This window comes from Gossypium arboreum, chromosome 11 (assembly GCF_025698485.1).
Source record: "Gossypium arboreum isolate Shixiya-1 chromosome 11, ASM2569848v2, whole genome shotgun sequence".
Taxonomy (NCBI): domain Eukaryota; kingdom Viridiplantae; phylum Streptophyta; class Magnoliopsida; order Malvales; family Malvaceae; genus Gossypium; species Gossypium arboreum.
Genome location: NC_069080.1, coordinates 19286828 through 19358916, shown reverse-complemented (window position 1 = coordinate 19358916; position 72089 = coordinate 19286828). Strand labels below are relative to the sequence as shown.

The window sequence follows — 72089 nt, the reverse complement described above, 5'->3', positions numbered from 1 at the left end:
TGTGAAAAACTACTTTTGGGAAGATCCTTTTCTTTTTTGTATATGTGCAGATTAAGTCATTCGGTGATGCATTACAAGAACAGAAGAATTAAAAATCCTGGAACACTGCCACTCAGGACCAACTAGAGGACATTACGGTGAAAATAAGACCGCACATAAAATACTTGAATCAGGTTTTTATTGGCCCACCTTAATCAAAGATGCCAACAGGTATGTTATTTCTTGTGACAAATGCCAAAGGACAGGTAATATCTCTAACCATGATGAAATGCCTCAGACATATATGCTTTCATGTGAAATATTTGATGTTTGGGGTATCGACTTCATGGGTCCATTCCTTAGTTCATTTGAAAATAAATACATCTTAGTAGCTGTCGATTATATGTCTAAATGGGTTATAGCCCAAGCTCTGCCTACAAATGATGCTAGAATAGTGGTACGTTTCCTTAAAAAACTTTTCTCTCGATTTGGAACACCTAGATTAATCATTAGCGATAGGAGGACTCATTTCTGTAACACCCAATTTGAAAAGACCCTCAAGAAATATGGAGTTTACCACCAAACAGCTAACCTTTACCACCCTCAAACTAGTGTCCAAGTCGAAGTGGCAAATCAAGAACTTAAATGTATCCTAGAAAAGACGGTAGGATTAAACAGGAAAGATTGGGCAATGAAAGTAGATGACGCATTATGGGCCTATAGAACTGCTTTTAAAACCCCAATAGGAACATCACCATACAAACTCGTTTATGGAAAAAGTTTTCATCTACCTTTTGAGTTAGAACACAAAGCATTCTGGGCTATAAAATTTCTAAACTTTGATCCCAAACTTGTAGGTGAAAACAGGTTGATGCAGTCGAACAAGCTAGACGAATGGCGAACCTATGCATATGAAAATTCAAGACTATACAAAGAAGCAACAAAAAGATGCCATGAGGCTCGGTTAAAACAAAATAAACAATTTGAAGTTGGAGATCTTGTACTATTATATAACTCGAGACTCAAATTGTTCCCTGGGAAGCTTAAATCACGATGGTCAGGCCCGTTCATAGTCAAAACAGTTTTCCCATACGGCACCGTAGAAGTAAGTCACCCATCGCAAGGTACTTTCAAAGTAAATGGACATCGCCTCAAACCTTACAACGGTGAGAAATTTAAAGATGACAGGGAAGAGCTACGGCTCCACGAATCTCCTTAAGTACACTTACACGGTAAAGTCTAGCTTAGACTTTAAATAAGCGCTTCTCGGGAGGCAACCTGAGCACTAACAATATTACTTTTTTTAAATTTTAGTTTTTAAAATCTAACGTACTAACCAAATCATTGAACACAGGCTTTTCAGAACCACACGGTCAGGCACAAGGGCGTGCCATAGGCCATGCACATACCACGGGATGCAACACGGCCATGTGATACGACCATGTGAAAATAGGGCAAAAGTTTCTTCCCCAACACGTGATACGATAAGTAGCCATGGCCGTGCGACATGGCCGTGGGCGAAACTGCCAAAATAACACGGGTATGCGACACGCCTGTGTTTTGAAACTGGGTAAACTCACAATTTAACACAAAAGGCGCTTTCATACACCAAGTGTGAGAGAAACAAATGGAGATCGACACGGCCGTGCAACATGGCCGTGTACACTAATACGCCTAATTTCAAAAATTACGAAACGCACGGGCTGAGCTTAGAGCACACGGGCGTGCCCCAATTTCTCTATAAACACTTATTATTTATTTTATTTTATTTTTATCTCAATATTTTGAAATTATTATTTTTATTTATTTAATTTCCTTTTAATACTATTTTATCTTGAGTTTTTACAATTTTTATTCTTCGACTATTTCATTATGAGTAATTATGGTTTAGTATACCTCTTAAAGAGTTCTTGATTTTATCACAATTATAAAGATCTCCTCAGCTCTTCATCACATAGGAACTAAAAACTCCACCGGGAAAGGTTCTCCACGACTGCCATGTTCTGCTCGACCACGGCCATGGCCAACTTCAGATATAATATTCTTTTGGCATAGGATTTATAGACTAATGAACCTCTACCACCGCCGGAGTATCCTCCTCCACCCTCACGCAAATTATTCTCTAAAACTCCAGTTCAAGGAAATTCATTCATCACTCAGGAAGTTTCACTTCTCTCCCTTTCTTATATTTATATTCTTTTCTACATATATATCTTTGTACATTGAGGGCATTGTACATCTTAAGTGTGGGGGGGTATTCATTTCACTATCAGAAAAATCCCTGAATGATATCCTTGTTCACTTGAAAAGATCTCATACATGTTTAGGATAACTTTTGATTGATTTATGACTTTTATTGATATATCTTGAATTAAAACATAGGCATTTATGCATTGAGGGTTTAAAATTTCAGACATTATGAAATCAAGCATGATGAGTTGATTTTTGAAGAATTAAAAACTTTTAGGTTGTTTCCCCAAGTTTAGGTATTATCTTGAGTTGGAATTTACAAGTCTAAACATCAAAAAGCCATAATTTTTGTGAAATATTGAGCCTTTATAGCGTCAGTATTGAATTGCTATTCTAGAACTTGCTTGATTATGCATGTCAAGACCACACCATTTGATTTGATATGTCAAAATGATAAAGGCACTTAGGTTTAACCCACTCACTCCATAAAAGCCTACCTTCACAATTAACCCTTAGTGAACCCCCTTGAGCCTAACAACCCATTCATTGATTTACCCTCGATATTAACCCATAACTCATTATTGTTGTAATCCCCTAAATTAATTTGATCCCTATTTTTGTCGAGATTTGAGTTGTAATAATTTCTTAACTATGTTTTATTCTATTTTGTAATTTGACTTGTTCTTAAAAAAAAATACATGTATAAATATTAGTAGTAGTGATCTTCTGAGCTAAAGAAGTTAAATTCCATATTCTGAGAAAAAGCTCTGTTGTACGCAATTGATGACTAGCCATTTTTCTAGCTAGGCAATTTTTCAATTCAATCTCGATTCTAACCCTTTCTTTTAGTTTGTGACCACACCCTCTAACCAAAGCCACGTTACAACCCTCTAAAGACTTTTTGATTGGTGTTTCATCTCAATTTATAGTGGTGGAGTTTTGATTTTCATGTAAGCCTATGGTAAAGACTTTTCATTATTGACTATTGAGTGCTTCATTTATTGTCCTTAAACACCTCGAGTGATTTAAGTGAATCTTTAGTGAGGATGTGAAACTCTATGACATTTTGAATCAAAGGTAATTACTTAGACGAGGGGAGATACCTATGTTTTCATGATAAAATACTCAACTTGGAATGTTTGAAACTTTGATGTTCTTTTAGTTGAATTTTCAATGTATGATTACCTATGAATTATTTTGAGATATTAACGATAGAAATTATAATTTGAGAAGAATTTATTTTGATTATGAGTTGAGAATTTTGCTTGAGGACAAGCAAATGCTTAAGTGTGAGGGTATATGATAAACCGTAATTTATACATAAGTCCATCCCATGCTTAGCATATTTTATGGATGATTTTTCCTTAAAATTGGTGAATTAGATGCTCCTAATGCCTTAATTTCATATTTTATACTTAGGTGAGCATAGGAGAGTGAAAGGAACGAGAAACGGGCCAAAAACAGAGAAAATGGGCCAACGTACGAAATCAACACGGCCTGAACCTCCTCACACGGGCAGACCACACGACCGTGTAAATTTGGAAGAATCAAAGCACGACTCACACGGGTGGACCACACGCCCGTACCTCTTTAACAGGCTTGACCACGGCCTGAAGTAATCGCACACGGGCGTGTCCCTGTCGAGTGCAAGTTGAGTCCAAATTGAAAAAAGCCAATTTTAAGGGTTCTTAGGCATTCCAAAGCCTATAAATACACCCTAAAGGAAGAGGAAAAAGGACTCACGCAGAGAAGGATACAGGAAACTGCTCAAGGGAAGCCGACTGATCCATCTCAGAAGCTGGATTCATCATCAAAACTGAAGATCTCCCCTCAATTTCCCTTCAGGAGTTTTGGGTTTTTCTTTATGTTTTATATTCATTATTCTTCTGAGATGTTTACCTTTTTAGTTATGAACTAAAACCCCTAAATACCTAAGGGGAATGAAACCTAAGACAGATCTTGTTATTATTATCTGAATTGTATGATAAATATTTGACTTGTTCTTAAGTATGTGTTCTTAATTTTTATTTTGATATTCCAGGATATTGATTCAAGTTAAGCTCTTGTTTAGAGGAGGAATAGACCCTGTCTAAGAGTACATTTGTCATAATTAAGCGGAGTTGATTGCACGCCTAGAGATAGGGTGATAAGATTTTGCCGGATTAGGGTGAAACCTAATAAGGGGATCCATAGATCGAGTTAATGCAACCCTAGGGAGTTAATTAGAAAGAGATTTCAATTATTCAACCTAGGGTTAGATGTTTTTAGTCTCGAGAGGGATAATAATATAACTTAGAGATTTCTACGGATCAAGTCAAATGAACAAATCATCTGATTCAGAGTCAAATAACAATTGAAATCTAGGTGGTTTTTTCCTTAGGTATTGTCTTAATTCAATCGTTTTTCCAAAAGTAATTCCCCAATTCTATTTTCTGTGAATTCTTAGTTTAATTAATTAGTTAGTTAAAGCAAACCCCATTATTCTTGGGCTAGATAATAGAAAGACAGTCATTACTAGTACTTTTAGTTCATTTGGGTTCGACAATCTGGTCTTGCTAAAGCTATACTACTGTTCGATAGGTACACTTGCCTTCATCATGATAATAGTTAGTTTCAAGAACGATCCATTATAAATATTTAAAACCTGTCACGAATATCATGCATCAAGGGCGTTACAACTCTACCCTCTAAAAGAAATTTTGGCTTCGAAATTTACCTGATCCGAATAGATGAGGATACTACTGATACATCGTGTCCTCAGGGTCCCATGTGGCTTCCTTAGTGCCATGATTCTGCCATAGAACCTTAACCAATGGAACGGACTTCCTCCTTAGAACCTTAATATCTCGATCCAAAATCTGAACTAGTTCTTTCTTAAAATCAAGTCCGGTCTAACCTCGATCTCCTCAACAGAGACAACATGAGATGGATCAGACCGATATCAACTCAACATCGAGACGTGAAACACATCATGGATATGATACAACTCTGGAGGTAGCTCTAACTGATAAGTGATCGGTCCCACACCCTTCAAAATTTGATACGGCCCAATGAACCTAAGGCTTAACTTGCCCTTACGACCGAACCGCAGAGCTTTTTTCCACGGAGATACCTTAAAAAATACAAAGTCCCTCACAAAGTACTCGATATCTCTCTTTTTTAGATCCGCATAAGACTTCTGTCTATCAGAAGCCACCTTTAGACAATCTCAAATCAGTCTACCCTTAGCTTCAGTCTCGAAAAACAACTCAGGGCCCAAAACCCGTCGCTCACCCAACTCAGTCCAACATAGCATAGTACGACACTTACGACCATACAGAGCCTCGTAGAGTGCCATCTGGATGCTAGACTAGAAACTGTTATTGTAGGTGAACTTAGCTAACGGCAGAAAATCCTCCCAATTACCTCGAAAATCAATCACACAACTTTGAAACATATCCTCTAGTATCTAAATCACCCTTTCAGTTTGATCATCGGTCTAAAGATGGAATGCAGTACTAAAGTGAAATCTCAAACTTAGAGCTTTGTGAAGTTTCTTCCAGAAGCGAGAAGTGAATCCCTATCAGAAATTATCAAAATCGGAGCCCCATGTAGTCTTACAATCTCAAAAATATAAAGCTTCACCAACTTTTGCAGAGAATAGTCTGTTTGAACCAAAATAAAATAAGCAGACTTGGTCAATTGATCCACGATGACCCAAACAGAATCCTTTTTAGTGGGTGTCAACGAAAACCCACTAACGAAGTCCATCATCACTCATTCACATTTCCATAAGGGAATCTTAATAGGTTGAAGTAAACCCGAAGGCAACTGGTGTTTAGCCTTAAGTTGCTGGCACGTCAGACAATGAGCAAAAAAATTCGTTACCTCTCGTTTCAAACCCCGCCACTAGTATGTATAGCAAAGGGCTACTATAACTTCCCTTAAAATCAACTGTCTTAGATTAGAATCATTCAGTATACAAACCCGTCCTCAGAAAAAAAAACTCCATCCTTATTCAGTCCAAAATCATAAGTACTACCACTCTCAACCTGACAAAACTGCAGACCCAAAGACTTATCCCCTAACTATTTTTCCCGAATCTACCTAATCCAAGTCGACTTAACTTGCAACTCGACTAACAGACCCCCATAATCAAAAAACTGAAATAAGCGAACATCGCCCTTAAATTAGTCATCATTCTATGACTAAGAGCATCGACCACCACATTGGCCTTGCCAGGATGATATTCTATCGTGCAGTCATAATCTTTGGCAGCTCAATCCATTGATGCAGCCTAAGATTCAACTCCTTTTGAGTAAAGAGGTACTTGAGGCTCTTGTGATTGGTGTAAATGATACACCTCTCACCATATAGATAATGCCTCCAGTTCTTTAACATAAACACCACAGCGACTAACTCGAGATCATGCGTCGGATAATTTCTGTTGTGTGACTTAAGCTAATGGGATGAATATGCCAAAACATTGCTATCTTGCATCAGCATACATCCCAAACCAACGTGAAATGCATCACTATACACCATAAACTCCTTACTGGATTCTGACTGTATCAAAACAAAAGCCTGAGTCAGAACAGACTTGAGTTTCTTGAAGCTCGATTGTTGCACATCAGTCTAGATAAAAGAAACATTCTTGTGTAGAAGCTTAGTCAGAAGAGTCGCAATTAGTGAAAGCCCCTTAACAAACCTCTGATAATAACCCGTAAGACCTAGAAAACTGCGAGTTTTGAAAACATTCTTAGGCTGTTTCCAATCAAGCACAGCCTCAATCTTCTTAGGATCAACTTAGATCCTCTCAGCAAAAACCACGTGCGCCAGAAATGTTACTTCCCACAACCAGAACTCATATTTGCTCAACTTAGCATAGAGCTGTTTCTCTCGAAGAATCTAGAGCACTACCCTAAGATGGTTATCATGATCATCCTCAGTCTTAGAGTACACTAAAATATCATCGATAAAGGCTACAACGAACTAATCCAAATACGGCTAAAAAATTCAGTTCATCAGATCCATGAATGTAGCCGGAGCATTTGTCAAATCGAAGGTCATGACTAGGAACTCATAGTGTCCATAACGACTCTAATGTCGTCTTATGTATATCAGCTTCCTTAACCTAGAACGGAGATATATTTTCAAAAATAAAGAAGCCCCACGGAACTGATCAAACAGGTCATCGATACTCAAAAGTGGGTACTTATTCTTCACAGTCAGTTTATTCAGCTACCGATAGTCGATACACATCCTCATGGTACTATCCATTTTCTTTAAAAATAGCATCGGTACCCCCCATAAAGACATACTAAGATAGATGAAACCATGATTCAGAAGCTCTTGGAGTTGATCCTTAAACTTTGTAAGCTCCTTTAATGCCATACGGTACAGAGCAATGGACACCAGAGCTGTACCCAGTAAAAGCTCAATGCCAAACTCAACTTTTTGATTCGAAGGTAAACCCAATAACTCTTCGAAAAAAACATCTGAAAATTTCCTCACTGTTTAGGTATCCTCGACATAAGAGTCCCCAGAATTTGAAACACTAACGTAGGCCAAATACACCTCACACCCTTTCCAAACCAATTTCTTGGCCACAAGAGCGGAGATCACATTAGATAGGTAATCGCGACGCTCACCGATCGCAACTATTTCCTTATCATCCTCAGTCCTCAGTATGACCCTTTTAGTTGAGTAATCCAAACTAACTCGTTGTTCTACTAACAATTCCATGTCCAGAATTAAGTCAAACTCCCTGAACAGTTGCTCCATCAAATTTTCCAGAAACACAATCCCTTGTACCTCTAATGGAACATTCCCATATAGTCTACTAACCTAAACAGATTACCCCAACGGACTCAGTACAGTAATCTCACCGGAAGTACACTCAATAGGAATCCCGAAGTTTTTGGAAACAATACTAGCTACATATTAGTGTGTAGAACCATTGTCTATCAAAGCAATATATAAGGTATCAAAAATAAAGAACATACCTGTGATCACATCAGAGGTGTCTCTGTCCTCTCGACATCGAGCAGCATAAACTAGTATAGGTTGCCTTGCCTCAACCTAATTAGCACCTCTACCCGATGCTCTCTATCCTCGGCCCATACCATTACTACCTCTAGCTAGTCCACGACCCTTAGGTGGCTGCTATACTACCCTCTGAGGCTAAACAAAACCCGATCATGTAGCTTGTATTTGATCAGTATGATGCAGACACTCTCTAATGGTGCTCCAAAGACCCACATTGCAGGTAAGCCCATAATATCCTCCAACACTCGCCCGGGTGGCACCTATTCCTAGTAGGAGTAATAGGAACTCTTACTCTAGCATACCCATTAGGTCTGGCTAGTTTCTTAGGCTTCTGAACAAAACTAGAGGGCTCCGAATCCCTCTTATTCTTGCCTCTTTCTCAGTCTCTATTTGGCGCTCCATGCGCTTAACCTCTTCGGTGATCTTTGCCTTATCTACCAGAATAACAAACTCACGTTCCCTCTGCGGAGTAATCAGAACCCTCAGACTATCCCTCAAACCGTCCTCGAAATGAGCACATTTCTTATACTCGGATGCCACCATACCTCAAGTGTAGTGGCTCAGTCTCAGAAACTCAGCCTCATACTCGGCCACAAACTTATCACCTTGTGTGAGATTCCTGAGCTCATGTCTACGAGCATCCATATTGCTCATGCCCATGTACTTCCTCGAGAAGGTAGTCTTAAAGTAATCTAGTTCAGACAATCCAGTTGAATACCCTCCTCAACCGACAACCACTATTGATAAGCTTTGTCACAAAGCAAAAAGACTACACACATCAGTTTCTACTTAGAAGTGCAGTCAATGTCGTTCATTATCCCCTCAGTGGCCTCCAACCAATACTCGGCCATACTAGAGGTGACTCAGTAACACCTCTAAACAACTCAGTGCCATTGGACCGAAGTCATTCAGTTACTGACCCACAGTTTCTAAGTCTAGAATAAGGTCCAGCGACCCTATCCAACATTCTCAACATGGCTTGGGACAGCGCATTGTCCTCAGTCGATCAACTTTAAAAGTAATGTAAGTTAGCTTAGCTATTTCGGTGGCTAATGTAGCCTTCTTAATCTAGCCATAATGTCTAGGTTGGGTTTGGGAGGTTACAGTTAATGGTAATAAAGCTTTGGTTCAAAACTTTGGAATGAGTTTTTAAATATACTTAAGTAAGTTGGTATGCATGCATACGTGAAAAAGGGGAAATTTGGGAAAAGCAAACCATAGAGAGTTTTGAAAATGATATTCTAGAAAGAAAATCAAGTTTGAGACTCTGATGTTTGTTGCCATAGAAAAGATACTATTATGTTATAGGTAAACACTTGAGGTGTATTACTGTAGACATAGAATTGAAATAGTTAGTATTTAATATTTCTTTGAAATTGTAAAATAGGAAACTGAAAACTGATTGAAGTTAGCTAGTGATTTTTTCCCTGAAATTGTAGACCAAATTTAAGACCGTAGGATACATAATGAACAACCGTAGAATAAGGAACCATGGGGCTCAGTGTCGAGCTGCCAGGTTGTGTCATTTGCTTTTCAAGGAATTGTGCGACATTGTGATTGTGCCTACTTTTGAAGGTGAAAACTAGGAGTTTGGGGATGGTGCAGTGTCCCAAGTGATTTTGGAAGTCTTAGAAAAGGTTTTCAAGATTATGGTTGAAAGGACTAATATGGAGGGAGGAAGTAGATACTTAGATTGCAATAGAGAGGAAAAGAATAAAGTTCGAAAAAGGAAAGGGTATACTTTTGTTGGTCCAAATTCGTGACCTTTAAAGTGGGCTAGAGGAGTTAGACCTCAACGAAAGGTTGTAGTAGTTATTATTGGAGAATATGTTAGATCAGCTAGGGTTCCGGTTTGTAGATATTATGGTAAGCGTCATTCAGTAGAGTTTATGTTAAAATTGGGAATTGTGGTAGAAGAATATGTTAGTAACATTTCTATAATTAAATCTACAAGATATATGTTAGGAATTTAAAGAGACGTATTGTATGGAATAGTGTTGGAGTCAAAGTTGCGCAGTGAAAGCTTGATGGCTTAGTTTGAAGGAAAAAAGGTAATAGATTTTGTGACTAAGAAAATTTTGAGGACGAAATTTCTGTAAGGAGGAGAGAATTGTAACATCTCAAAAATTGGAGGTTAGTAGAATCGGGTTTGTGAATCGAGAGAGAGTTGTCATGCCTTAATTTTTTAGATTATCTATGTATTTTTTGGAAAAAAAAAAAGAGGTATTGGTTTGTTGGTTAAGTGTTAGTGAAACTTTTCTTGAAACCCTTCTCTCGCACGATTTTTATTATTTTGCAAATTTTGCCTTAAACTCTAGTATATGACATGTCTTTTTTTTTAAAATAATATTGCAAAATTATTTCAAGAATGAGAAAAAATCCTAATGGTTAAAAGAAATATGTGAAAGCATGGAAATTAAATGAGGTCCCAAGTTCGAATCCTTTCCTTTTCGAAATAATTAAATTTTGCAAAATCCTTTGTTTTTTTAATGTATGTGCCATTCATACCCTTGAACCCTAAGTATAAATAAAAATTTTATCATATTTTTCAGGATTTAATTCAACTTTTCCCTACCCTAGCCGTTCACCCTCTTCCTCTCCTCTTTTCTCTTTAGTTTTCTTTCTTTCTCCCATTGTTGTCGTCGCTTACACCTCCCATTTTACCATCTCTTTCTTCTTCTTTTTGCATCAAGATTTTGCACCATCTCCTTTACTATTTTTTTTCCATTTATTCCCATCTAAATCATCCCCAAATCTAAAATCTTGAACCCCAAAATCGATCCCGAACATTGCTGAGAAATTATCATTGCCTTTTCTCTTAACTAGCTTAGGAAAGATTTATTTTCTAGTCAATTTCTTGATTAATCTTGTCAATTAAAAAAAAATTATAGATCTGGAATATGGGGGATTTTAAATGATTTCAAAGGCATTTTTATAGAATTTAATGAGATCTCAAACCATTTTAAAATTCATCCCCAATTTTGGCCACCATGGGTGGTGGTGTGTGCGCCTATGTGCAAGGAAGGGGGCTGTTTTATTTCTTGGTTCTTGCCTATATTTTTCCATTACTAATTTGAGTTCTTGAACCCTCCTAATCAGCTTTTAAACCTATTTCAAATAGGGAAAAATGTTCTTGATCGATTGGTCATTCAGATCATACAAATTATGAAGCGTAAGTGCAATTAAGGGTAACTAGTTTGTTATTTCGACATAGTTGTTGGGTAACGGTTATGAATTGATTAAATGATGGAATTTAATAATTAATTAGATACTAATTTTCTAGTATATTATTTAGTTAGGTGCTGACCCAAATGCCCCAAATCATCTGTAAAGGCGAAGAACGAATGTACGTACGGTTTGCATCGATATAGTGTAAGGAATCTAACTAGTTTGGATTCATAAAATAGTTATAAATTTCAACGATTGGTTTGAACTCATGAGTGGGTGTTTGGAAGCTGGTTTAATAGTAAATTGATTAAATTTATACTGAATTTTGGTTTAGGTACGTTTAAGAAATTATTAAGAAAAATTAGAAGATTTGCTAGTGTGCTGCGAGGAAACAAAAAATAAGATGCGGGTCCTAAACTCATACAATTGTTTGAAAATGTTAAATGTCATGCTATATTTGATAAATTAGATTTTTTATTAGGTTGACTTAATATCCAAATTTTTTATTTTGTGAGTGGCCAAACTAGGTATGTTTCGAGCCTTAAAAGATTGACATGTCGGCAAAATTGCTAGTTTGATAGTATAAATGTTTGATTGAGCTTGTAATTGCATATTTCAGTTATGAGATATGAAAATGTTTGAGTGAATGATATAATGTGTTGAGATATTAAACTTATGTATGATTTAAATGCATGAAATGTTTGTTATATTGTATACTGAAAAGGGTGTTATTTATGCATAATGAAAATCTGTAAAGTATGTGAAATTGAACGATTCCGACGACAATTCTGCAAGAGGATAGCCCCGTTCTTCACGATTCACTACTGCCAAAACCTAAAAATCAAATTATGAAAAGTAACATCAACAAATATTATCACAAACCGTTGCCTCTACAACGAGCAAGAGCTCACCACCTTCGTTTACCTAATCACATGAAGAGACCAAGGGTTCGTTCACAGTGATTTGGAACAAAACATTTGACAGAATAAGGAAAAAGAAAGAAGAAAATTTTGATGGGGAAGGAACACAAAAAAGAAACATTAGAGAGAATTGGGAAGAGAGAGAAAATGGTTTGAAAAAGAACAAAAAATTAACAACAAAATTAGATATATCTCAACTTCCCATTAACAAGTAACTCAGAATCCCACTTCTACCGAAGTTCTTTCACACATTCAGAGTAAAAAATATCCCCCATGCTCATGCTAGGATTTGAACACAAGACCTCTAGCAAGCTAACTTCTTACCACTCGAACCAACAGGCTCAGTCTAATATAAGTTTACAAACAATCTTATATAAGCCCACCCAACAGGGATAAGGCTTGGATCAAAAAAAAAAATTGAAAATGTGAGACTTGAACCCCAGACCTCACACACATGCCCAGAACACTTAACCACTGAAGCAAATACACATTTTGTATTAAATTTCAAAAAAACAAAATTAAATTATTCAGGGCGTTACAATAGAACACGGTACATGAATGTGTGTAAGACCATGTGGTTAAGACCCATGACATGATATGATATGATATGTCTGTATGTATGTTCATGGTATAGCCTTCGGTAATGTGTAAATTAAAACGGTTGATCACGATACATGAAATTCTGTAAAGTTCGTCGGGACAATAAACACAAGATTTCTGTATGATTTTTTTATGGTGTGTTCTGTTTGGCCCTTGTAGCGTGATCTATCATATATGTCTGGTAAGATATGAACATAAACTTTTATAGTAAATTATGGATTAATTCTGTTAGTTCTGTAAAATGTATGGCTAAGATAAAGTATCAATATGTTCAAGGTTAAGAGTTGAATAAGATATCTTGTATAGTTAAATAAGTCTTAAGGGTTTTTGTGAAAATAGATGTGTATCTATATTATAAGAAGGGTATTCACCATGATGATCTATAAATATTGAAAATGGGTGTATTCGTAGTTAAGAGACTTAAGAAATTATTAATATAAGCTTATTTGTGTTATGTGAGGGTTGAATCTGAGTTATGTGGAGTCCACTATATCTGAGTTGTATTGTATCTTATTCTAAAATTATTTTGAATTTGAGTTGGGGTTATTTTGAGTTATGGGGTTCTAAAGTAAAATCATGTGGAATTCATCTGAATGGTCTATGTAATACATTATTAGTATGTGTTTGTGCAATATTGAGATGGTATCTAGTTTTGCTATAGTATTAGCCAAAATTATATGTATCCACTGTGATGAATGTCTGTGGAGCACTGTTTGAGATAAGTATATGTGTCAAGGTATGATTAGTTTAAGGTGGGATCCGTGGATATGTTCTATAGAGAAGTTCCTATAAAAATACAAATTATCCGCCAAGGTAATTCTGTGTTAAAGCTCACTAAGTTTTCTTGAACTTATTTATGTTGTGTTTATGTTTCAAGTTTTGATGTTAAGAGCCTACACTTGGAAAGGCAATGTCAGGACTATACCAAGGATGGGGCGGAGTGGAATATTATGTATATAGTAGAAGTCTGATGTAGCTTTAGAATACACCTTAAGTATCTGTTATTTGTAAAACTTTTATATTTTAATTATCCATATGATGTCTCAAGTAATAAGTTATTTTAAAAGCTTCCTTGTTTTTAGATGTTAAGTTTTTCAGTTAAAAATGACAATTAAAATATTTAAAGAAATGAGAATTTGTAACATGTTTTCTTAAATTTTTAAGAATTGTGTGTTTTAACACCCGAAATTTAGACCCGGCGAATTATTTCTGTGGTGAACCTTGAAAGTTTCTAGCAACACCCACTTATACCAAAGAATCATTTTGAAGCATTAGGCATGCATCTTTCGGATGATAAGGAACCACACAAATGCCGTAAAATTAGGTTTTTGGCACCTTACTTGTGGCCAAGTATTTAACAAATTAGCAGTTTTATCAATCTTAAGTTTTAAGGAAGAGACATGTAACACCCTTCACCCGGTTCGGTTGTCGGGCCTGAGTTATAGGATGTTACGATAGCCAATGCAATAATTACATTCAAAACTAAATTCAAATTCTCAATTAACATGCAATTCTTACATATGTCATGCATAATAAATGAAACTGAGTCTAATTCGAGATTATGAAAGCTCTAAAATTGACCCAGAAACAAACAGGGATCAAATTGTAACATTTTCAAAAGATAAAGGTAATAATGCAAAATAGGAATCACACGATTGTGTATTTAGGCCGTATAACTCTCTGAAGACATGTGACTCAAATTGCAAAACTTCATCAAAAGTCACATGGCCTTGTAACAAACTGAGACCATGTGAAACTTAAATAACCAATATACAATACTCACACGAGCATGTGCCTAGCTCGTGTGACAATTAGGAACCATGTGGGTTCAATTCTTCCTAATTTCCAATGGATACATAGTCGTGTCACTAGCCCATATGTGACACACGGTCCTGTGGTATAAAATATGCCATTATATGCCTATTTCATGTCAAAACAAATCAATGGCTCAAATGATACATATAATGGCATTCAAACCTTCATAAAAACATTCCAAAAACATGTGCAAATATTCATTCAACCAATATGTCATAATTGGCACCACAAACACAAAGACTACATAAAAATTTATAAGTCTTCCACACCATTCAAACAAAATATTATAATAGCTAACAAGCTAGTATTCCAACTTAACTAAAAAAAACCATAGCCAACATTGGCCACTATGCATACTGATTTGTCATAATTCGGTGTAGCGGATTAAACTATTTTTCGCATTTAAGGAGCTTGAATACAAGCATTTTCATTATGTTTGAGTTAAATTTTCTTAGTTTTATTTATATTCAATAAAATGTGCACATTGAGTCTTTTATTGACCTTAGGAGCCGAATGAGGCCTAAAGGAGAGCTAACACACTTTGTAATTGTGCAGAAGACTTTTAGAAGGCATACAAAATTGATACTGGTTGCTATGTCGAAACATGAGATGTTTGATGTTGTAACATAGGGAGCAAAATGGAGAAAGCTCAAGACTGCCTTCGATGTCTTGACATAGCTTAAAGGTGTCGCGACACACCCTTGAAGATAACCCAAGAAGAGTATCCTTACTTCTATGTTACGACATCGAATCTGGAACGAAAATTAAATACGAAATAGGGCATTTCGGTCTACACAGTCAAACTTAAAGCTCAAGGATGTTTGGTAACCTAGGGTTAAGGACGACGACCATCTAAATTTATAAATAGGCTTTTTTGGCACATGTTATGGACATCATTCACTTAGCCTAGATTTTCTTTAGTAAATTTAGTTTAGTTTTTCTTTCATTTTTAGGTTTTAGAATTTATTTCATTTGTTCTTCGTTGTTCTCAAGAGATTTGAATTATGGAAAGCATTCAAAGTTTGTGGATTCACGATTAATCTCAATATAATTAGGCACTTTCATATACTCTATACTATCGATTTAATTAGCATGCTTTCTCTTTATATTGATTCTATATTGTCTATGAAAACCATGAGAAACTAATCCCTCTATGGGGGATTAGCAAGTGAAGGTATGATCTATTGACTATTTTGTATGGTTACTCAATGGATTAGTTGTTTGGGAAAGGAAGAACATGAAACAAACTCTAGGCCTGACAACCCCAAGAAGTTATTAAGGTGGAAATTAACCCAAAATTGGGATGACCCATCCGTTAACACCTTCACCCAAGCCAGTCTGGACTGTAAGGTCGAAAGATAGGTAGTCATTGCTGACTCGTTATGTTAGTGGAAGATCGAAAGATCCTGCTGAAGTAGCGACAAGTTGATTGACAAGAAACCCCAAAAAAAAGTTGATGGGGATTATCGAAGCAAGGTAATCACCCATAACCAAGATTTGATTCATTCTTCTTTTCTATCTCTTGAAGTTTATTTCTTTTATGATATTTTTTATTATTATACAAACCCTAAAAATTCTTTATTTTATATTTTTGTCCTATAACTAATTTAAAGTACTAATTAGATATTTTAGTGTCTAGGTTAGAATTGATCTAGCACTCACCTCCATTGGGTACGATCCTCGAAGTACTCACCTACTCTGTTGTAAAACTATATTACAACTCGACTAGTATACTTACGAATACCGCCTCGTACATCTATATTTTATTGCAATATTCACAATCTTGACGTTAGTACGTCTGGAGGTAGTTGAGTTGTTGGCGCCGTTGCTGGGGAAACAACATCACGAGTTCAATTTTAATTTTTGAATATGAAAAGAATAGTTAGGCAATTTTTAGGTAATAGATACGATTTTATTTTAGTTACTAATCCTCTATTTTTGGGTTTAGTGTATGACTCGCAGTAGGGGCACGCCTATTGTAGCAGCCACAGATCTTAAGAGACTAATCCAGAGAAATAGCCGATAGTAACAACAGTAGCAATAATAGATGCAAGATCCACCCCCACCTGCTACAGGTAACGTACCATGTGAAAATCTGCTATTTGGCGACGTTGACGATAACGTTTTAGGAAACCCACTAGCATCACAGTTGGCCACAAATGTGCAGATGGATCATAACAAGAGAAACTTAAAAGTGTATGCATTGCCAAGTTTAGATATGGTTCAGGAAAGCATAATAAGGCCATCTATTATAGCAAATAATTTTGATATCAAGCCGGCAATGATTTAGATGATCAAGAATAACTTACAATTTAGGGGCACAATGACAGAGGATCCGTATCAATATTTAAAATAGTTTCTCCAACTGTGTGATACTTTTAATTATAATGGAGTCATTGATGATGCTATTCATCTTTGGTTGTTCCTATTTTCTTTAATTGACAATGCATTTTCTTGGTTAGATTTTTAGGGACCAGGGTCTATCATGACATGGGATAAACTTGCTAGAAAATTCTTACTAAAGTGTTTCCTTATCAACAAAGCAATTCAAATCTAAAGAGAGATTACTGTCTTTAGATAGATGGAAGAAGAAAGTTTCTATCAGGCTTGGGAACATTTTAAAATGTTGGTTCAGAAATGTTTGCATCACAGATTCCCTAATTGGATGCAATTACATGTATTTTATAACTGTTTGCAAGCAAATGCATGATCTGGATTAAACGAAGCAACAGGAGGAGCCCTTATGAATAGAATGTATGAGGATGTGTACGAAATCATTGAGAACATGGCATTAAACTCCTACTAGTGGCCAATTGAACGGTTTGCATATGGCCAGAAACCCACCATGGTAAAAGCTATCCAAGAGGTTAACATGTATCAACAGTTAGTGGATAGACTCAACAGTATCAAATCTGCTTCTTCACTATCAATGCATGGGGGAGACAAACTACTCTTCCACTATATCAACAATCTTGCTGAGGATGTAAATTACATCGGGAATAGGGGTAGAAGCCCTTATTCAAATACATATAATATCAACTGAAGGGATCACCTGAATATGAGATGGGGAGGGAACCAAGGAGCAGGTAATAATTCAAATCAAGCTAAAAACACTAATTACAACCTCCTTATTTATAGAAACCCTAGGATAAGGCCAACCCAAGTGACCATACTACTTGTGGCCAACGTCTAGATAAAATTGAGGGAGAGATGTAGTCGATTAGAATGAATGTCAAGTAGGTACAGTCTAAGTGCACCAATTCAACAAGAACATTAGCTAAACTTGAGGATCAAATGAGCCAATTGATGAGCATGATAGGTGACATCAAAAGACAAATTGGCACATGTATTCCCAGCGACACGGAAGATAATCCATGGAGATAAGGTAATGAGCACGTGAAAGTGATTGTGCTCTGATTGGGTAAAGTACTAAGTAGCCCAATAACCATTGCTCCGAACACAATTGTGGAAAATAATGAAGATCCTTAAGAGAAATCCTTAGAGGCTGAAAATTAGCCCGAGGAGGTAACCACACTGGCTGCGGAGACAAGGAAAGAAATAATTAAAGATTCTACCGGTGCAAAAATCCCATTCCCTTCAAGACTAGAGGAAAAAAAGAGCAAGATGAGGATGAATTCGTAAGTTTCCTAAACTTGTTAAAAACATTAAATGTTAACCTACCCTTAATCAAGTTAATAGAGAAAGTTCCTAAGTACGCCAAGTTTTAAAAGGAAATTATGTTTAGGCGTAGGAAAATTAAGGTAGGTGAACAAGTTTGTATAAGTGCTTCCTGTTGCGCTATTATCTCAAGATGGGTTCCCCACAAATTAAAAGTCTTGGGAAGTTTTACTATTCTCATAGAGATAGGGAGTATTTATTTTAATAGAGCTCTATGTGATTTAGGAGCTAGTATTAATTTGGTGCCTTTTATTGTCTTTAAAAAACTCAGGTTAGAGGATCTTATAAATACTCATATAACACTACAGCTGGCCGACAGATCTTCAATTCATCTAGAAGGTGTACTAGAGAATGTGTTAGTCAAAGTGCGTAATTTCATTATTCCAGCAGATTTTGTGGTGCTTGATTTTGAGGAAGATCATAAGATACCGATGTTATTAGGTAGACCTTTCCTGGCCACATCTAGATCCACCATTAATTTAGAGAAAAATGATTTGACTATGAAAATCAATGGTGATATTGAAATTTTTTAATGTGACCATCAACCAAGCGAGGAAGATAGAAGAAAGTTAGGGGAACAATGCAAAAAAATATTTATCTCTAACATTTCCGAGTCAAGGGACATGCTTCCTTTTATGCATGTACAAAGAATAAACGTGTTTAAGGAAAGAGACAAGTGAGCACAGGTGGAATGGCACGATGGACGATGGACTAATACTGATGGAACAAAAGAATCATCAATCAGTGAACTATGATACTGTTAAATGAATCCGGCAATAAAACTTAAAAACTATGTGAATTGCATAACTGTTGTAAATTATTGTATATTTAACTAATTGTAGAGTTTAGATGTTAAATCTTATTTGATAGATGTTCAATCAAGATCAGGACGTCCTCAAATATGGAAATTTAGGTTGACACAAAGTCAGTGTCACAACACGACAACCACGTGTCACAACAAAATGCAGGAACTAAAGAAACCAACTCAATGTTGTGACACCACACTCCAATGTCATGACATGGATGACTATCTCTCAAAATTTCCACACTGAAAGATGTGTCATGACACGAAACCCCTATCTCGCGACAACAGTAAACTGTCAAAGATGCCTCAACACGGAACCCCTGTGTCGCGACACCGCTAAAATTTTCAACAACGTTGACCCGACCCAATTATGTAACCCGACGGCTAAAAATTTATTCTTACACAATTTGTACCATTAAAAACACCTCTTTTATAACCCTAATACACCTTATAAACATATTTAACACCCATTTACTCCTCACACATTTTAAATCTTTTAAAACCTTTTAAACTGTAAAATCCCAATTCTCACTCTCTTCTTGCAATTAATGTGAAATCCCTTGTCATTTAAAATCTTTCGATGTGGCAAATAAAAGGAGCACTCAAAGGAACGATACACCAACGCGTATGGCAAGGACTTCAAAGCTTTCTTGGAGGTTAAGGGTTCCTAACTCAAACTTGTTACTGTTCTATTAAATATTGCTTGATAAATTGATTTGATTCTTAGTTTAATCATGCTTCCTAGAAAAGTTAGATAAACCAATGAACCCGAACCATCGACGGTTCCAAACCCTCTAATTTTGCAAACCCAGATACTGGAAAATATTTTATTGAACTATAAGGAAAAAACTTTATCCAAGAAAGGGGATTTGATTCGTTGGTGATTTTGTGTAAAGAAATATGACCTTTAGTAAGATATCATAGGTGGGAACATTTTTGAACGATCTCGAAAGATGATGTTGTGGTATCTGTTGTCTAAGAGTTGTATGCATCCTTACGGGACCAAGAGTCTAGAAATATTCAAGGCTATATCTAGGATATAGTACCTATGTGAGGGAAAGAAGTGTGATTAACCCCTCAAATTATTTGCGACTTTTATAATGTTCAACACTATGAAAAATATTTTATTGATAAAACTGATTTGGAATATTTTTGAGACATAGATATGGATAACATTATAAACGTTTTGGCTGAAGGTAGGGGTGAATGGAAATATCACTCAGGTACCAATGTTCTTGTGTCCTTTCATCAAGCCATTATGTTCCCGAAGGTTAAAATGTGGATTCAATTTGTGTGCACGTGAAAAGTACCTGCTTTAAATGTTTCTAATGTTAATACTTTTTGAGTAGTTTTATTAAATGTAATCTTGCAGAAAAAGCAAGTGTGCATCGGTAAATAGATCCACTAGAACATGAAGAGATGCATTAGTGGCCAGAAGTGGGCGTTTTCTTTCCCCATCTAGTGACAACCTTATGCAAAAATGTGGGTGTACTTAGGATATCCACTAAGCAGCCGCTGAAACCTTCCAAAAGTATCATTGGGGACACCTTATTCCAACAATACATTGAGTTGAGAGCCAAACAAATAAAATATTAGAACAAGTGGTAACAAGACATGATGGCTACACCAGTTTCATCCCAGAGACTGACACAAGCTCCACAAGAAGTTGGTGAAAGTAGTCATCCAAAGCTAGATTGGATGATATAGTGGATGCAAGAATCGGGGTCAATTTTCCAAGAATTTTCTAGGCAAAACAACATCTAGGTCTCCAATTGTACAGCTGATATGTTTGGGCCAACAAATATGGAACAAGAAGAAGAAGGGCAAGAAAACGGCGAGGATGACGGGAGTGAGGAGGTGGATTTTGAAGAGGATGATTGAACATTTTTATTTTTAGGAAGACTTGTATTAATTTTTGGAGGATTTTGATTTAGACTTTGTAGGAGTAGGATTAATAAGTAGATTTTTAGTTCTATTACATTTTGTTTAAGTTTTCTATGTAGGAACCGAACACAAAGGAGACACAAACAATTCGAGATTTAAATAATCAAAGAAAGAAGAAACCACCATTAGCAATTAGAGCGACCACGATCAATCGGGTAACTAATTTCCTTATATTTTTGTAGTTTACACATTGAGAACAATGTGTCAACTAAAGTGTAGAGGGTAATATAGAAAACTTGTTTAATTTCAATTTCTAAATTTTTCTTTTCTTTGGTGTGCTTGAGCTTGTAGAAATACAAGTAATTAGTTAGGAGCATGTATATAGGTTGCTTGTGTTTATAAATAAATTTGGCTTGATGGTAGGTGATTTTAAATTTTTTTATTATTAGACTACTAAGTTCTATATGTTACACTGTAAATAGGTATTAAACAATCAATTGTACCAAATGATTTAGAAAATACAAGGAAATAAACATCCTAGTATGAATGATAAATGGTTGAATTTGAGTTTGAGTTTATTTGATTGATTAAATTTGCTCATATTGAGATATTTAGGGATGGCCTAAGGCATTGTTTCAAGCACATCTAGAGCCAAAAAGCTGACCATTTGTATTTCACCTTTAGTATCAATTTTTGAGCCTGCTGGCACTTCTTGATGAACCTCATTACAGACCTCGAGCTTGAAAACGTTAATTTGTATTTGCGTTTTTTCTTTGGTCTTGCACTGCACGACTATAGACAATTGGCTATACATATTGAAGGTTAAGTAGATACATCACGGCAGAGTTTGTAAAATTAGAGTGAAATAGGAAAGATTGGTGTGATATAGGATTTATAAGGTAGCCTAATATGCAAAACAAAAAGAAAAGTCCAAAAAGAAAATTAGTACAAGTAGAAAAAAAAGTATTAAATCGACAAAAAAGCATTCATGAGTGAGATGTATTAAAAAAGATAAAAGTGAAAAAATCACAAAAGAAGGAAAAACTCGATCATCAGTGTACAAAAACTCGTAAGGCTAGTCGTAGTTACTATGCAATGCTATGACTTCCTATATATGGTGAGGCAAGGAAGGCCAGACAAGTAGAAATAAGACGATGAGCAAGTAAGGGTCACTAAAGGGGGAATGTAACACCCCTAGCCGGTATCAATCGCAGGACTAGGGTTAAGAGGCATTACCGGACATATCAGAATATTTCACAATCATTTCAAAATAAAAAATCAGGCACTGTCATATCATAGTCAAGCATCAACATTAATTCCCTTTCTTAGGTTAATGAGACCATAAACATGCATTAGGAATAGGTTGGGACTAAACCGAACACATACAAATTTTTTTTGAAACTTAACAATTTTTCTAAGTTACAAAGGTCACACGACCGTGTGAATAGGCTGTGTGCCTCACATGGCATTAGACACGCCCGTGTGTCTAGACCGTGGCAAAACAGGGCATACATACTAACTTATCTACATGGCCACAAGACACGCCCGTGTGTTTATCCCGTGGTCAAACTGACTTGGCCACAAGCAAATAAATCTTCACAAGATCATGTATATAATTCAAATTGAATAACCCAAATTTAGTTAATTTCATACACATATTCAATCACTTTTCTTATATAATCTAACATCACCACATTAAGTATCTTCATTAGGCTTATTTATCGGTGAACATATAAACCATGCTTTCAATTTCAAATAACGACCATTAAATCATTCATATAAATTAAGCTTGCACAATTTCATTATGTAACCCACCGAAACATGCTTATTTATTACATTTCATGCATAAAAATATATCAATTTCTTTTTATGCGTTTCAAAACCTGAATAACCATAACAAATCACACATTCAAACCATGTTCCATTTTTCGTAATTCTCATATCCGAAACATAGGACCACAATTTCATATAACGAGCATATATATAACACATCGTTCATCATCACATATTTCACATAGTCATTTGAATCATACTCACATTTCATATACAAATCACATGTACCTGAATCATATGTGGCAAAACATAATTACAATTCCACATTTCTCAAATAATTCATTTGATCATAGCTTACTTGCTAGTATCCACATCTCATTTTCACATACACCATATAGCAACTGATTATAATCATACTCACTTTCATTACTTAATTTCATATACATCGCAACGTACCTGATTCGGATGCACATTCAGATACTCATTTATTTCTCAGAATGCCCGTTGAATCGTTCGAAATTAATAAGGATACTCGGATAGCTCATAAGCATGTACAATGCCAACGTCCTAGACGTGGTCTTACATGTAATCAAATGTCGATGCCACTGTCCCAGACAGTGTCTTACACGTAATCATATACATGCCAATGTTCCCAGACATGGTCTTAAACGTAAATCACAAATCTATGCCAACGTCCCAGACGTGGTCTTACACGATAACACATATCAGAATCCTATGTCATGACATATGTATCCTAACTATTCCTATGGTTCGTACGGGGCTTTTCAGACGTTGGCACATTATCGAAACTTTATCAATTTCACCTATTCGAACAATCCATGATCGGAATAGATTCTCCAAAGCTCGATTCAATTCAGCATCACATATATATTTCTTTACAACTCAATTCAGCACATATAATGCACATACATTTCAATTTAACAACATTCATTTACTTATGAACTTACCTCGTACGGACATGAACGGACCGGAACGGCTATTCGACAATTTTTGACTTTTTTCGATTCAAATTCGATTTCCTCAATTCTTGATCTAATTCAATACAAATTCAATTTATTTAATCATATATTCAATCAAATTCATCTAAAAACGCATAAATGGGCTAATTACACTTTTGCCCCTGACATTTCACATTTTTTGCAATTTAGTCCATATTTCACAAAGCACAAAAATATTCAAAATTTGACCATACCCATGCTTGGTCGAATTTCACTATGGTCCCTAGCAGCCCATTGCTTTTATTTATTTCACATTTTGACCCATCAATTTACAAATTTCTCAATTTAGTCCTTAATACACATTTTTATCAAAAATAACTTAATTAAACATAATAATCTGTCAACAAAGATTTATTTTTCATCATCAAACAAAAAATTCATCACATTAACAAAAATGGAAAATCTCAAATTCTTCATTAAATCTAAAAATTAAGGCATGGGTTTACTAATACTCGAAGCAACGATCTCAAAAACATAAAAATTACTAAAAATCGAGTTAAAATGGACTTACAATTGCTCCGCCAAAAGTGCCGAACTATTTTGAGCATTAAAACCCTATTTTTCATTATGATAATTAGTCATTTAATGAAGAATATGAACCAAAAATTGATTTTGGTTTTATTTATTAAACATTAATTATATAATTACTAAAATAACCTTAATAAAATAACACCAAAATCATCCATTTAATGGCCATTATTGTCCATTTCCACTATCCATGGTCCAATTGCTACATAAGGACTTCTCATTTAATAAATCATAGCTCATAAGCACTTTAAACAACTAGCATGTCACTTTTACATTTTACGCAATTAAGTCATTTTTCACAAATCGCACTCAAACGTTAAAATTTTCATACGAAAATTTCACACATATCAATTCACATACTTTAAGCATGGAATATAATATTAAAATATTTTTTTGACTCAGATTCGTGGTCCCAAAAGTACTGTTTCGACTAGGGTCTAAACCGGGCTGTTACAACTCTCCCCCCTTAAAGATTTTCGTCCCTGAAATCTTACCAGAAAATAGATTAAGGATTTGCTTCCACATAGTACATTTCAAATTCACACATAACTTTGGATTTCAATCTCTTTAATCTCACAACTGAAATTCCGATCTATCTTTCACTATACGACATATCAAGTTGAAACTGCTTCTAACTGTATTGAATTACTTTCATCTTTTACTCAATTTTTCTGTTGGCATTAATCCCGTGAATTATTTTCTCACAAAACTCGGTCCCGAAACAACAGAGTTCGGTAACTACGACCATACGATCGCTCATACAATGCCATTTTTATAATCACATGATAGCTTATCAAACAGCAATAATCTTTCTTAGTTACTTCCAAACTCTAAAACACAGTGACAAATAAATATTTCAAAAATTTTCAAAACAACCTCGTACTCATAGCTTACTGTAGTTTCTCCCAGAATTACCAGATATTTTTTTTTTTAGATTTTCATCTGAAACAATGATGTTTGACACCATGTACAAACTGACAGTCTCTGAACGAATATCTCAGCTGATTTATCAAAAGAGAAATCCATGCGTACGGAAAGACTTATTTAGACAGTTAACAATAATTCAGATAACATTTATCTTTTTCAATGATAAGAGATAATCCCAATACAAAATTCATCAAAATTCTATTTTCACCATTACTCAGATATCAAAACATACTGAAGTAATCCTGAATATGCTTAATAATTAACTATAACCTGTTGATAGCTCAGACATTTAAACGCGAGGTTAGAAATATTAAGTTTTATACTCATTATCAATACCACTTTCTCAAATTATCATGCATCTTGTTACTCCTGTATGAACAGTCTAACTAACACTGTGAGCTTCTTACAACACTGGTTATACATTCTCAGAGCTTCTTGGTATACACGCTCTATTTCAAAGCAACAAGCAATCATCAATTCCACATCTAAAGTTCTGAATCAGAAATCAATTTATGCTGAATCCCTTTTTAACTTATAATTTGATAATACATTTCTAAGTTTTATGAATTCACTTAGTAAGCATCAATTTAACTTCTAATCTAGCTAACATATAATTATCCTCTGATAAGATCAATCACGTATTCATTGTTAATAAAGCACACAAAATTTTCTTATTTAAATCATTTGAAACTATAATCATTTATCTCGGATAATAATATTTACTTACAGACTCAAAAGTTGCTCGACAGTTCGAGCTAGTTTTGCTGTGCCAAGTTCAAATCTCACTCTGCAATGTCAAATATTTTAAACTCTTGTAATCATCAAATATATCACATGACTCTTTTCATGCAGCTTCAACCGTATGGAATCAAATGATATTTTTGTACACTCTATTATTAGAACACACTTCAAACCGTTCATTGACGCATGACTGAAGATCATAAACTTTTTCTTCAAATTAGACTGAACTAGTACTGATGTTTTGGTTGACAATATCTTCATGCAAAAAGGAAAACTTCAACAATCGAACTAACTTTAATTTTCCACAACATTTCTCAGATAGAATTGTTTCAATAGATATAATTTTGTATCAAGTCTTCAAGAATATGAATTCTTCCTCTAAACTATCCTTGAATTTACACATGTGCGTTTAAAGTTTATTTCGAATCCGGTGGATAGATTCAAACACATATAACCCAATTATTTCAATCAAATAATTCAAATCAGACTAACCACTGAGTCGGTCTTTTCGAAGAAGTCTTTTCTTCTCATTAAAAGGATAGCCCCAAACATATCATTTTACAGATCTGATCTTGATCTTCTATCATTTTCACTTTTGTTTATTTGAACCTTTCACGAGAACTAGAAAAGATTTTATAATAAAGTCGTCTCATATATTAATCATCGAAGTTCTAAATTATACTGAAGTCGCCTTTTTCAGATAGAAATCATAATGTCATAATAAGATCAATGTCTCACCCGTAACAATAGATAATATCCCGGCTGTTAATAAAGCATTTGAACCCAAAAGAAAATCAAATATGATTTGAACAGCAACCAATACAGAAACACAACTTTTATAACTTTGATAAAGGTACTGTAGTACTCCCAAGTTTCAGAATAGAAATTATGATTATACTAGATATAGCCATTTCCATCAAATAGATATCTCGTATAGATAATCACATAAAATTATAAGAAAACTAGAATAGCGAAATTTTCAACATCTGAAGCTACATAGAATATCGGAAAAGTTACAACCCCTATAGAATGATATTAACTCCGATGATATCCTAGAAAATATCCAGAAAGAATAATATCACTCATAAATACTAGAACCCATAGTAACAAAATCAATATAATCTTCACATATTTTCAACAGAAAAATAGCCAGTAGAAACAGAGTATTAGCATCATATAGATTTTTACTGTCGATTTTTACATCCACTCAATGGAATAAATACCAGAGAAAGACATAGTAATGTCGAACATAATTCAAACGAACCAACGATACTTTCGTCTATTAGCATGTTTAGCTAATTTTCTCATACAATAAGAATTCCTTCTGAAATTAAATAGTCACATATACTTCTGAGGATAAATGTACACATAGAATGTCCAGAAGAAGTTATAGTAACTGCCCGACTATAACCACTGTACTCAGCCATCAGTATAATTCAAACATTATTCAACTGTCTAATTTTTCATCATTAAGTCCATATTATCCCATCAATAACAAAAATCAATTCAAAAGAACTTTCAGTTAATACATTTCTTTAGATATCATACCTGAATACTTTTATTTCATCAAATTCAACTTCTTCATTAATAGTGACTTTACATAATTTGAGTAGTCTTCAGAACTTTTCAATATTTTCTTTAGTACTATCTTCATTTGCTAGTTCATTCACTTCTTTGACCACATTATTAATCTTCCAAACACGGACTTCTGTAATTCCAAACTTGTAGGCTTATTTAACCCAAATCTTACAAATTTCATTTTAGCATTTTACGGATAAGGGGGTGAGGGTAGTAAAGCCTCAAATTTAACACTCTCATACATGCCCTTAACACATACTATCACAACTAGTCAATTCATTTCTCATTTCACAATCTCAGAACATTTAATAAACATTTGCTTTTAATCACTTTTTTTCTTAACACATAGTTCATATACCAACTCAAATCACTAATTCACAATCAAAACATTTCATATAGTAATCATAGTCCAAATATCATAACCCATATGCTCATATAATTATAACATTTATCAATAACAACATGTCATAAAATTTGATCCTTACCTTTATGATTTTTAACTCATTATCAACACATTTCCATTCAAACATTTGAGTACTCATTCCATACTATCAGAATTAGCTCTGTTAGAAAACATATCTATCTCATCAAAACAATTTTTATCAAAGTTGGGAGATATCACACTATCGCAGGTTAAATGTGGCATGTATAACTAGAATCAAATACGCTATAGTAGTCCTAGAACTGACTAAACCATAGCTCTGATACCAACTAAATGTACCACCCCTAACCCGTACCCATTGCCGGACTAGGGTTAAGAGGCATTACCAGACATACCGGAACATTTCGCAATCATTTCAAAATAAAAAAATCATGCATCATCATGTCATAGTCAAGCATCAACATTAATTCTCTTTCTCAGGTCAATGAAACCATAAACATGCATTAGGAATAGGTTGGGACTAAACCAAACACATACACAATTTTTTTGAAACTTAACAAATTTTCTAAGTTACAAAGGTCACACGCACGGGTAAACAGGCCGTGTGCCTCACACGGCATTAGACACGCCCGCATGTCTAGACCGTGGCAAAACAGGGCATAGATACTGACTTATCCACACGGCCACAAGACACGCACGTGTGTCTAGCCTGTGGTCGAAACTGACTTGGCCACATGGCGTGGCACACGTCCGTGTGTGTGCGACCATGTGGTCTACCCAAGCTCATTTTGAAATGTCCCTCGAGCAACACAGCAGAGACATACGCCCGTGTCCCTACCCATGTGGGCAAAAATAGGCCATTTACAAGGCCAATATGCCATCCATTTTGAGTCCTCCCTACAAGCATCATTCAAGCATCAATATACCATATTTTTAGCCAATTTTAATCTCAAAACATACACTATTCAAGTCATGTAATCATCAATCTATTTCATGCTCAATATCTATACCAAAACATACCAAAATCATAAGCCAAATTCATTCAATCATATATTACCAACATCTCAATTTCTTATCCATCTCAATGCCAAACTTATACCAAATTGACCATTTTATTTAGTCATTCATATGCATCAAATCATACCATTTTCTCATCACATAAACCATAACAAAATCAATCCATTATCAAGCCATATCACTTGGCAAAACATATATTTACATCTCAAAACATATTCACATACTTCTAGCCTATACATGCCACATAACCAAATCTCAAAACATTATTTATCGAAATGATAACCGAATAGTGTGATGAAGTCTCCGTCGACTTCTAACCTGAGTAGGTCTCCAAAATCTATAAACATAGGAAAAACACACAGAATAAGCTTCGAGATCTTAGTAAGCCATAAGCAAATAAATCTTCACAATATCATGTATATAATTCAAATTGTATAAGCCAAATTTAGTTAACTTCCTACACATATTCAATCACTTTTCTTATATAATCCAACATCACCAAATTAAGTATCTTCATTAGGCTTATTTATCGGTGAACATATAAACCATGCTTTCAATTTCAAATAATGACCATTAAATCATTCATATAAATTAAGCTTGCACAATTTCATTACATAACCCACCGAAACATGGTCATTTATTACATTTCATGCATAAAAATATATCAATTTCTTTTTATACGTTTCAAAACCCGAATAATCATAACAAATCATACATTCAAACCATGTTCCATTTTTCGTAATTCTCATGTACAAAACATAGGACCATAATTTCATATAACGATATATATATAACACATTGTTCATCATCATATATTTCACATATCGTCATTTGAATCATACTCACATTTCATATCAGAATTTCATATACAAATCATATGTACCTGAATCATATATGGCAAAACATAATTATAATTCCACATTTCTTATATAATTCATTTGATCATAGTTTATTTGCTAGTATCAACATCTCATTTTCACATACATCATATATCAACTGATTATAATCATACTCACTTTCATTACTTAATTTCATATACATCGCAACGTACCTGATTCGGATGCACATTCAGATACTCATTTATTTCTCAAAATACCCGTTGAACCGTTCGAAATCAATAAGGATACTTGGATAGCTCATAAGCATGTACAATACCAACATACCAGACGTGGTCTTACTTGTAATCAAATGTCGATGCCACTATCCCAGACAGGGTCTTACATGAAATCATATACGATGCCAATGTCCCAGACATGGTCTTACACGTAAATCACAAATCAATGCCAACATCCCAGACGTAGTCTTGCATGATAACACATATCAGAATCCTATGTCATGACATATGTATCCTAACTATTCCTATGGTTCATACAGGGCTTTTCAGACATCGGCACATTATCGGAACTTTCTCAATTTCACCTATTCGAACAATCCATGATAGAAACAGATTCTCCAAAGCTCGATTCAATTCAGCATCACATATATATTCCTTTACAACTCAATTCAGCATATATAATGCACATACATTTCAATTTAACAACATTTATTTACTTATGAACTTACCTCGTACGAACACGAATGGACCGGAACGACTATTCGACAATTCTCGACTTCCTCTGATTCAAATATGAATTCCTCATTTCTTGATCTAATTCAATACAAATTCAATTTATTTAATCATATATTCAATAAAATTCATCTAAAAACACATAAATGGGCTAATTACACTTTTGTCCCTAACATTTTACATTTTTTGCAATTTAGTCCATATTTCACAAAACAGAAAAATATTCAAAATTTGACCATACCCATGCTTGGCCAAATTTCACAAGGTCCTTAGCAGCCCATTTCTTTCATTTATTTCACATTTTGACCCCTCAATTTACAAATTTCTCAATTTAGTCCTTAATACACATTTTTATCAAGAATCACTTAATTAAACATAATAATCTATCAACAAAGATTTATTTTTCATCATCAAACAAAAAATTCATCACATTAAAAAAATGGAAAATCTCAAATTCTTCATTAAATCTAAAAATTAAGGCATGGGTTTACTAATATTCGAAGCAACGATTTCAAAAACGTAAAAATTACTAAAAACCGGGTCAAAATGGACTTACAATTGCTCCCCCAAAAGTGTCGAACTATTTTGAGCATTAAAACCCTATTTTTCATTGTGATATTCAGTCATTTAATGAAGAAGATGAACCAAAAATTGATTTTGGTTTTATTTATTAAACATTAATTAAATAATTACTAAAATAACATTACTAAAATAACACAAAAATAATCCATTTAATGGCCATTATTGTCCATTTCCACTATCCGTGGTCCAATTGCTACATAAGGAATTCTCATTTAATAAATCATAGCTCATAAGCACTTTAAACAACTAGCGTGTCACTTTTACATTTTATGCGATTATGTCCTTTTTCACAAATCGGCACTCAAATGATAAAATTTTCATACGAAAATTTCATACATATCAATTCACATACTTTAAGCATGGAATATAATATTAAAATATTTTTTTGACTCAGATTCACGGTCCCGAAACTACTTTTCTGACTAGGGTCTAAACTGGGCTGTTACAAGGATGAATAGGGATCAATACGCTGTGCCAAACTATTTACATGTTTGTAACCTTCTTGATGTTTACTATCTTGGAATTTCATACCTGTCCTAAGCCTTTGAACGTTACAAGCTGAAAAGTGCTATGTGACCTAAATATCCTTATACATGAATGGACATCATACTAAACATACGCATAATATTCTGCTCGGATAATCAATATTCTGCTCGGATAATCAAAGTACTTGTATCATTTATTGATGGATCCCTATAGGTGAGACCCTTAATACTTGTAAATTTTGTAACATACTGAACTTAGATGTTTGTGATCAAAAGTGGTAAGTCAATTACTCATCATATTAAATTTGTTAGTAAGCATGAAATGCCTAAGTAAAATACTCTAAAGTCAATACTTGTATGATATTTGCTCTAGGGTTACCACTTTTATTTCTTGTTTTTGTTTATGTTTCTTAAGGATAAGTAATGACTTAAGTGTGGGGGAGTTTGATCTACTGTAATTTGGTGTAGCAGATTAAACTAGTTTTCACATTTAAGGAGCTTGAATACAATCATTTTCATTATGTTTGAGTTAAGTTTTCTTATTTTTATTTATATTTAATAAAATGTGAAAATTGAATCTTTTATTGACCTTAAGGGCCAAATGGGGCCTAAGGAAGGCTAATGCACTTTATGACTGTGTAGGAGACTTTTAGAAGGCATACTAAATGCTACTGGTTGCTATATTGCAACACAGGATATTCGATGTCGCAACATAGGGAGTAGAATGGAGAAAGCTCAAGATTGACTTTGATGTCACGACATAGCCTAAGAGTGTCACAACACACCCCTAAAGATATCCCAAAAGGAGTATACTGACTTTTATGTCATGAAACAAGTCCTTATGTGTCCCAACATCGACTCTGGAACGAGAATTAAATACAAAATAGGGGTGTTTTAGTCTACACAATCAAACTTAAAGCTCAAGGACATCAGCTAACCTAGGGTTAAGGACGATGGCCACCTAAAATCTATAAATAGGCTCATTTGGCTCATGTTATGGACATCATTTACTTAGCCTAGATTTTCTTTTGTAAATTTAGTTTAGTTTTCTTTCATTTTTAGGTTTTAGAATTTATTTCATTTGTTCTTCATTGTTTTCAAGAGATCTGAATTATGGAAAGTATTCAAACTTTGTGGGTTCACGATTAATCTCAATATAATCAGGCTTTTTCATATACTCCATACTATCGATTTAATTAGCATGCTTTCTCTTTATATTGATTCTATATTGTCTATGAAAACTATGAGGAATTAATCCTTCTATAGGGGATTAGCAAGTAGAGGTATGATCTATTAACTATTTTGTACAGTTACTCAATGGATTAGTTGTTTGGGAAATGAAGAACGTGAAATAAACTCTAGGCCTGACAACCTTGAGAAGTTATCAAGGTGGGAATTAACCCAAAATTGGGATGACCCATCCGTGAACACCTTCACCCCAAGCCAATTTGGATTGTAAGGTCAGAAGATAAGTAGTCATTGCTGACTCGTTATGTTAATGGAGGACAGGAAGATCCTGCTGGGGTAGCACTAGTTGATTGATGAGAAACCCGAAACGACAGTTGATGGGGATTACCAAAGCAAGTGAATCACCTACAATCAAGATTTATTCATTCTCCTTTTCTATCTCTTGAAGTTTATTTGTTTTATGATATTTTATTATTATTATAAAAACCTTAAAAATCTTTTTTTTTAATGGTTTCGTACTATAACTAATTTAAAGTACTAATTAGATTTTTTAGTGTTTAGGTTAGAATTGATCTAGCACTCGCCTTCCTTGGGTACAATCCTCGAAGTACTCACCTACTCTGCTTTAAAACTATAGTACAACTCAATCAGTATACTTGCGGATATCGCCTCGTACTTCTATATTTTATTGCAATATTCACACTCTGGACGTTAGTATGTCTGGAGGCAGACACATACTTATGTGTCTTTAATTTTAAAGCAAGAAACATTTAAAATGCTAGCACAAGCGAGATCCAAAATGAATATAAACACTTAACAAAACTTATACACATATCATATAGTCATCAAGTACAAGTATTATATGCACATCATAACCATTAACATACAAAATGACACTTATACATGTCAAGCCTATATACATGCCATAAAACCTAGTTTTGAACAATTAAAAAGTCTACTGAGATTGACGCAGGGTTGTGTAAGCTCTGGAGTGATTTGATCTACCATGTTTCACAAAATGTTAACTACAGAATAGATAATAACAAAACAGGGTAAGCTTTTACACACTTAGTAAGCTCATAGGTAATTAAGCTTTAACACACTTAGTAAGCTCATAGGTAATTAAACTTTAAACTTACCTCAATTCTTAATTAAACATACATAATTAACAAATTTAGCTAACTTTCCCATTGTAACAGTTCACAATCACAAGGTGAGTATTTCATAGAACAGGCATATAATTAACAACCTGTTTTGTACAACTCAAGTCAGTACCATCTATCAAAACTATTGATCATACACATTGTTTACTCAATCCAAGCATGTATGAAAATATGTTCATATAAACTCACACATTCCCAATCATCTTATCGAATCAGTCCATACATATAAATTAAAATAGTTAGCCTGAAGAACCAAATAAATAGATACAGATACGCAGTTAAATACACCACACCAGAAAGCATCGTAATGCTAAACAAAGACACCTAGTGCTAACAATGGCACCAAAGTGCAAACAATGGCATCGAAATGCAAACAATGGCACCAATGTGAAATCTATTACAAGCATACAACTAACTCTATTGGCATACCAATTGTGTCTTATCCTATGTTCATCCGAGCTCAATACACATATCAAAACAACTTTTTGCACCAAACTAAAACGACAATGTTTGCATTAACCGATTTCAATTTTTCTGTTTAAATGGTGAATTTATAATATTTGAAACTATTATAAATTTCACATTTAAGCTCCATTTTACAATTCGACTTCAAATCTATCCTTCTACATCCCTTTAAATTCAATAATTATAAAAATTTCATGTCAAGTTTGAAATATTTTCATTTTAGCCCATGTTCTTAAAACTAACAAATTTCAATTTACAAATTGGTCCTATTTCATTTCTAAGCTTGAAATCCTACCATTTAACATAAAAAAAACTTCAAAAATCACCAATGAAAAATTTTAAAATCTTTAACAAATTTACAATTTAATACCTTGATTGGTTAGATTAAACTCAACGATCTCAAAAATATAAAATTTATGAAAAGTAGAACTGAATATACATACCATTCAAGGACACAAGTTTGCTTGAATTCTAAGAGCTTAACAATGACTTCTTTTCTTTCTTTTCTTGTTTCAAACGGGGGGAAAGAAATGTGGAAGATGGTGGCCGAATTTTTTTTCCTAATCATTATAAATGTTATTTAATAATATTGTAACATTAAAATTGTGACAAAAATTACCAACCGTCCACTTTAAGTGGATAATTCCCACATAAATCCTTGAACATTTACTCTTTAAGCCTTTTAAACTAATAAAATCAATAGCGATTAATTTTTATGATTTTTTTTACGATTTATCCCATATATCTTAATTACTAACCATCCAATAAAATTACCGAACTAAAATTCAATATAACACTATAACTAACTCGTAAATATTAATAAATAATATTTACTGACTTAATCATTACAAAACAAGATTTTTAAACCATTGAAAAACAGACAAGACATTACTCATGAACCAATTTTAGAGTTGTAGTTAGTCCAAAGTTATTGAGAGTTCGTAGTCATAGTAGATATTAGATCTTGAGTGGCTTGAAGAGTCATATTGATCAATGCACCTTCACACGTGGCATCGATCATTTTCCTCTCTATAGGAAGTAACCTTTCATAAAAACGAAACTTGGATCGTTTTCAGCTCTACAAGTGAAACATTGGATCGTTTTCATCATTACAAGTGAAACATGCTGTTGCTCTAAGCAGTTCAGCGACCCTGTACAAACTTCATTAGAACAATATCATCAATTTATTTAAGATTTTTATTCTCAAATATCCGTTTCAAATAACATAAAATCAAATTAGAACTTTTCTTCTAGGTATCCACAAATGTATCTGTGGAATTGAGGCTAGCAACATGAGCAACTGCAGTGAAACAACTTGAAATTCCTTCAAATGTTACTTGAATATCTTGGAAAGTCCTACAATGTGAATCATAAAAAACAATTGCTTTGTTTCCGTACTGCAATAAAACTCCTCCATTCCTCAACAGGCAAAGTACTTGGATGCATTTTTTAGGCAAATAAAACCTTGAATTGCCGGAGGAATGACGCTGATAATTTGACTGAAATATCTTTGGTACGTAAGCTCCAATATTAAATTGTTTGACCCAAGAGTCCTTCACAGCATACTCCTTCATAACCCAAATCTCCAGTTCTTGATTGTTGCCATCAAAAGAAACTGCCGAAAGGCAACCTCGTAGAACCGCGAGTTCATGAAATCGCCTGTCCGAGTTCGAAGTGATGACATCAGGCCTAGGGACCTCCTTGAATTGCTCAGTTGCCAAGTCAAAGGACATAATAAGGTGAGTAGTAGTTCTCCAATGAAGTTTCCTATTGACCAAAACCTGAGATTTTTGCCACATAAAACGGAAAGGAAAACATCCCAAATTTCTCCAAGTGGTGCTACCAACAGTCAATATATGAACCTTAGATTCAATTAAAGAAGAAGAAGATGTTTCCGTCTGATGAGATCGACGCATGCCAAATCTAACAACACGGCGACTAAAAGTGAAAGGAGTTGTTCTTTTATATGATATCTCGACAACCTTATATTTCTTTGTTGTGGGATCGAAGCCAAATCCTCTCACCCCATCATGATGACTAAGCTTCGGCAACTCTATATAATCCCTGATAAATGGATTGTAAATACAGAGTTCAAAGCTTGGGTGAGTGGCACGCAACAATAGTAATCCATTACATGAACTCACCAAATGGAAGTTAAGCAATGGTGGTATGGTAAGCTTCTTTGCTATCATCATCACGTTTCCATCGTTTGGGTCGCTGGATAAATCTCCAAAATAAAGCTGGTTTTGGCTGGAACAACCCATGATTTGCAAAATGAAGCTTGGATCGTTCTCAACCATCAGCTTGAAATGCTTGTTGACAAGTAGTTGATCATGTGTTAAGATACGCCAGTCTTGACACACGGACTTGGATTGCACTAAGCTTGGGATTGGAAGCCTTGATAGTATATCAAGTGCAAGCTCTTGAGGAATACGATCCATTTCGCTAATAAGTTTGTTCTGTGCTTTCTTCTTCTTCGTGAACTAGTGTTGAGAGAGGTACAAGATTAGGTTGTATTATTAATGATGGCTGGACGATGGAAACGAAATTAAAATTGAATAGAATATGACACCTTGATATTGGCAAATTCCATGTTAATAACAAACAGATAGAAAAGAACAAAAAGATTTGAAGAGCATATTAAAAATAACAATTAGGGCCTACCGATCGCTAAGAATGTGAAACCGGTCTCTGGAGTGTAGCTAAAAGGGTGATTCCTAAAAGGGAGATTCTCCATACGTCCTGTGGCAAGGGAGAGAAGAAAATAACGTGCTTGTGGTATAGATTTCCTTTTTCGTCAGCGCCATGTGCGAATCCAGCCAAAGGAACGTCATGATTCTAATTCTAATAGTTGCATTGTGGTCCCAAGTGTCCTTTGCATTTATCAATGGGTAGCATCTTGTTGCAAAGTTAAACTACATAACATTCAAAAAAATTGAAGGGATTTGTTTTTAATTTCTGCTAAAAATGACGGGATCGGGTTCAGATTCCTTAAAAAACAAATCAAAGAAATCAAGAGGACTACAATGAGGAGACTTGGATTACATTTCTCTTTAACAACAGCTGAGCTTTTCAATCTTAGAAACCTAGTCAACAACCAAATTAATGTTATTAATAAGTTATCTACATTAGATACTGTAATTTGAAGTTTATAAAATATATTAGTTTTAACTCACATCCAATGTAACAATTAAAAATATTAAAAGCTATAACTAATATTTTACAAAATAAAGTAATTTATATAATTTATAAATTTATGAATCACTTCATATTAAATAATTCTATCCTTATTTAAGAAAATAAAAATGCTACCTTTTAAGTTCAAAATATTATATATTCGATTAAATATAAAATATATAATGAATATTAAAAATTTTGTCATACAGCGTATCTGTGTGGAAACTACAAATATGTATTTGAAAATAATATACAATAAATAATGAAAGTATGATTTGAAATTAATTAATAATAACACATTAAATATGTACGATGCTAAAATGAAAAAAATTACATAAAATTGTTTATAATGGTGTTGTAATCAATCTTAAGTCGGTGTTAATTTTGGCACCAACTCAATCAAATATAATAATATAGAAATAAAATTAATAAAGACTCCATAATGACAATTGAAATGTATAAACATATCAAAATAAAATTTTGGTTGAGTAGTAAATTAAAGGTTTAATTAATGCAATTGGTTTGGGTTCAAATTCCATCATATATATATATTTATTGGTTTTTAATAAAAAGACTAAATTACCTTAAAATAATAATTACAAAAGAACATTTTGTAATTTCTTAAACAAGTCGATGACCCGATTGAGAGTGATACCAACTCAAGAAAATACTTAATAAATAGTATGGAAACACAAATTTGATGAGAGAAAACATTTATGTTAAACATTATTATCATTTTTAAGTTTACTCAAGAATTATTATTGATGTAGTGGTACATAGTTTATTTATAAATCCATTAAATATAGGTTCAATCCTTAAATATTACATAGTTTATTTATAAATCCATTAAATATAGGTTCAATCCTTAAATATGCTAATATTAGTTATTTTACTTAAAAACTATAAGGAGTTTCATTAATAACTATAAATACATAAATAAAAGTTAAAAGTTAATTTTTTAAAGTTAAAAATTATTATTGGTGCAATGATAAAGAATTTGTTTATAAATCTATTAAACATGAGTTCAATCCTAAACATGTTAATTTTAATTCTTTTATTTAAAAACTATATAAAATAATGAAAAGTCAAAAAGTCATCAAAATAATAGTAATAGTCATTTAATTAAAGGGTATATTAGTCATTTCTTAATCAAGATGGTACCCGGTTAACCCGTAACACCAACTCAGTCAGAGGTGTTATTAATAGTATATACACGCAAATTTATTATTGGTGTAGAAGTAAAGAATTTGTTTATATGTACATAAAATATGAGTTCCATCCCTAGGCATCTTAATTTTAGGTCTTTTATTTAAAAATCATATAAAATATGAAAAGACAAAAAGCCATCAAAATAATAATGGTAATCATTTAATAAAAGAGTATGTTAGTCATTTCCTAACCGTGTTGATACCCAATGAATTTATGACACCAACTCAATTAAGAGTTTTATTAATAGTATATAATAAATAAATAAAACATACAATTTTGTAAATATCATTAAATTATTTTTTCTCATCCAAATGAAATTTTATTAATGAGAAGCAAAATACATAGACTTACTTTATAACCCTATTGAGGAATTTAAATTACATGAAATAGTATACTGAAAATGATTATTTGTTTACTCTATTTGTAATGGGTCAAATCCACCCGGGCCCAATAGACGCAAAATAATAAAAATAAATATTAAATAAAGTCCAAATTTTTAAAGTCCAAATTACATAAACTTAAAACCCAAAATATTACAGACCCAAATAACCAACCCAAATCAGAAATCCCAATTACAAATGTCCAAGTACCCCAAAGGCCCAAATCATTAGCCCTAAACCCAAACAAACCCTAACCCAAATTGTAACAGCCATTGGCCCAAAATCAAAAAATGTCTCAGAACCCTAACTTACCCTTTGCATCGCTGCTCTCACCTCCGTACGCTCCAGCTGCCTCCACGCACCACCGCGCACCACGTCGCCCCTCCACGTCCTCCGTACCTACAAGAAGGACAAGAACAACAAAAATCGTAGCAAAAAAAAACAAAATAGAAACAAAATGTATTTTTCTTTCTTTTCGGCTATAAAAGCCGCAAGAACACACATGTATTTTTTTACGCAAATAAGCAAATCAAATTGGAAACAGAGAATCAAAAAAATTCAAAGGTGGTCCATTTCCTTATTTATCACGTTTATTTTCTTTTTTTCTTCTTCCTTCGAAAATATTGAAAAACATTTAAAAAGTAAAGAACGGAGACGTGTCTTACCAAGCGTCGATCCTCCAACTCCGCTAGCAACCGAGGTTGTCACTACCGAGGAACAGTGACCCCATTTTCACATAGAAAAGTTTTTTAAAAAATAAACCAAAACATCGAAAAGTTCTCTCTTTTCGCGATTTTCGGCTATTTTCTAAAAAACGGCCTTAGATCGGCGTTTGGGGTGCCAAAAGGCCTGATAGGCTAAAAAATGGCTCTTTTTTGGAACTCCGGACGCAGTATACGGCGGCAAAATGGCGGTGGGCTGGTGCCGGAGCTTGGCCGGAAATCGGAGAGGGAGGGGAGAGTTTAAAAGGTTCTTAGCTTTTTTTTTAGTGAGGAAGGGAAAATGAAATTTTTTGTAAAAATTTTGCCTTTAATAATACTACTAAAACGGCGCCATTTCATTCAGCTACAAAACACCCCAAAACGACGTCCTTTTAGGCCATGACCCGCGCTTTGACCTGACCTGCAAGCAGGATCCGCTTGTTTTCTAAACAATGGTCTTATTGCGCTTTTAGTCCTTCCGCATTTTCTATCTTTTCAATACGGTTTATTTTTATTTTCAATTTTACCCCATGATTTTATTCGATCTCAATTAGGTCCTCCCTAATCTGCGTGTTTTGCAGGGCGGGATTATTTCCCAGTTTGGTCTCTCCTTGTTATGCGCGCGTTCAGATTGGTCCTCTCTCTTTTTATTTGTTTAGAATTCACCCCAAATCTCTATTTTAATTGTTATTTTGGTTATTTCGTTATTAAATTAGTTAGTTTAAAATTATTGTCACTATTATTATATTTTCTTTTTTGTTTCATTAATATTATTTGTTACTTTAGTTACTTTTGTTTTATTTACCTATATTCTTTTCGTGATTTCCAACTAAATTGTTTTATTTATTATCCTACTTATTTATTTATTTTCTTTAACTTTTTTAATAATTAAGGTTCATTTTTTATGTTTTTATGTGCTATTATATTTTATTATTATTACTATTATTATTTATTTATATATTTTATTACAAATTATGTCCTTAATTTTTTATTTTAACTTGAATCCTTGTTTGTGATATTTTATAAATTATTTTTCCTTATATTTATTTGTATAATTGTTTCTTTGTTTCCATTATTATATTGGCATTGTTCTTTATACATGACTATTGATAATACTATCGTTGTCATTTTTTTATGGTTCTTGTTAATGTTAAAGTGGTGTATATTATGCTATTCTTATGCGTTGTTTTATTAATATATTCATTATTGTCCTTTGCTAATATGACATTTCATTTGCATATCGTTTTAAAAGTTACATTCATTCATAAAAAAGAAAACTTCTAAAAATCAGAAATATTTTGCATTTTGGAAATTTGAGAAGGTCGTGCCCTAACTTACGGGGTTTCAATTTTTCTCGTCAAATCTAAATAGTCAAATATCCATCCAAATTTCAAAAATATGTTTTCTTAATAAAAATAAAGGCGATATTCCACGTTTAGAGACTTGAGAAGGTCATGCACTAACTTACGGGGTTTCGATCTTTCTCATTGGATCTAAATAACCGAATATCCTTTTAAAGATCAAAGTATAATTTCTAAGTAAAATGATTAAAAGGCAAGCTTATTTTCGAATGTTCAAATGATGTATCCTAACTTACGGGGTGTGACATTTTGACGTCTCAAGACAAGAGAGTCTTTAATGCTCGTTTTAATTTACTCAAGCTTTTTTTTTAATCAACAATAACAAAAAGAGAGGATCGTGTTTTAAATTCTTTTTGGGTTTTCAACTTTCAACATTAAGACATTAATTAATCAATTAGGTACCAATTTTGGGCGTTACGAGGGTGCTAATGCTTCCTTGTACGTAACCGACTCCCGAACCCATTTTCTCGAATTTCGTAAGCTAAAATTATTATTTTAGTAAATCAAAACGTTTTATTAAAATGACCCAATTACGAGTTGACCTGATCACACCTCATTAAAAAAGATTGATGGCGACTCCCATTTTTAATTTTCGTTTTCAAATGTCGACCGTTTTTCAAAACAAAAATTGGTTTCGACAATATTAATTTTAAATTCAATACTTTACCTTTTCATTGAGATAACTTTGAACTCTTGAAGAGAAGTTTTTGAAGCGTCGTCCTTTCAAAATCGAGGGATCCCCTCAACAAGTTTAATATTGGGCTTGGGGTGTCTATACTTGATTTTATCATCAAACTTTATCTCTTTCCTTTGCCAAGAGCCATATCAAGTTCATGGAAGGGAGCGCCTTCAACTAGAAAATGCTGGTGTTGAAACACACTGAGATGATGTGTGTTAGATCTTACGATCAGGGCAATGACATCTTCATGAGCCTATCAAAGACCCAAGCTTGGGCCACTGCCTCGTCCCGCATCAATCAACGCCCTCAAGTCGATTGGTGGACCATCTCTCATCATTCCACATAAAAAATAGTGCACTACATACCTCTATTAATTTTTTAAGAAAAAAAATGCAAAAGAAACAATATTTTACTTCATTATTATAATTCTTTTTTTCTTAGCCAATAGTCCACTTTATTGAATAAGATAAATGACCACCTCCTGACGTACGAATGTCAAGAGTGTAAATACTGAAAAAATAGAAAGATAAAAATTAAGTGCAGTTTCTGCAAGCGTACATATCAAATTGTAATATAAATGTGTTTGAGGATCGTACCCAAGGGATTGCAGATTGGGGAAAATAACAATTAAATTAATTACTAGTTTGATAAAGTTACGAATTAGTAGTGTTAATTCCAATTTAAGATAATAATAAAACTAATTAAATTAACTAAGACTAAATTTAATCCTAAGTTATTTGGACTTGCCTATTCCTAGTTTCAACAATGCGAGCTATTAGCCTAGAATCAATTGAGGCCCTAATTATTCACTAAGCCAACAATTACCCTTAATTTTAATACTTACCACCCTTAGTTACTAATTCCCTCTCGATCTCACCGCTTTAGTGTTCACACGGCTGAATCAATTGAGGCCCTAATTATTCACTAAGCCAACAATTACCCTTAATTTTAATACTTACCACCCTTAGTTACTAATTCCCTCTCAATCTCACCGCTTTAGTGTTCACACGGCTATATGGCCAGACCGTGTGTTGTTGTCATTCGCTTCTCCCACGCTCATATACATGGGCGTGTAGGTCACACGACCGTGTAGGTTAAAAAATAATTTTGAAAAATTATCTCCAATGTTCACACAGCGTGTGGATCACCCAAGACCACGTGGACCACTATTTTTTTTTAATTTAATTTTTTTCAATTTTTTTCAAATTCTTTTTCTTTCTTTTTTAGTAATAAAAATAAATGTAATAATTTTTATATTTTATATTTTTTGTTTTTTTAAATAAAATTGAATTAACATAAATAAAATAAAATAAAATGCTCAAGTTGCCTCGAGAAGCACTTATTTAGAGTCTAAATTTGACTTCCCCTTTTAAACTTATGGTTAAGGCTGATCTTGGAGTTGAAGCTCCTCTCTCTCGTTATTAATTTCACCACCAAAATAAAGTTTGAGTAAATGATTGTTTACCTTAGATGTGTCGTATTCAGGATGTGTTACCTCAATGGTTCCGTATGGGAATACATTTTCTACCACAAATGGGTTCGACCCTCTTGATTTAAGTGAACATTCGTAGATCTGACTTGTCTAGCAGCACTTTGTTACCAACTTTGAATTGATTTGTATTTTTTAAATGCACACTATGGCATTGCTTAGTTATTTCTTTAACTGTTCTTGGGTACTTATCAAACTTTGTTCACATTCATTTAATTCATCGAGTTGCAACATTTTCTCTTCGCTTGTCCCTCGAGTTCTATCACTTTGAACAAGATATGGTTCTAACACGTTTTCATGGGTGATTTCTTACAAAGAACATTAAGCTCCATGATAACTCGTATTAACAAAATAACTAGCATCATCTCGCTCACTAGGAACTCTCATAAAATCACGTGCTTGAAAAGTAACCTTTTCATCACCTACCCTCAGCACAAGTTCACCATTACCAACATTAATAACAGGTCTAACAGTGGCTAAAAAAGGTCGACCTAAGATAATGGGTACCTTAATATCTTCATCCATGTCCAATATAACAAAATCAACAGGGAATATAAATTATCTACTTTGACAAGTACATCCTAAATAATACCCCTAGGATACTTAATTGATCTATTAGATAATTGAATACTCATCCTAGTAGGTTTTTGTTCCCCGAGACCAAGTTGTTTGAACAATTTGTAAAGCATGAAATTTATACTACCACCCAAATCCGCCAATGATTTTTCTACATTTAAACTACCAATCAAATAAGGAATAGTAAAACTCTCTGGATCTTTAAGCTTGGTGGGTAGTTTGTTTTGGATAATGAACGAGCAATCCTCATTGAGCTCTACAGTTGACAAGTCGTCTAACTTCCTTTTATTTGTTAACAACTCCTTTAGAAATGTTGTATACTTTGGCATCTGTGAAAGAGCTTCAACAAAAGGTAAGTTAATATGCAATTTTTTCAAAAGTTTAAGAAATTTATCATATTGTTTGTTGATACAGTCTTTCTTCACAACTGCCGGATATGAAATTCATGGTTTGTATTCTCTGACCACTGGCTTATGCTCTTTCTTGCTTTCCTCAACTCTATCATTTTTCTCAATAGCTTCTAGATTCCACTTTTTTTAGGCTCGCTAACCCTTCCACGCTTCGAACAGTGATTGCGTAGACTTGTTCCTTTGGGTTAGTTTTAGTATTACGGGGTAAGCTACCTTGTTGTCTTTCCAAAACTAGTTTAACGAGTTGTCTAATCTGATTTTCAAGCCCTTGAATCAATGCTTGTTGATTTTTCAAAGCTGTCTTAGTGTTCTAAAATCTAGTTTTGAACACCGAAATAAATTCAGCAAACATCTCCTCAAGGTTTGGTTTCTTTTCTTGCTGATAAGGTTGCTGAAAACCCGAAAGGGATTATGACCTTTGATTACCTTGACCACCCAAGAGAAATTTGGATGATTCATCTATCCTGAATTATAATTATTGCTATAAGGATTGTTCTGAGGTCTAGAATTATTACCTATAAAGTCGACTTGCTAATGCTCCATGTTAGACTTGGAGGGTGAATATTCTAAATTAATCATCCTCGCTCCAATCGCATTGCATTACTGAATTCCCATTTTTACTGCAACTCAAACCGTCAATCTTTTTACTCAGTGCTTAAACCTAACTTGTCAACATAACAACTACATCCATATTTAAAACACTGGTTGCCTTGATCGATTTTGTTCTCATGACTTGCCACTTATAATTATTTAGTGCCATCTCTTCAATAAATTCTCGAGCTACCTCAGGTGTTTTGTTATTCAATGTTCCGCTAGCTACTACATCAATCATTTGTCTAGTCGAGAGATTCAAACCGTTGTAAAAGGTTTGAACTTGTAACCACAAAGGTAACCTATGATGAGGGCATCTTCTTAAGAGATCCTTAAATCTCTCTCATGCATCATATACTGTGTCCAGCTCAATTTGGGCAAACAAAGTGATGTCACTCCTCAACTTAGTTGTTTTGGCCGATGGAAAATATTTCAATAGGAATTTTTCAGTTATCTGATCCCAAGTCATGATAAAATCCCGAGGAAGTGAATTCAACCATAGTTTTGCTTTGCTCCTCAAAGAAAATGGGAACAACCGTAAGTGTATGACATCATCAGTAATGCCATTAATCTTAAATGTGTAGCAAAACTCTAGAAAGATAGCCAAATTAGCATTTGGATCTTCATCTTGCAACACATCAAACTGAACATATTGTTGCACCCTTGAATTATGTTCGACTTGATCATAAAATTATTTGTAGTAACATTTAGTTTGACGATACTCGATTCAGCCTTAATCAGAGTAGGCTTAGTGACCGCCTTCGGACATTCTAACGTCCAGATTGTGAATACTACCATAAAATATAAAATTATTGTAACACCCCTAACCCGTATCAGTCGCCGGAATAGGGTTACGAAACATTACTGGACCAACATAATAGTAAACCATTCAAACCATACATTAATACAAATATAATTAAATTTCATTCAAATACATTCATAATGTCCCTTAATCGAGCCTTCGAGGCCCTAAAAATACTATAGAAACAATCTAGGACTAAATCGAACACATTTGGAAATTATAAGAAAAAGTTGCAAAATTTAGACTGCAGGCTCACACGGCCGTGTGGCCAAGTATTGTAACTCACACGACTGAGACACACACCCATGTCTCAAGCCATGTGGACATTTGAAATAAGGACATATGTCCGTGTCCCAGCCTGTGTCCATGCCTGTGTAACTCACTGACTTGGTCACATAGCCAAGCCACACGCTCGTGTGCCAGGCCGTGTACCCCTCGAAATGATCTCACACGCCCGTATGCTAGGCTGTGTAACAGCCTAACTTGCATGCCTTGAACCTACAGGGGACACACGGCCATGTGGACCTAAAATGTGCCATAATCAACAAGTTTACTATTTTAAGCTACTTGAAACCTAAGCAAATCATTTACCAATCAAAATACCTATCCAAATTGACTTTAATCACGCCAAAACATACCAAAATCAACCTAATTTAGTGCCTAACCAATGTACCCTCATTGTTACCACAAGTATACATACATTTATATCAAAACATAACATTATATTCAATCTATTAATTCATTTAAGATATCACTTATCAATACCAACTCAAACATACCATATCTTAGCTACTTAACAACCAATTCATCACATACTCTTTTAACCATTCCAACAAGTAACAAATGGCCATATATACATAATGATAAGGCACCAAAAGAAGATCATACCAAGCAGTTTGTACAACCAATTTCATACTTAACTATTTATATATCCAAAACATTAATATCATCAATCAACCTATTACATGCCATATAATCTGCAGTAAATGTTCAAAAGCTACCAAAATAAGCTGGATAGTGTAACTTGAGTGCAAACCCAATCGTCCAACCTTCTAAGTATTTACAAGAATAAATTTTAACACAAGTACACTCAATGAAGCTTAGTAAGTTCAACGTATTAAATGGACAAATCTTACCGAAGTGAATACAACAATTCATAAACAATAATATAACAACTGTGCAAATTTCCTATCATCCACAATCCCAAATGGTAATTCATAACTAAACAATTGAAATCCCAAGTATATATATATATGATAAATTCATTAGAGATGCCCCACAATATAACTTATAAAGATTATCTACTCAAAGAACGGCTTACGGATAGAAGTACATCGTCGATCCAACCAAACACGTAAGATGCTCACTCGAGCCAATCCCTCCACCACACCAATGCTCATAAGAGCTAATTCAACCATCACACCGATGCTCATAAGAGCTAATCCAACCATCACACCAATGCTCATAAGAGCTAATCCAACTAGCAAACCAAAAAGAAAGTATAACACGAGAGTTTGCAACAAATGCTAAACCTCGGTTTACTCAGGCAATATACAATTATCTCCCTCCAATACCATCTCCACTCCTACCATCTCCATTCCAAACCACCATCTCACACCAAATCCCAACCGTACTCTATCTCGTGTTCAAATCAAGCCAAAGATCAAGTTCAATATTAATCCTCAAATTACCGTTCATCATCACCAATTTAGACTAATTACATAAATTGTATCATGTGATTCTATTCAATAATTTATTTTAATATTAAATTCTAATCCGTACAAACTTACCTGGACCAAAATGTGGAAGTTGTAGAAGTGTAGGGGTATTCTGTAATTTTTCCTTTTCCACGAGTATCTATAGATCTTGATCTAAAATGTAAAATTCTTTATTTATCAAGATATATTTCATTTCCAATAAAATTATTTATTTATCAGCATATATTTCATTTCCAATCCATTTTACAATTAATACACTTTTATTTTTAAATTTATACATTTACCCTAAACTTTTACAATTTTTATAATTTAGTCCCTTAACTCAAAATTCATTAAATTAACAATTTTCTCAAATCAATAGTTTATCCAAATATACTAGGCCCTTAAAAAGCCCTCAATGAATATCAAGTTCATGATGAAACTCTATATTTTGACATTTTCATAATTGAATCCTAGAATCAAATTTTAACAAAAATCACTTTACAAAATTATCAAATAACATAATCAAAGTTCCAAATACATGGTATTCATAAAAAAAATTCAATATTCATCAATGGAAACTTCCAAAATTTTTAACAGAATCAAAAACGAAGGTACAGGCTATCTGAACCTAGTTGCAACGATATCAAAAACATAAAAATTACAAGAAACGGAGAGGAAATTCACTTACATGCAATGTTTCTATGCCTAGCCAATTCTTAAACCACCATTTTAAGATACTTTCGATTATGGAGGAAGTAAAAATGAAGAAGAAAGGTATTGTTTTACTATTTGTTAATTAATTTTGTTATAATTACAAATTTACCATTAACATATTATTTTGTTATTTTCTTTTAATTTTTCAACCCACTAATTTTATTAAGGCTTAATTATCCCTTAATCCTTCCTCAATTAATAATTAAACCATTTAATCACCTAAATGCATTAATTAACAAGTTTTGCACCTTTTTCAATTTAGTCATTTTCTTTTAATTAACTATCTAAACGTTAATATTTCTAAACCAAATTTTAATACGACTATACCGACTCTATAAATATTTTAAAAATAATATTTACAAGTAGATACGATGGAAATTTGTGGTCCAAAACCACTGTTTAGTTACCAATGAAAATCAGGTTATTACAATTATGAGGTGGTATCTGCAAGTATACGAGTCTAGTTATAATATAGCTTTACAACAGAGTCGGTAAGTACTTCGAGGATCGTACCCAAGGGAGGAGAAAACTGCATCAATTTTAACCTACACACTAAAAGATATAATTAATACTTTAATTAAGTTATAATACAGAAATGTAAATAAGAGATTTATGGGAATTTTTATAGTACAAATAATAAAACAAAATAACATAAAAGAAAACTAAATTTCAAGAGATAGAAAAAGTAGAAGGAATCAAATCTGATGATGGGTGATTAGGTTGCTTTGGGAATCCCAATCAACTTTTATTTCAGGTTCCTCATGAACCAACTAGTTGCTACCTTAGCAAGATCCTCCGATCTTCCATTAACCTAATGAGCCAGTAAGGACTACTTATCTTCCTACCTCACAGTCCAGACTAGTTTAGGGGTGAAGGTGTTCACAGATGGGAAATACCAATTTTGGGTTAATTCTCACCTTGATGACTTCCTAGGTTTGTCAGGCCTAGGGTTTGTTTCACTGTAACACCCCTAACCCGTATCCGCTGCTAGAGCAGGGTTTCAGAGTGTTACTACCATTTGCAAATCACTTAAAAAAATTTAAATACTTACCGATTCAATGCATCATATAAATAAATATATTACCATTCAATCAACAGTTTGGCACTTGTATAAGCATCAAACAGCAACATTGTTAGTATACTTGCACATATCTCATATAAATTCAAATTGATATATCTATTTTCTCGACATATTGCACTTGAGTTTAATAATAGTCTCAACTTACATAATTTCCTTGTATCAGCATATCAAAGATAATCATATATGTACATGTCATGAAACATATCATGCTCTTACCGTTTCTTCATAAGCATATATCATTCATTTCATTATATCAATATTTCATGCTCCATCATCTCCATATATTTTATGTATATTTATTCCTAATAGCTTATATCTTAACATAAATTATATTCCATGTACTTATTTCGTTTATCTATCTTCATAATTATTTCATACAACTATTTTGTACATATATTTCTATATGACTAGTTCTTGTAAACATTTAAAATGAACATTCAAATCATACTCACATCAATAACATACAATCTCAAGCATTTAAGAATATAATTGAAGTTACACGAACTTACCTTATTGCTTGTTTGTGTTTATAATTTCATTAATCCGATATCTTTTCTTTTCCACGATCAAGTCTCATATTTGAGTCGTTCGGATCTTTATAAATAAATTTGATCATTTTCATTCATTTCATATTCTAATGCATTTAATTAATGCTCTAGACAAAATTACCATTTTGTCCCTAAACTTTTAATTAATGACGATTTCATCCTTAGGGTCAGGAAAATAAAATTCTTGCAATTTAATCCTTATTTCCAGCTATTATTCTCATATATATTGATAACAGTCCATGAATTCTATAAAATATTCAGAATTTTCCATAATTTCAACACTTTTCAATTTAATCCCTAAAACATGTTTTCCCCCGATCTTGAACTAAATTAATAATTTCATTTAAATTTTGTAATTAAATAATAAAATAATCCATTTCATACAATTTGGTCATTTCTGACATTTTTTACAAAATTGCCCATAAAGTTTTACTTTTATTCAATTTAGTCCCTGAGCCTAAAATATACAAATTAGCCATGCTATATCAATATTCATACATATTTTTCCTCCTCCTCTCCATTCCACATCCTTAATGTAGATAACACACTTGTAAGTAACATTATCCATAATTTTTATCATTTACTTTTATGAATATTCAAGCTGTCTATTTGCGTCATAGTCACTAAATTATTTATATCTGGAGCTATAGAACTCAAAATTAAGATCCTATAATTTTCCCTAAAACTAGACTCATATATATTCTTACCATAAAATTTTCAGAATTTTTGGTTTATCAAATAAGTACAGTTTATTCTTTAAATTCACCCCTATTCTGCTGTCTGACAGTTCTGACCCTTCTTCACTAAAAATTAATAATCTCATAGTACAGAACTCAGATAATATTCCCGTTGATTTCTCCTGAAAATAGACTCATTAGGGATTCTAAAAATATAACTTTAAGCCTTTAATTATTTTTATCCAATGTTTTATGATTTTCCAAAGCCAGAATAGGGGAACCCGAATTCATTCTGACCTTGTCTCACAAAATTCATTATATCTCATGATTTACAACTCAATTTCTTACACCGTTTCTTCTATAAGAAATGAGACTCAATAAGATTTAAGTCCATATTTTATTCATACTCTAATTCAGTTTCTACAATTTTTGGTGATTTTTCAAACTTAGACTACTACTGCTGTCCAAAATAGTCTTGGTGCAAAATGTTGATTTTCTACTTTTAATTTCAATTTAATCTTAACTAAATTCACTTACTTTTCTATCTTAATTCATACTTTATTTCTACTCAATTTTTAACCAAATTTAGAAATAATTATCTATTTTTCATCATAAAACCATAATTTCGAAATTCTTTCAATTCAGTCCTTACAGCATAAAACTTATGAATCACTTTACAATTCAATCCTTATTTCATTTCTAACTTGAATTTCTATCAATTTAGCCCTTAATTCATCTTTTTGTTCAACTTAATCAACACATAAAAATTCATTAACTTCCTAACTTTTGATATAATTCATGTAGTACTCTTCTCTAGAGTTCCATAAACATCAAAATTGCAAGAAAAGTGATCAAATTGACTTACCTAGTAAAGCTTAAGGCTTCAAAAACCCCAATTTTCCTTTTATTTTTCTTTCCTTCCTTTCTTTCCCCTGTTTCGTCTCATTCTCTGTTTCTTTTTCTTTTGTTTTACTTTATATATATATAAATATATAATAACAATAATGATAATAATGACTTTATTAAATATCTACTTAATATCAAATATTTATTTTACACTTGGGCATACATATATTATTACATTTGTATTTCATCCTCACCATACACTTGTCATTTTACATTTATTTATCATATAAATATATTATAATATAATTATTTATTTAATAAATATCTTTCACTAAATAATAAATATCCATTTAATATCAAATACATATATTACAAATGTATGTATTTTTTTATTAATACATTTGTACCAAATCATTACCATACACTTATTTTTATTTAATCTATTCATCATATAATATCAATTTAATAATAATAAATACATTAATTATTTACTTAAATAATAAGTAAATACATTAATTATTTACTTATTACAAATGTATGTATAATACTTATTACACATGTATTTTATTTTTGCCATACACTTGGCACTCCTTTGGCTTATTTATTTATTTAGTCCTTTTAATTTCTTTATCCTATAATTAAACTTTCACACTTCATTCAATTTAATCATTTTATCTAATTATCCTTTATTTAAGCTAATTTGCTTCATTAAACTTTAATTAATCACTCTCTTAACTTCGTAAATATTTTTAATAAATATTTACGAATCTATTTTTCAGAAACGGAGACCCGGAAATGCACTTTTTCGATAACTGTAAAAATTTTCAGGGATTACATTCACACTCTTCCTTTCCTAAACAACTGATCCGTTGAGTAACCCTACAAAAAAGTTAATATATCATGCCTCCACTTGCTAATCTACTATAGAAGGATTAGTTCCTTATGGCTTTCATAAACAATATGGAAGAAATGGAAGAATAAAACATGGTCATTGAATCGAAGTGGAGAGTTTAAGAAAAGCCTGATTTATATAAATAATAACACGAATCCATAAAAGTTGATCTTTTCAAATCAGATCTCTTAAAAGAAAATAACGAACAAATAAACTAAACCTTAGAAAACCTAAGAAAGATAGAAAACGAAACTAAATCTAAAGAAAGAAATCAGGTTAATGGAAAGGAGTCCATAACATGTGCCAAAGGAGCCTATTTATAGCCTTTAAGTGGTTGTCATCCTTAACCTTAGGTCAGTTGACGTTCTTGAGCTTTAAATTCTATTGTGTGGACCAAAACACCCATGTTTCGTGTTTAATTTCCATCCCAAAGTCAATGTCGCGACACACCAAGACCTGTGTTGTGACAAAGAAGTTAGTATAATCCTCATTGGGATGTCTTTAGGGGTATGTCGCGACACCCTTAGTCAGTGCCATGACATTGAAGGCAGTTTCATAATTTCTCTATTCTGCTTTCTATAATATGACATCGAGCCCTTCATGTTGTGATATAGCATCCAATATCAGCCTAAAATGCCTTCTAATGGTCTTCTGCACACTTACGAAATACTCCCTTAAGCCTTATTTGGCCCTTAAGGTTAATTAATGGCTCAATTTGCACATTTTATTAGATATAAGTAAAACTAAATAAACTTAATTGAAATATAACAAAAATGCTTGTATTTAGGCTTCTTAAGTGCGAAAACTAGTTTTATCTACTACATTGAATTACGGCAGATAAAACTCCCCCACACTTAAGTCATTGCTTGTCCTCAAGCAACATAAACAATGATAATAAAATGATGACCCTTGAGGAAATATGATACAAGTATTGACTTCGGAGTATACGGCTTAGGCATTTCATACTTACAAACAATCTTAACATGATGAGTAGTTGACTTACCACTTTTGACCACAAACATAGAAGTTCAGTACATTACTAAGTATACAAATATTAAAAGTCTCACCTATAAGAATCCATCAATAAATCATACAAGTACTTCGATTATCCAAGCAGAATACAAATAGTCATTTATGCATATATTCAATATGATGTCCATTCATGTATAAGGATATTTTAGGTCACAGGACTTTTCAGCTTGTAACATTCTGAGGCTTAAGATAGGTACGAAATTCAAAAACAGTAAGCATAAAAAAGGGTTACACACATGGAAATAGTTTGCCACATCGTATTGATCCCTATTCCTCCCCCTTAGTGACCCTTACCCGTTCACCACCTTATTTCTCCTTGTCTCTCTATATATAGGAAATCATAGCATGACATAGTAACTATGGCTAGCCTTACAAGTTTTTGTGCAATAATGAATGAGTTTTTCTTTCTTTTGTGACTTTCTCAATTTTCTTTTTTTCAATATATCTCACCCATGAATGCTTTTTCTCTAATTTAGGACCTTTTCTACTCGTACTAATTTCCTTTTTGGATTTTTTTCCCGCACATTAGGCTAACCTATAATTCACATATCAACTAATCTTTCCTATTTCATTTTTACAAACTCTGACATGATATATCTACTTAACCCTCAATACTTATGGCCAGATGTCTATAATTGTGCAGTGTAGAACCAAAGAAAAAGGGCAAATACAAATTGACATTTTCAGGTTTGGGGCTTGAAATATGGTTCATCAAGAAGTGTCAACAGGATCAAGAATTGGTATTAAAGGTGAAATATAAATATGACAGCTTTTTTGGCTTTGGATATGTTCTAAACAATGCCTTAGGTCATCCCTAAATATCTCAACATGCACAAATTTAATCAACCAAACAAATACAAATTCAACCATTTATTATTTATACTAGCATGCTTGTTTCCTTGTATTTTCTATATCACTTGGTACAAATGATGGCTTAATACCTATTGACAATGTAACATATATAACTTAAGAGTCTAATAATAAAAATTTTAAAATCTCCTATCATCATGCCAAACTTATTTATAACCATAAGCAACCTGTGCACATACTCCTAACCAATCACTTGTATTTCTACAAGCTCAAGTACACAAAAGACAAGAAAAATCAAAGAAAATGTAAAGATGTGAACCCAATTTTCTATGTTACCCCCTGCACTTTAGTTGACACATTGTCCTCAATGTGGAGCCCATAAAAAGACAATGAGAGAAGTTACCCAATTGATTATGGTTGCCCCATCTGCTAATGGTTGGTGCTTCCTCCTTTGACCGTGTTAAGCTTGAATTGTTTGTGTCTCCTTTGTGTTGGGCTCCTACATAGAAAACTTTTAAAAAAATGCAATAAATAAAGAAAAACTACAATTAGTCCTACTTCTACACAGTTAACATTCAAGAAGTATACAAAACTTAATACAAGTTTTCAAAAAATAAAAAAAAATTATTCAATCATCTTCTTCAAAATCCATTTCCTCACTTCTGTCATCTTCCTCGTTTTCTTGCCTCTCTTCTTCTTACTCCATATTTGTTGGCCCAAGCATGTCAAGTGTATAATTAGGAACCTGGATGTTGTTTTGCCTAGAAAATTCTTCAAAAATTGATCCCAATTCCTGCATCCACTGACTAATCTAATCTAGCTTTAGATTACTACTCTCACCAACTTCTTGTTGAGCTTTTGTCAACCTCTAAGATGAAGCTGGTGTAGCTGTCACTTCTTGCTTTCGCTTGTTCCAATCTTTTATCTGTTTAGTTCGCAGCTCGATGTATTGTTGGAATAAGGTGTCTCCGGTGATACTTTTAGACGGATTCAGCTGTTGCTTAGTAGATGTCATAGGTACACCCAGCTTTTTGCATAAGGTCGTCACTAGATGGGGAAAGAAAACTCCTACCTTCTGGCTATCAATGTATCTTTTCATGTTTTGATGGATCCATTTACCGACGCAAACCTATTTTTTTTTGCAAAATAAAATAAAGTAACATTGCTCTAAAAGTATTAAATTTAGAAACATTTAAATTAGGTACTATTTGTGTGCACACAAATTGAATCCAAATTTTAGCATCAGAAAACATGATCGATTGATGGAAGGATATTAGAATATTGGTACCTGCGCGATATTTCCATTCACCCCTCCCTTCAGTAAAAAAGTTTATAATACTATCCATATCTGTATCTCTAAAGTATTCTAGATTAGTTTCATCAATGAAATCATTCTTATAATATGGAGCATTATAAAAATCGCAAATAATTCGAGGAGTTACTCGCATTTCTTTTTTCCCGCACAAGTACCATATCCCACATACGGCCTTCTATATTTCTAGACTCATGGTCTCATAAAGACTTATAAAACTCTTGAACAATGAGGACCACAACATTCTCTTTTGGGATCATCCAAAAATATTTCCAACTATGGTACCTAACTGAAGGCCATTTTTCCTTACACAAAACCATTAAGGGATTGAATCCCTCTCTTATATAAAGGCTTTTCCTTGAAGTTCAAAAAATATTTCCCAATATTAGGGTTTGTAAATTTAGGGGGGTTTGGATTCGTCGATGTTTCAGGTTCATTGGTTCTTCTAACTTTTCTAGGAGGAATGATATTTTAATCCTAATACTTTGCTAAGCAAACAATTCAATGGAACAGTAAAAGGTTGAATTTAAGAACCCTTAACCTGTAACGACCCAATAGTCACGAGTGTCAAAAAATGTATTTTTGAGACTCTTTTTTCATAAAATGGACTCGTAAATATTTATAATAAATATTTACGAAGACAATTCTATAGTTAATTAGGTTTTGGTTAGCTGAATTAGCTTGAATTAAGAGTAATTAGGAAAAAGGACCATATTGTATATAGAGTGAAAGTTAAATTATAGATTAAAGAAAGTTAAAAGGACCACATAAGCAATTATGCCAATTGCATAAATTGAGCTGGCATAAGTATGTATTTATTTAAAATTTAAAGTTAAAATATATATTATAATATTATAATAATAAAGCTTAAAAGTTAAGTATATATATTATATTATATTATATTATATTATATTATATTATATTATATTATATTATAATAACTAAATAAATAAAAGCAATGAAATAGAAAAGAAGAAAAAAATAGGAATGAAACATAGAAGAAAGAAAGAAAAAGAGAAAGAAGGAGAATTAGGGTTTCAAGGGTTCAAAGCTTAGTTGGTTAGCCAATTTTGTCCATTTTCTTGTAATTTTTATGTTTTTAGAATCCTGGTATTAAATACTACCCAACCTATGTCAAAATTTTAGAAATTATTGAGTTTTTAAATGTTGTCTATGTTGAATAATTTGAGTACTAGAGATTAAATTGATAGATTTCTAAGTTAGAAATGAAAATGATTGAATTGTAGAATAAATTGTAAATTTTAAGTATTAAGGACTAAATTGTGAAAATTTTGAAATTTAGGGATTTAAGTGAAAGTAGAGAGTTAAATCTACTTTTAAGTGAAAATTAAATGAAAATATAGAATTAATTGTGAAGAAATAAAGTTAGTCTTGGTTAGGGACTAAATTGAAATTTAGGCAAATGTTGAATAAAAATTGAAATATTCAATGTGAAATTTAATTGTATTGTATTGATGAATTTTAATTGTTTTAATTTTGTAGCTAACATTGTGCCAAAAACTTCAACTAAGAAGGGAAAAGATAAAGTCGACGAGGAATAGCTCAGAATTTCTAGTTTGTATTTCTATAATCCAAAACTAGTTATTAATTTTTGTATTTTTATTTATTGTTTATTGTAAGTTGTAACACCCCAAACTCGGCTTAAACGTTATGGCCGAATCTGTGATGTCACATTAGAGTGCTTTTCAAAACACGAGTTGTCGAAAGGTTCGTTCTTTGTAAAACATCATTGGGTTCTTAACAAAGGGATGAGAGGCCTAGTTTATTTTGGAAACTCACGTCATTTAAGTAAAACATTAGTTATACCGGTTTATTATTAAACTTTTAAAACCATGCTTGTTATGGAAGTTTTTAAAACGTTTTACATGAGCGTGATGATTTCAGAAAAACATTTGTTTGTTTCTTTTTTCTTGAAAACCCGAGTCCTATCACTAGCAGGTAAAATAAAATAATAAAATCCCCAAAATAAAATAAACTTTAAAAGGCCTTATTACAATGAAAAACCCAAAAATAAAATCTTAGCCATATTCAATAATAAAGTACTACATCGAGTGGCCACCTCTGAGTTCTCCGTCGCCTCGATCCATCTAAGTATGGGGATTTCCTGCACATATAAAAGAAGGGTGAGTTTACAAAAACTCAGTGTGTGAAATCCCAAAATAGCAGATAATCAGAGAAACGCGATCTGGGCCTAAGCCCTTTTTATTCCAGTTAGGGCCTTGGCCCCTTTTCCAGTAACAGTAGCAGTTTGTGTAACATCCTGATTTTGGGCTTAGTTAGGACAGTAGTTTTAGTACCACAAATCTGATGAGGAAAATTTCATTTTTTATTATATTTTTATGGTCTACGATTTCACAAAATGATTTCATGAAAATTTCGTTCAAAAATTTTGACGTTTGAGCACTCAATTTAGTAAAAAGGACTAAATTGTAAAAAGTACAAAAGTTGAGTTTTACATGTTAGAGGTGTCTAATTGTCATGAAATTTTAAATGGCAGGTGCTTAAATGATAATAAAACCATTGTATAACTTTTTGGACAAAAATGGCCTTGTTTGGATAAAATTTGAAAGAATAGTAAAAAGGGCATTTTGGTCATTTAGGGGTAAAATGAATTAAAAGACAAATTTTAAACCACAAATGTGTCCCTTTCTTCTTGATACAGTAGAATGTACCAAGAGCAGCCATGGTTAGGGTTTGGCCAAGCTTCCAAGCTTAATAGTAAGTGATTCCGAGCTCTGTTATTAATGTTCTATGTATTTTTGAAATCCTGGTAACATGATCTGCTCATTTCTACCATTATTTTGAGCTAGGATTTATGTTTAAAAATTTACCCATGAATGATATGCATGTATTTTGATGTTTAATGGTAGAATATGAAGCTTGAAATTGTGTTAAACAACTTTTGCTAAGCGATTTTACGTGAAAACGAGTAAAACGACATAATCGGTAAAAATACCTAATGTTCATAAGTACATGTTAGAGTGAGAATTTGATGTTTCCATATAAGGGAAAAATGATCAGCATGTCATAAAATATAAGAAAATAGGAAGAAGTTTAATTTCCAAACTTTGGGGCAAAAGTGCAAATATGCAAAAGTTTAGGGGTCAAAATGAAAATTTTTAAAAATATGATTTTTAGACCCATATGAATATTGTGACTAATTAGTAGGCTAAATGTGATATTATAGATCAAGGAAATCGAGATTTGGGCTTAAATCGAGAAAATACAAGGTTGTGGACTAGAATGGTAAATTGCCATTTCTGGATCCAAAGTAAGTTTGTACGTAAATAATTTATCAATTCTTTTTATTTTATTATATTTTGTTATCATATGAAATGTGGCTGCCTATAGAATGATTATTTGTTGTAAATTGCAAATTGAAAAAGGACTATGAATAAATTGTAACATGTTGGAAAGTGAGGAATTTCCCGGTTGAGCCTTCGGAGTAGAAACGATACGAATGATCTATTTTGAAGTCATCTGTGTAGTACTAAGTGCAGGGTACTACGTGTATCGGATAATTGGTTGCATGTGTAGTACTAATTGCAGGCTACTATGCGTACCCGATAACTTCGATCACGTGTGTAGTACTAAGTATAGGCTACTACGTGTATCAGATGGTTAGGTCACGTGTGTAGTACTAAGTGCAGGCTACTATGTATACCAGATAATTGGTCGCATGTGTAGTACTAAGTGCAGGCTACTATGCGTACCAGATAGCCTTGTCTACAAGTGTGAAAATATGTGCAGGCAACTGAGTATCAGTTATTATTCCGAAGAGTTCAATGAAAAAATCGATTAAGTAAAAATACATGTGAACATGATTATATGATGAATAAGTGTAGATATATGTTTAATAAAATTTTGAGCAATATGCTCGATATTTGAGTGAACTTCGATAAGACAAAATGGATTAAGTGAAATTATGTAAGAGTGAATTTTAGTAGTAAAATAGTGTTGGACAGCGGCAATTGTGTGACTTTGAAAATTCACCAAAAATTGTATAAGTTTAATTAAATTTCAAATAAATTATGGAATTAAATATTAATTAGTCTATTTTCATATAAAAGAAATTAAGAATGCAAAAGAGTTAGATATTATGTGATATTATAATTTTTGTGAGATAGTGTCAGAATGAATTTGAGATCCCCTATTCTAACTTGGAAAACTTTTTAAAAATTGTAGAAAAATAATTATGGGTTATAATTTATATTATTAGAATCCTTAATGAGTCTAATTTTAGGAGAAAGAGACGGGAACATTATTTGAGTCTTGTACTATGAGATAAATAAATTTTAGTGAAGAAAGGTTGAAATTGTCTAACAGTGAAATAGGGGAGACTTTGAATAATAAAATGTACTTATTGGCTAGAATAAAAATTCTAAAAATTTTATGTTGGAAAGATATATGAGTCTAGTTTTTTATAAAATTTACAGATCTTTATTTGGAGTTTTGTAACTCCAGATATGAATGATTTAGTTACTGTGACTCAAGAAAGAAACTTAACCAGAACATGTGTAAATGTACAATTGGGTTAGTTTTACTATGGAAAGCATGTTAGTAAATTGCTTATTATTTTCATGTAAGCTTACTAAGCGTAAAGCTTACCCCCTCCTTGCTATTTCTTTTAGTGTTTTTAGGTTAACTCGGGGTTGGAGATCGTCGGAGGCAGCATCACACTATCAAGCCAACACCTTGACAGTATAAACACATATGCTAGAATTATCAAGTGAGTGGCATGTATAGGAACCTAGTTTTTATAACATGTGTTATTATAATTTGGCCAAATATATTGGTCTTTAGTGAGCTAATGATTCTGACTTATAAATCTAGCTATTCATGTTATGTCTAATATTGGTGATGTGCATATGCTTGTTTGCCATGCATGGTTGGTAAAATGTTATGTGTTGTTGTGAATGTTTAAGTCCGTTAACGCCTCGAACCCTATCCCGACATTGGATACGAGTGAGGGGTGTTACAGTCTAGGCCTTAGCCCATCTCAGTAACAGTGACAGTCTGGGCCTTAGCCCTTTTCAGTATAGTATGCAACAAAGAATCCTACCCAATCCAACCGCTACACACCAACTCCATACCAGCCCTACACACCATGTAGGGATAAGATCGACCCATCCAGCCCTACACACCAAGTCGTATCGATTCCAGTACTATATTAGTAATTGTAGCAGAGCTGCCAGTATTAGGCTTATAGCATTTCAGTACACTTCCTCTAAAATCATATAACCCATCCCATGTAATGCAACAAAATAACATACGTGTATGCAGAATAACATGCTCAAGATCAATCATATATAATACAAGGGTATTTTAGTCAATTTACCCCACAGGGATATAATAGTCATTTCATCATATTAGGGTCTAAAGATACTTACCGACCCAATAGTATGTCCATAGTCGTCTAGACGACTCGTGTAACCTTATTAGTCAAACGGTAATAATGGGCCTAAAAGCCCCTAATGCGAGCCTATGTGGGCCCACATGTGCGTCTAGCCCACAAAGCCTAGAAATAGCCTTAGCCATGTAGTTCACACAGCCCAGCTCAATTTTACCGCACTTGGTACGATTTTTCCTTGTGGGGCCCACAAGCCCATTAGGCCCACACGACCTAGTTCGGCCCAGTATGGCCTAGTTCCGTTCTGGCCCATGAGAACGCTCATGGCCATCTCGTCGACCACGCGGCCATGTTTTGTAACATGTCCTATCACACGGGCGACCTCACGCCCGTGTGGTACCGACAACCCGCTTTCCGGCTTTTCAACCTTTCGGCTTTTCAGCTTTTCAGCCTTTGTAGTTTCACACCAATCGGTAGTGTTCACACACCTGTAATAGAATTGTTGTCGCAACCCTCGGAGAATAAAGCACCTAAGATTTATAACGATCCACCATTAGCCACATTCATGGTAACTCCCAAACCAAAATATTGAAATCACTTTAACTGGTTTATTGCTACTTACCAAGCCAACAATTGCTGAGCCCTTCTTGTTCACCACACGAAATCCTCCAAAGCTTTAACCTTTAACTAAAACAATAACCGATTTATCAGAAATCATACTTCCTTGCAAAAATAAATAATATCCAAAGTGCTTACCATGAGTGATTGGACTTCTTATTGCGAAAGGATAATCGGCCCAACTCCATTAATCATGGAAAACGTGCCCCTAGCACATTCGGCAACCACAGAGTTAAATGATAATCACTAAAATGAGATAAGGGTGAATGAGTAGGACATATTCGGCACATAGAAGAACAAGAAATCGCAAACCTAAGAAGAGAAAGGACTAACCAATAATCGACCTAGACTCCAATCTAAATGCCCAAGTACCAAAAGTGATGTTCGGTTTTAGCAATAAAAAAGATAGCCCAATAGAGAGGAGAGGAAGAGATGAGTTGGCTACAATCAAAGAAGAGTAATTAGGGTTCGACTTCAAGAGAACAGAATATAAGGGTTCGACCTCAAAACAAAAGGGCAAAGAAGAAACGATGGGGAAAGAAGTGCACTCAGGCAATCGGCCAAGTTGAGAAAAGGGGGAGACCAAAATCCACAGAAAAGAAAAGAAGAAGATAGGGGACAAGTAGAAATCGGCCACGATTAAGGGAAAAGTTGGTAGTACACTTGGGGACCTTTTTAGGAACTACTCGAAACCAAAAGAAGGAAAACACAAAACACACAGTTGAAAAACCTGAAAAGTGAGGGGAAAATTCGGCACTAGGCTAGACTATGACCGAAATTGGCATAGTGGAGACTTTCATTTTTGGCCAACTACTCCCTCTCCCCCACTCCTTGACCCACTCCCCCTATCTCTCCACAAATCTCTTCACTTTTCCCTCACTTGACTGATTCAAATTCCCCTCCCCTTATCAGTGTTTCAGTCAACCACTACTACCTCCCCAAAGCAAGAAGTAAAAATAATCTCCCTTATGCATGAGCAGATATTCAAACCTCAGACTCCTTACACACACCACATGCTACCTACCACTAGGCTAGCATGCTCACTTTGTCATGTCCTACACACATTAATTTAAAAGTCCACTAGCAACCAACAAGGGTTTATTCACATAAAGACCAAAATTTTGTTCGAGCCAAGACTTGAACCCATAGCTCCACAGACACTCCCAGAGCATTAAATCACTAAGCCAAACATACTTTCATGTTACAATTACACAGAAAAATTCTAACTGGGTTTTCGGGATTTGGGGCATTACAATTCTACCCTCTTTAAAAAAATTTTGGCCCCGAGATTTACCTGATCAGAATAGAGGAGGGTATTGTCGTCGCATCGCCTCATCAGGTTCCTACATAGCCTCCTCAAAACAGTGATTCCACCAAAGAACTTTCACCAAAGATATTGATTTCCTTCTTAGGACTTTCACTTCTCAATCCAAGATTTAGACTGGTTCCTCCTCGAAAGTTAGATCTGGTCTAACTTCAATTTCTTCAACTGGCACCACATGCGTAAGATCGGAGTAGTAGCATCTCAGTATCAAAACGTGAAACACATCGTGAATCTGCTCTAATTCTAGAGGTAACTCTAACTGGTAGGCAACCGGTCCTACTCGTTTCAAAATGCGGTAAGGCCCAATAAACCTTGGGCTTAACTTGCCTTTACGCCCAAATCTTAGTACTTTCTTCGATGGTGAGACCTTCAGAAAGACAAAATCCCTCATAGAATACTCAATCTTCTTACGCTTCAAATCTGTATAAGATTTCTGTCTGTTAGATGCTGCCTTAAGTCGATCTCGAATCAAGCAAACTTTATCCTCGGTATCAGAAACCAATTCAGGACCCAGAACTCGTCGCTCACCCAACTCAGTTCAACACGAAGGAGTACGACACCTACGACCATATAATGCCTCATAGGGTGCCATCTATATGGTGGACTGGTAGCTATTATTATAAGTAAATTCTGCCAACAGAAAGTAATCCTCCCAACTGCCTAGGAAGTCAATCACACAACTCCTCAACATGTCCTCCACTATCTAAATCACCCTCTCTGATTGCCTATCTGTCTAAGGATGGAACGCAGTATTGAAGTCTAACCGTGTGCCCAGAGCTTCATGTAACATCTTCCAAAATTGTGACGTGAAGTGAGGATCCCTGTTAGTATTATAGAAACTAATACCCCATGCAGTCTCACTATCTCGGATATATACATCTTAGCCAGTTTCTGCAACGAATAATCCGTGCGAACTGGTATGAAATGGGCAGTTTTAGTCAATCGATCCACTATAACCCACACTGAATCTTTCTTAGAAGGCGTTAGGGGTAGCCCACTCACAAAATTCATAGTTACTCTTTCCCACTTCCACATTGGAATTTTAATCGACTAAAGTAACCCAGAAGGCAATTGATATTCTGCTTTAACCTGTTGGCATGTCAGACACTTCCTCACAAAGTCAGTAATCTTACGCTTAAGACCTGGCCTCAGTAATCTTACGCTTAAGACCTAGCCTCAGTAATCTTACGCTTAAGACCTGGCCACCAATATATCTCACAGAGATCTATGTACATCTTATTTCCACCTGGGTGCATGGCATAGGAACTACTATGCACCTCTCGCAATATAGACTACCTCAACCCAGTATCCTTAAATACACAAATTCTGCCTCGAAAACAAAGAAACCCTTTACTATTCAGCCTAAAATCCAAAGTATCACCGTTTTCTAATTGACGGAATCGAAGACTCAACGACTCATCTTCCAACTGTTTACTCTTAATCTGCTCAACCCACACTGGTTTAACTTGGAGCTCAGCCAACAAGCTACCATCATCAAATAAGCTAAGATGAGCGAACATTGCCCTTAGATTAACCATAGCCCTACGGCTCAGTACGTTAGCCACCATGTTGGCCTTATCAAGGTGGTACTCAATTGAACAATCATAATCCTTAAGCAGCTCAATCCATCTATGTTGTTTAAGGTTTAACTCCTTCTGAGTGAGGAGATACTTGAGGCTCTTGTGATCAGTGTAAATGATACACTTCTCACCGTACAAGTAATGCCTCCAAAATTTTAATGCAAATACCACTACGGCCAACTCCAAGTTGTATGTTGGGTAATTCCTCTTGTGAGTCTTAAGCTGGCGAGATGCGTAAGCTACCACCTTACCCCTTTGCATCAACACACAACCCAAATCGACATGTGATGCATCACTATAAACTGTAAATTCCTTTCCAGAGTTTGGCTAAATCAAAATAGGAGCTTCTGTCAAAGCTTTCTTGAGCTTCTCAAAGCTCTCTTGTTGCAAATCTGTCCAAACAAATGGCATATCCTTACGTAGCAACTTAGTTAAGGGCGTGGCAATCAATGAAAACCCCTCTACAAACCTTCGGTAGTACCCAGCCAGTTCCAGAAAACTGCGAATTTCTGACACAGTCTTAGGCTGTTTCCAATCCACCACAGCCTCAATTTTCTGAGGATCAACCTAATCCCCTCAGCAGACACCACATGACCAAGAAACGTTACCTAACGTAGCGAAAATTCACACTTGCTGAACTTGGCGTACAATTGTTTCTTTCTCAAGGTTTGTAGAACTACCTGGAGATGTTCATCATGTTTATCATCATTCCTTGAATACACCAGTATGTCTTCAATAAATACTACAACAAACTGGTCCAGATAGGGTTGAAACACTCTGTTCATCAAATCCATAAAAGCTGCCGGTGCATTGGTCAGTCCTAAAAGCCGTCTTGTGTACATCGGCCTCCTTAACCCGCAATTGATGATACCCCGACCACAGATCTATCTTTGAGAAAACCAATGCTCCTTGCAGTTGATCGAACAAATCACCAATCCTTGGCAGGGGATATTTATTCTTAATGGTTAGCTTATTCAGTTGCCTGTAGTTAATGCACATACACATGGATCCGTCTTTCTTTTTCAAAAATAAGACTGGAGCTCCCATGGAGACACACTTGGTCAGATAAATCCACGATCCAATAACTTAAATCTGGGCCTTATGCTCCACCAGCTCCTTTGGTGCCATTCTGTAAGGGGCAATGAACACCAGAGCTGTACCAAGAAGGAGCTCAATCCCAAACTCCACTTCCCGTTCTGGAGGTAATATCGGTAATTCTTCAGGAAAGACATCCAAAAAATCCTTAACAGTCCTGATATCCTTTACCGAAGAGTCCCCAACATCTGAAACACTGGCATAGGCCAAGTACGCTTCACAACCCTTGCGAACCAACTTCTCGGCCCTTAGTGCAGAAATTACATTACTCAAATAGTTCCGTCGCTCCCCAATTACCACTACTACATTATCTACCTCAGTTCTCAATACAACCAGTTTAGTAGCACAGTCCAAGCTTACCTAATGTTTGACTAACCAATCCATGCCCAGTATCAGGTCGAATTCCCTAAAAGGCAGCTCCATAAAATTGGCCAAAAAGACAACTCCTTGTATCTCCAAGGGAACATATCTAAACATCTTATTTATCTAAATAGATTGCCCTAATAGACTTAGAACAGTGATCTCAGTCATTGTATTTTCAGCCATTATACCCAATATTTTAGACACAGAGCATGCTATATATGAATGTGTAGACCCAACATCAATCAATGCAACATAAGGTACATTATGGATAAAGAACGTACCCGTTATAATATCTAGAGCATCTCTATCCTCACGGTGACATGCAGTATAGACTAGCACTGACTGCCTCACCTCAGTATGACCAACACCTCTGCCCAGTGCTCCGCGACCACAACCCATACCATTTCCACCCCTAGCCTGACCACGGCCTCTCGGTGGATGCTGACCACCTTGCTGTACATTACCCAAACCAGCACATTCGACAACCACAGCGTTAAGTGATAATCACTAAAATGAGATAAGGGTGAATGAGTAGGACACATTTGGCATATAGAAGAATAAGAAATTGCAAACCTAAAAAGAGAAAGGACTAACCAATAATCAGCCTAGACTCCAATCTAAATGCCCAAGTACCAAAAGTGATGTTCGGTTTTAGCAATAGAAAAGATAGCCCAATAGAGAGGAGAGGAAGAGATGAGCCAGATACAATCAGATAAGAGTAATTAGGGTTTGGCTTCAAGAGAACAGAATATAAGGGTTTGACCTCAAAACAAAAGGGCAAAGAAGAAACGATGTGGAAAGAAGTGCATTCAGGCAATCGGCCAAGTTGAGAAGAGGGGGAGACCAAAATCCACAAAAAAGAAAAGAAAAAGATAGAGGATAAGTAGAAATCGACCAAGATTAAAGGAAAAGTTGGCAGTACACTTGGGGACCTTTTTAGGAACTACTCGAAACCAAAAGAAGGAAAACGCAAAACACACAGTTGAAAAACCTGAAAAGTGAGGGGAGAATTCGGCATTAGGCTAGACTATGACCGAAATTGGAATAGTAGAGACTCCTATTTTCGGCCAACTACTCCCTCTCCCTCACTCCTTGATCCACTCCCCTATCTCTCTAGAAATCTCTCAACTTTTCCCTCACTTGACTGATTCAAATTCCCCTCTCCTTATCAGTGTTTCAATCAACCACTACTACCTCTCCAAAGTAAGCAATAAAAATAATCTCCCTTATGCATGAGTAGAGATTCGAACCTCAGACTCCTTGCATACACCACATGCCACATACCACTACGCTAGCATGCTCACTTTGTCATGTCCTACAAATATTAATTTAAAAGTCCACTAGCAACCAACAAGGGTTTATTCACATAAAGACCAAAATTTTGCTCAAGCCAGGACTTGAACCCATAGCTCCACAGACACTCTCGGAGCATTAAATCACTAAGCCAAACATACTTTCACGTCACAATTACAAAGAAAAATACTAACATGGTTTTCGGGATTTAGGGTGTTACATATGTAGTTGAGGTGAGTGTATGAAATTTTGATATTGAATTGAATTGAGTTCATTATATATGTAATTTTATGGAAAATTGATATTTGATATTGCCTGTTATTAAATTGTGAAATTGAAACCCTATTAACTGTGTTAGGCTGAGTCAAATATAGATGGCATGCCATAGAATTAGAAGAGTTTAAGGGTTTCTTTGACTTTGGGTCGATGAGACACTGGGTGTCAAACCATTACTGCAAATTAATTTGATAAGGCACTGGGTGCCAATTTACTTCAGCTTAGCCGATGGGACACTGGGTGTCAAATTATTACTTTGAATTATCCAATGAGGCACTGGGTGCCAAACTGGTGTGTTTTAGTTAGATCCCTGTATCCATCCGAGTCTGAGTCGTGTTGATAGGGGTAATTAAATGAAATGACACTATGATATATATTTGTTTGTTTCTGTTTTATAGTTAAAGACGTCAGATGAATATATTGATAACACAGATCAAGAAATGTATACTGGAGACGATGAATCTTATGAATTAGATGAGACAGAGTTTGCAACACCGAGTGTAAACCCAGTAGGTAATCAACCTCTTAATGTTGAACGAGGTAATGTTAGAGAAAAGAATGATTCACAATTACTTAGAGCTTTTGTTGATGCTCTTCAATGAGTAGCAAGGACTGCATCTGTTATGACATCTACCCTTACTGTTCGTCGAGCTCTGATTAAAGAATTGCATAAGTATGGCGCAATTAAATTTTTGGATTTGAAAGGAGTTGATCCTTTTACAGCTGAAATTTGGACTGAATCTACAAAAAGAATTTTATAGCAACTTGAGTGTAATCAACAAGAAAGTTTATTATGTGTTGTTTCTCTACTACAAGGAGAAGCTTATGCCTGGTGGCAGTCAGTGACACGTCATGTATCTGCAGATCAGGTAAATTGAGAATTCTTTCAAAAGGAATTTCAGAAGAAATATGTGGGTGAATTGTATATTGAAGACAAAAGACAAGAGTTTTTGATTTTGAGACAAGGTGAAATGTCTGTGGTTGATTATGAACGAGAGTTTTCACGACTTAGTAGGTATGCTGTTGAGTTTGTACCGACTGAAGCTGACAGTTGTAAGTGATTTCTATTTGGTTTACTTATTGAATTATGAGTACAGTTGGTATCACATAGAGCTACTGAATTTACAAACTTAGTTGAAAGGGAAAAAATGGTAAAATAAGTTTTGGGTTTTAACAAAAAGACAGAGAATACTCGTATTGTTGGAAAGTGTCCTAGAGCTGTTAGTTCAAATCTACAACTGAAGAGATCAAAAGAATTCTGTGGTAGCTAGAGACCAAATTTTAAATCAGATAGAACTGATAGAAACCGTGATAAACAACCGACAGTGTCTACTAGTAGTGTATGAGGTCCATCTCAGGATATTGAAATTTTGAATTGTGAACATTGCAGGAAAAAGCATCATGGTGAATGCTGGAAATTAACTCGAGGTTTTTTCGCTGTAGATCTATAGAACATTTTGTTAGAGATTGTCCGGAGAATGAAAATGCTACAGTTGTTACTTCTCAGAGATCTATGCCTACTTCTTGAGGTTGTGGGTCAAGTCAAAGTGGTTCATTTTCGAGAGGTGGTGCTAGAAAAGGAAATGATGCTATTACTTAACAATTAAAAGCTAGAATACCAGCTCGAGCATATTCATGAAAAGGGTGATGCAAATAATGTGGTGGCAGGTATATTTTTATTGCATTGAGAACTTGTTTATGCTTTAATAGATCTAGGATCTCCACACTCATATGTTAATACAAAATTTGTTGAGTTGGGAAATTTAAAATCTGAAATGTCTAGAGTACCAATAGCGGTGTCTAGTCTATTGGGGCAAATTGTACTAGTGGATCCAGTATGTCGAAGATGTCCGTTAATGATACAGAATAGAATATTCTTTGTTGATTTGTTGGTAATGTCATTTGGCGATTTTGATATAATTTTGGGAATAGATTGGCTTTCAGAGCACAGGGTGATTTTAGATTGTTGTAAAAAGAAGTTTATTATTCTAAGTGAAAATAGAGATAAGATTGATTTGAGATCAAATTATTATCAGCTGAAGGTGAAAGAAAGTGATGTACCGAAGACAACATTTTGTACACGGAATGGTCATTATGAATTCTTAGTAATACCTTTTGGATTGACAAATGCTTCTTCAGCTTTTATGGATCTCATGAACCGTATTTTTCAACCATATTTGGATCAGTTTGTGGTGGTTTTCATTGATGATATTTTGGTTTATTTAATATCTAAATCCAAACATGAACAACGTCTCAGAATTGTTTTCCAAGTGTTACAAGAGAAGCAGTTGTATGGGAAACTATAACAGCCCAAACTCGGCCCGGACGTTATGGCCGGATCTGGCGCATCACATTGAAGTGTTTTAGCGAAAACCTTGTTTTCATTGAAAACCCTTCCTTGAAAAAAAATATGAAACCTTAATAAACTTATTAAACTTTCTTTTCAATCGCAAAAACCTATTTATAACATATGATTTTATGAAAACCTGTCATTTCAAAATTTAGTTACAGAAATGTAGAAAACATACTATGATTTGGGAAGTCTATGTTCAATTTCTTGTAATTACAATGCAGAAAAATAATAATCCAAATAACAACAAAATGGAAGCCTTCCGGTCTGAAAAGTACTTAATAAAATAGAAACTTATATGCTTTTAAAAGAAAAACAAGCCAAAGTTGTCTTGCTAGCTGGCCACCCAGAGTCCTTCCAAACATCGAACCTTCTACTGAGCATCACCTGAAAATAAAATAAAAGAGGGGGTTAGTTTTTGCAAACTCAGTGTGTACAACCCTCGACGAGTAACAAGCATTCAATAATCACCATCCATCAAACATGTAATGTAATGCAGTGCAATCCCATCCCAATAATCCAGTCGCTACACAACAACTCCATCCACCAATACACATCATGTGGGGATATAAATATCGACCCACCCAACCGATACACATCCATGGTAGCCCAGTTGCGAAACTACCTTCATTTATACATTGGGCTTAAAAGCCGTCGGTGGATCCACGATTGTCAAGCAACCATGCGATCCTCATATACTTCCTCCATTCCATATTTCCCAACCCGTATGCAACCTAAATAGAATATCATATGTATGCAGTAGATATGCATGTCATATCCATAAAACTTACATTCAACACATAGGGGTATTTTGGTCATCTTCGTCCTTAGGGGCAATTCGGTAATTTTCCCATTATTACGGTTTTCAATTACCTTAGCCAGTTAACAAATCCCGTGAGCTAAGATGAATGAATACTATGCACCAGGTAGGATTCCAGAGAAGAGGAGGTGAGTCATTAAGACCGCTTAAGTACCAAGCTCTCCCTAGATTCAATCCTAGACATACATATACCCGTTGCCACACCTTAACTCTATGACTTGTCCACGGTCGCATTAAATTAATTAAGTTTTATGTAGTCATCATATACTAGACCCAAATCCCCTTACAAAGCCCGGACAAATTCACATACCTGTATATGGCCCACTAGACCCAATTATATTCACATGGCCCATTAGGCCTGAATCACATTTATATGGCCCTTTAGGCCCAAATCACATTTATGTGGCCCATTAGGCCCAAATCACATTATATTCATGCTTACATGCAAATTTCTATCACATAGCATCAATGATCAATTTTTGGCCTATTATGGGCCCAACAGCCCATCGGGCCCATTAAGCCTATTCTGGCCTGGTTGGCCAATTCACAACCCAAGTCCATGGAGTCACCCATGGGCCTCAGATAACCTATCAGTTTTCTCCTCACGAGTGTTCGTGCACTCGCAAGACCACCGTAGCCAAACTTTCGGCTTTTTGGCATTTCGGCTTTTGCCGATCTACTTGTGTGTGCAGTGTATGTACACACCTGGTAATAAAGCATGCTGTGATTTCCTTAGCCCCAAACCTACAATCGATATCACCCTTCAATTAATCATATGCTTAATACTTATTTTACCCAAAAACTTAAACTTCACCTTAACCTTACCTTGAACACCAATCCCTAATAGCTTTTCCTTGATCACTGATCGCGTGATTTGTAACAAGTAATAAATATTTATAATGAAGATCAAACCTAGACTAACTATTATCACGACAAAAAGGCAAGCGCACCTATCAAACAATAGAATAGTAATGGCAAGACCGGGATAGCATACCCAAGGGAACCAAAAGTACTACTAATAACTATCTTTTTACTATCTAGCCTAAAAATAAAAGGGTTTGTTTATTAAACTATTTATCTAAACTAATTAACTAATTTAATTAAAGCAAAGAGAAAATTTGGAAAAAGACTTGAAGAAAAGCAATTGATAAAGACGACACCCAATGAGGAATCCACCTAGATTTCACTTGTTATTTGACTCTGAACCAGACGATTTATTCACTTGACTTGATCCATGAGATTCCTTAACCTATGTTATTATCCCTTTCAAGAATAATAACGTCTAGCCCTCGATTGAATTAATCGAAATTTCTTTCTTAATTAAAACTCCTAGGGAGGCAGTAAATCACTCTATGGACTCCCATATTAGGTTTCACCTTAATCCGGCAAAATCTCGTAACTCTATTTCTATACGTTCAATCAACTCCGTTTAATTATGCCAAATCTACTCTTAGGCAGGGTTTTTTCCTCCTCTGCATAAGCACATCAAATCATGAATTAATACTCGGAATATTAACTCAAGCATTAAGAA

The 72089-nt window shown here is 34.2% G+C and overlaps 1 protein-coding gene and 2 non-coding genes across 3 annotated transcripts; 1 reads left to right on the top strand and 2 right to left on the bottom strand.

Annotated features, from left to right (window-relative positions):
- Positions 1–17249: 17249 nt before the first annotated feature.
- Positions 17250–17354, bottom strand: LOC128285100 (small nucleolar RNA R71). Its single transcript, XR_008275514.1, has one exon. It is a non-coding gene; the product is annotated as a small nucleolar RNA R71 (small nucleolar RNA).
- An 18288-nt stretch (positions 17355–35642) lies between these two features.
- On the bottom strand, positions 35643–37108 carry LOC108471634 (F-box protein At3g07870-like). Its single transcript, XM_017773224.2, has one exon. The coding sequence runs from the start codon at positions 36920–36922 to the stop codon at positions 35732–35734; it is 1191 nt and encodes a 396-aa protein (XP_017628713.1). The 5' UTR covers positions 36923–37108; the 3' UTR covers positions 35643–35731.
- Positions 37109–45353: 8245 nt separating this feature from the next.
- LOC128285000 (small nucleolar RNA R71) lies at positions 45354–45460 on the top strand. The gene has a single exon (XR_008275416.1). It is a non-coding gene; the product is annotated as a small nucleolar RNA R71 (small nucleolar RNA).
- Positions 45461–72089: the final 26629 nt, after the last annotated feature.

Coding starts and splice junctions, on each gene's coding strand:
- LOC108471634 (XM_017773224.2), bottom strand. CDS start 36,922: ATGGATCGTATTCCTCAAGAGCTTGCACTTGATATACTATCAAGGCTT.